Genomic DNA, 72,089 nt, shown 5'->3' with positions numbered 1-72,089 from the left:
TCCCACCCCACCCCCTACCTACAAGAATTACCTGCTGATTTGCGGCCTCTAGGCATTTTAGGGTTAGTTACATCTTCTTTGAGGGAGTACAGTCCCACAGTTTTCTGCTGAGTATGTGTTGGGGGCCTCATATCAGCTGGTGTATGCTTAATTTGTGGTTGCCTAGTTTCTGAGAGATCTTGGGGGTCCAGGATAGTTGAGACTGCTGCTTTCTCTCTTCTATCTCTTGTATTCTGCTGGTAATGCTTAATTATTCCAGATCTCATTCCTTGGTTTTCAATGTCCAATTTCCAGGGTTGCCTAAATTTGTTTTTATTATATCTACTTCCAATTTTAGGTCTTGGACTGCTTTAATAAATACGTTCACTTGTTTGATTGTATTTTCCTGTATTGCTTACAGGATTTATGTGTTTCCTCTCTAAGTTCTTCTACCTGTTCACCTGTGTTTTCTTATATTTCTTTATGTAAGTAATTCATATCCTTTTTAAAGGATTCTATTATCTTAATGAGATAAGATATTAGGTCATCTTCCTGACTTTCAAGTGCATTTGTATATTGGACATTGCCTCAGTTTCTCCTTCATCTTTGTCTAGGCAGTGTTTCCCATTAATGAATATATCCATTTTATGTTCTGAACACTACCTCCCTCTCAACCCCACCTGACAGTCTCTATTCTCTTTCTCTCAGAGGGTTCCCCCATGTGTCTACCTTGAACTTAATGCATCAAGTCTCTGCAGGATCAGGTGCATCCTCTCCTGTTGAGGCCACTCAAGGCAGCCTAGGTATAGGAATGGCTCCAGAGACAGCCTATAGCTTCCTCTGTAGTTATTGGTGGACCCACATGAAGACTGAGGTGCACATCTGCTAAATATATTATGGGAGCCTATGTTCAACCCATGTGTGTGTGTGTGTGTGTGTGTGTGTGTGTGTGTGTGTGTGTGTGGTCTTTGGTTGGCTACTGATTCTCTGAGAGCTCCCAAGAGGTCTGGTCCCCAGGTTTTGCCATTCTTCTCCAACATCCACTCTGCTGATTTTATAGGTGTGTGCCAAGTGAGTCTGTTAGTCTCAGTTTCCTTTGCTAACTAATGTGCAGTTAATTTTTCTTTCAATAAAAGTGCTTTCTTGAGTACACTTTGATCTGTCTATTTTATTTGAGACAGTTTTTTTCTGTAACAGCCATTATAGTCCTCTGACTTACTCTGTAGCCAAGGCTGGTCTGGAACTCACAGAGATCTACCTGCTTTGGTGTTCCAAGTGTTGGGCTTAAGAAGTGCACCATCATATCTAACTTGAATTTAATTCAATGTGATCTCTCCTACATCATACCATTGCAAAAATATCAAAACTCTTAGCATTCTGGGACTAGAGCTGGCTTTAACTGAGGGTTACTTAATGTGGGGATGGAGCGATGGCTCAGTGAGTCAGAGCAATAGTTGCTTTATCAGGAAAGCCTGGTTTAGTTCCCAACCTCCACTAGGTGGCTCAGAACCACCAAAAAAAGGAAAAGAAATTGCGGCCACTGATGACAGATTTTTATAATTTGAAGTGCATTTGCGTATTTTCTTTTTTTTAATATTTTTATATTCTATATTCTTTGTTTACATTCCAAATTATTTCCCCTTTCCTGGATCCCTCCTCCCCATATGTCCCATAAAACGTCTTCTCTCCATCCATTCTTCAATCACCTCCCTCCTTTTTTTCCTCTGTACTTATATTCCCCTCCACTGCTAGATCAATCCTTTTCAGGAACAGGACCTTCTCCATACTTCTTCATGGGAGTCATTTGTAATGTGATTTGTGCCTTGGGTATTCAGGGCTTCTGGGCTAATTAATATTCACTTATCAGAGATTGCATTCCATGTGTATTCTTTTGTGTCTGGATTACCTCACTTAGGATGATATTGATATTAGGAGAATCTTTGATCAGATTCTCCAATAAGGGAACGTATCCCAATAGGTTCGGAACACACATATGGCCGAAGATCCCTCCTAGTGTCCAAAATTCCAAATGCCTTCAAGTGCACCGATAGAAACCAGACCACAAAGACTTCAAGAGCCTGCAAGGAACTTACCCTTTCAAACGCATCACACTCCCATATTGACCCCAACAAGTCCAATGCAATCCAGTCTTTCAGTCCCTGAAAGGGACCTACATCAGCAAGAGTTCCAAGGACCGTCAAGAAAATCAGGTATCCAAATGCAACTAGATCCTGTACTGGGCCCAGGTTTACCTACTTTAAAAAAAACCCTCAGGGCATCCAAGTTATCAGATATATAAGTGAAATCTTGTTTCCATGTTCTCATAGGCTCTGTGGTACTGTAAGAGAAATATGGTGACCATCAATCTGGCCCTGTGACTTCAAGAAAGGGGCTGAAGGAACACATTGTGTACTCCAAAAAACAAAAGCACGTGCTGCAAGAACATTTTGAGAAGTGTCAGTCCCCAAACCAGGACCAATGTGTGGAGCTGGCAGAGTTAGTTGGTGTGACAGCGCTGGACATCACGGTCTGCCTCTCTCTTTTCCCTCAATCCAACAGCAAAAATCTACACTTTCCCATCAGGAACTTTAATTTTGTTCTTAAATGCTTAGGGCAGTGATGACAGTTTTAGGTGGTGGATATTTTTGGATCAAATGCTGGAACCCAAATTTTTATCAATCTGGTAGCAATATAGAATATCATTGTTTCCATGCAGGGTCTCAGAAACCTAATCATCAGAGCTCCTGCTAAAACACAGGAGACACTGGCTCAATCTCCCCAGTCTTATGTTGATTGGTCATACACAATCTACCTTATTATAATATCTTAGTCATGCTGAGTTTCCTGCTTCTTTGTTTCTGACATGTGAATCATTGCTATACAAACACCTTTTATCCAAAATCTTCACCTTGTGGTCCTGTTATGGGACAACAGGCATTCTTCTGATGTCTTCTTTCTTTTCCAGATCTGGTTTAAGAACAGCCGTGCTAAGTACAAGCGGATGACTCTCCAGAATATTACAGAAGCTCTGCCAGAGACCAATGGATGTTCTAAAGCTGTTTTTGAATCAACTCACTTTCCTGGTTCCATACCTCTTGTTGCTGCTGAGGATGGAGAGCCCATGTGTTCAGGCATATTTGGTGAGGATTCCATTCCCAAACTCAACTGCATCCAGGAATCTTCTCTGCATCATTATCAGGCCAGTGATGCAGACAGGTGTAGTCAGCAAGATCTGCTTGTTGGCCATGCTCCCATTACAGCTTGGGATTTTGGTCAATCAGCAGCAGTTGAAGCCCAGACTGATCTAGCAGTGACTGAATCTACAGATGTCCTAGAAGCTGCCATCCATTGCCCAGAGTAGGTTCAAGGTTCAGGTCCAACTGCAGAGGAACTCTGGCAAAGAATCCTTGATGACTTTGACAAATCCAAGGACTGACTTACTCTGGATTACACCCCAAATCCAAGTTACATCTCTCAGCTCCTTGACCATTCCAGACATTTATAGTCATGAAGAATTGTGTTATGTACACCCTTCATGTCAGTATTTGTGGGAATTAACCAGGCCTATCTGTAGACGTTGTGTACCACTGTTGTTTATATAGAGGGGTTGTTTCAAAGCAACTGTTAAGTATTCATTCTTCATTGTTAGATTACGTTCTCATTAAATAAAAGGAGAAATCGTTCCTGAAAATAATTTTATTAATTATATTATCCATTTACATTCCAGTCACTATGGCATATGTCCCACTGACCTATAGTTCTTCACCCAACACATTAGATAAAATTTTCCCCTAATATTTTTTAACTTTTTTTCCATTTATTACGATAGATAGTATCACATACTATAATAGAATAGGAGATTAACTCATTAAGAAAGAAAAAAATCAGGATAAAGTGTCCTTTCCGTTTTTGTTTACAGGAAGGAGTCAGAAAATGGAACAAATTAAGATGACTAGGGAAACTTTCTAAAACCTTGCCAACTTAGCTAAAGTTACATAATGTTAGGATTGAAACGATAATTTAGATATTACCTAATTATTCTCTATGTAAAGAAGAGATTCAAAAAGCTATTGAGTATAACATTTCCTTTTTAAATCCGAATGTATTTCAAGAATAGATGAGCCAGAGAAATTCAGAAGAAGGGTCAACAACTGCTTGGGAAGACTGGAAGTGGACCTCACTATAGGCCTCCCTACCCCAAAGGTGGTAAAGTTCCTGTTTCTGCTACCAGTAGTGATTCTGTGCACCAGAGACATTAGGATATCAGCTCTCCTCCTCAGTTTAGGCCATCGAGGAAATACCCACATCAGGAACCCAACTCCTCCCTCATTGGTCAGTCCTTGGAACAAGTGTGTTTCAGCAAAAGCCACATATCAAGGAGCATGAGAGGCAGACATGTAGAGAACTTCCCAGGAAAACAGAGCACCTATCTAGTGATAGGTCTGGCCATTCCAATGTTCCTTGCTGACTTGATGTGTCAGCCAATCCAGATTCTCTCTATGAGAGACCCTCGAGTTTAAACTTTCCTCCTTGACTCAGACCTTCAAATATTTCCCAAAACTCAGAATCTACCTTTCCCTCTGTCAGATCCCATCAGTTATGAACCTTCTTCCTGAACCTAGCCCCTTTAGTAATTCCCTAGAACAGATGGCCATCTTCTTCAAAACTGATGAAGCCTGTGACATCTACCTAATGAATACAAGGTCTAGGAAGCAAAGGAAGCAGAGGAAAAAGAGTATGGCATAAATGAAGATACAAGGCCAGGATTCCTGTGGTTGACTCCCACTCCAAGTTGCCATGTCTTTCTGCTAACCTCTGCCTTTGAGGATATCTTGTCCCAGGGACAGTTTTTTCTCAGTTCTCACTTTCCACGAATCCAAAGCACATGTCTCCAGACTCAGAACCCATATTTTCCACATGGGAAGAACATCACATCTTTTCTCCTCCCAGCTCAAGTACGGTCTCAGACACACAATCAATCTCCATTGCTCAGACCAATGAAAGTCCCTCTCTGTCTCTCTGACTGTCTCTCTGTGTCTCTGTGTCTCTGTCTCTGTCTCTCTCTGTGTGTCTCTCTCTCTGTCTCTCTCTCTGTCTCTCTCTCTGTCTCTCTCTGTCTCTCTCTCTCTGTATCTCTCTCTCTCTCTCTCTCTCTCTCTCTCTCTCTCTCTCTCTCTCTCTCTCCCTCTCTCTCTCTCTTGGTTTTATAAGAGAGGGTTTCTCTGTGCAGCCCTGGCTGTCCTGGAAATCACTCATTAGACAGGGTGGCCTCGAACTCAGAAATCCACCTGCCTCTGCTTCCCAAGTGCTGGGATTAAAGACGTGCAGCACCACTGCCCTTAATGAAAGTCTCTTATGTGAAGCCCTGTTATATATCCAAGCTGCCCAAGGCCCAAAAGGAGGTAGTATTTTAGGTTAACCACCAGTTTCCTTTTTTATTTTTAATGGAATTTATTCTTATTGGTGGCTGAATGAGAGGCATTGGATTACAATTGGGCTAGCCAGTTCCCCAGGAGTATAACAATGATTATAGCATAGTTTGCAAGGTTCCTATTTACAAACATAACAGAGTATCATTAATAGTTTTAGGGATTGGTTCTTGCCCATAGAACGGTTTAAAATTTGTGCTGACAATTGATTGGCCATTGCCTCAGTTTCTCCTTCATCTTTGTCTAGGCAGTGTTTCCCATTAATGAATATATCCATCTTATGTTCTGAACACTACTTCGCCCTCAACTCCTCCTCACAGTCCCTCTTCTATACCCTTTCTCTCATAGGGTTCCCCCATGTGTCTACCTCAAAGCTAATGCATCAAGTCTCTGCAGGATCAGATGCATCCTATCCTGCTGAGGCCAGTCAACGCAGCCTAGGTAGAGGAATGGCTCCAGAGACAGCCAATAACTTCCTCTCTAGTTATTGGAAGACCCACATGAAGTCTGAGGTGTACATATGCTACATATATTATGAGGGCCTAAGTTCAAACCCTGTGTGTGTGTGTGTGTGTGTGTGTGTGTGTGTGTGTGTGTGTGTGTGGTCTTTGGTTGGCCACGGAGTCTCTGAGAGCTCCCAAGAGGGCTGGTCCCCCTCTTTGACATCCTTCTCCAGCATCCACTGTGCTGATTTTATTGGTGTGTGCCAAATGAGTCTGTTACTCTGTTTCTTTTCATAATGAATGTGCAGTTTATTTTTTCTTTAAATAAAAGTGCTTTCTTGAGTACAGTTTGATTTTTCTCCTTTATTTGAGACAGTTTCTTTTTGTAACAGCCATGGTAGTCCTCTGACTTAATCTGTAGTCAAGGCTGGTCTGGAACTCACAGAGATCTACCTGCTTTGGTGTTCCAAGTGTTGTGCTTAAGGAGTGCATCACCATATCTTACTTGAATTTAATTTAATGTGACCTCTTCTATTACATACTATTGCAAAATATCAAAACTCTAAGCATTCTGGGACTAGAGCTGGATTTAACTGAGGGCTACTTATTGTGGGGATGCAGTGATGGCTCAGTGAGTCAGAGCAATAGTTGCTTTATCAGGAAGCCTGGTTTATTTCACCGCCTCCACTAGGTGGCTCAGAACCATCAATTGGGAATGGTATTTCTTTGGAGTCTTAGTCTTCCTTCTGTCTGTAGATTTCCAGGCATGCTTACTCATTACTGACACATATGCATGTAAACACCTACATTTACAACAAAAGAAAAGATTGCTTGTTGATCTTGACTCTTGGAATTTGGTTCCTAATGGGTCTGGAATCCAATATATGCCATAACTCCAGATGCAGGGGCTCTGAATCCCTTTTTGAGGCACAGGGACCCCCACACATGAGACATGCACACTCACAGAAAACTGAATAAAATGCAAATGAACTTGTAGAAAATGAATTAAGTTGGGTGTGGTAGGGCTCACTTTTGTTGTTGTTGTTTTTTGAGACAGTTTTTCCTCTGTGTAGCTCTGGCTGTCCTGGAACTCAGTCTTTAGACCAGACTGGCCTGGAACTGAGAAATCTGCCTGCCTCTGCCTTCCAAGTTTTAGGAATAAAGGAATGCACCACCACCATCAGGCTGGAAAGGCTAACTTTTAATGCCAGGAATTATGATGGAAGGATTCTAATCTACAGGGCAGCCTGTACTTTGTTCCCAAAGCCTGTTTAGCAAAATTAATCCAGGAGTGGTATTACATGCTTTTACCTCAGTATTTGGAGGTAGAGTCAAACTCAAGTGAGTTTGAGACTCTTCCAGAATAGCCAGTGATATGAAGAGTGATGATGTCACACAAAGTGAATATTCATTAGGTAGTATTAAATCAGATTGTAGGTAAAATAGTGTCAATTATTTTCTGAAAGGAATTTTTATAATTACTCTTGGCAGAACAGCTAGTACAATGACAGTTGTTTTGTTTTTCAATTACAAAGATTTATTCATCTTATTTTGTTTTGGAATTTTTGTTTTTCTTGTTTTTTGAGACAGGGTTTCTCTGTGTAACACTGGCTGTCCTGGCAATCAATCTCTAGACCAGGCTTGAATTAAGAAATCTCTCTGCCTCTGGCTCCCAAGTGCTGGGATTGAAGGCACGTGCCACCACCTCCTGGCATTATTTTTGATTTCTTAACATAGGGCTTTTGTATGTAGTTCTAACTCTCCTGGAAGTGCTTATGTAAACAAGACTGCCTTCCACAAATGGAGATCCTCATCCATTTGCCTTGCAGGTAGTGGGATTAAAAGGCTATGTTATGATGCCCAGCCTTACTTTATTTTTACATGTTGTACTGGATGGGTTAGTGTGTGAACTTGACACATTCTTTCACAGAGAAAGGAGCTTCAGTTGGGGAAATGCCTCCATGAGATTCAGCTGTGGGGTATTTTCTCAATTAGTGATCAAGGGAAGAGGGCTGGTTGTGGGTGGTACCATCTTTGGGCTGGTATTCTTGGGATCTACAAGAGAGCAGGCTGAGCAAGCTTGGGGAAGCAAGCCAATAAGTAACATGGCCCCATGGCCTCTGCATCAGCTCCTGTTTCCTGACCTACTTGAATTCCATTCCTGACTTCCTTTGGTGAGCAACAGCAATGTGGAAGGATAAACTGAATAAATCCTTTCCTCCCTAACTTGCTTCTTGGTCATGATATCTGTGCAGGAATAGAAACACTGACTAAGACACATGTAATGCCTCAATCCATGCATGAACATACTTGGTACTTGGCAGGAGTGTGGAGTGTAGGATCCAACAGGACAGTATTATAGGCAGTTGTGAGCCAATTTCTGTGTGCCTGGGACTAAAGTCAGTTCCCCTACAAGAGTGGCAACTGATGCTTAATTACTCTCATGAGTATTAAGCAAAATAGTATTAAATCATATGTGTGTGAATCCTTGACATTTCTTCTAGATGTGTAGTTTCCATATAAATAAAATGTTACCTTGTCTTAATTTTTGCTGTGACAGTGCATTCAAGCCACGTGGAACTCCATGTCCAGGTGCTTCTTTACCTTCTTTTTGCCACCAAAGTTTACATTGGGGAACCTTCTGTTTTATGGGGCTTACTTATGGTAACTGATCATCAGGCTTTGCCGCAAGACCTACACCATCTTACCAGCCCTCTTTTCTTTTTCATTTTTTTTGAGAGAGGGTTTGTCTGTGTAGCCCTGGCTGTCCTGGAACTCAGTCTGAAGACCAAGCTGGCCTAGAACTCAGAAATCCACCTGTCTCTGCCTCCCAAGTGCTGGGATTAAAGGCTTGAGCCATCACTACCTGGCCCTATGGCTTACTTAGAAATTATCAAACACTGAGTATAACAAATGTATCCTACTCTATGTACCATGGTATGTTCTAGTGCAGTTGGATTTAAGGGAATCTACTGTGTTTGTGTGAGTGACTGTGTGTGTGTGTGTGTGTGTGTGTGTGTGAGAGAGAGAGAGAGAGAGAGAGAGAGAGAGAGAGAGAGAGAGAGGGGGGGGGAGAAGAAGAGAGTGAGAGAGAGAGAGGGAGAGAGAGAGAGAGAGAAGAGACAGAGAGAGAGAGAGAGAGAAGAGATAGTTGTTTATTTAAACGTCTATGCTGAGGAGTTGTTGGGGATGCCTTTAAGCCCTGCACTTGGTACATTGAAGAGGGCAGATTTCTCCATTTGAGGCCAGCCTGGTCTACAGAGTGAGTTCCAGGACAGCCAGGGCTACACAGAGACACCCTGTTTCAAAAACCCAAAACAACTACAACAAAAACAAAAAACAAAAAACAAAACCAAAAAGAAAACAAACAAAAAAGAAACAAAAAAACAAATAAGGAGGAGCTATATCATAGGAAAGCCAACAAGAGCGAGTGGTAATAGGATAAATATCAATAAGCAAATGACACTTACTCTCCACTAATTCTGTAAGGGGAATAGCAGATATAGAAAAAGTAGTGGTGTTAACAGTAGGACTCTGAAGAATACCAGATACCAGAGAAGAAAATAAGAAAGCAGTATTACTCCTATTCCTATTAGCACTATTTTTTCTTTTGATCTCTATAGTTTCTTCTTTTGGGCTTATTTATGAACTTAGTAGGTCCTACAGAAAATGTCATAGTCACAATTTTGGTAAAATGTCATTCATCTTGGCACACTCATTTATTCCCAGTCAGAGGCAGGCAATTGCTGAGTTCAAGGCCAGCCTGGTGTGCAGAGTGAGTTCCAGGACAGCCAGGGCTACACAGAGAAACTCTGTCACAAACAAACAAACAAACAAACAAACAAACAAAGAAACAAACAAAAAAGTAATCCATAATCATAATCTTCCTTATAAATCCAAAGTTCGCAATCCTTCCTTTAATCGAGCCTTCTCTAATATTTTTTCCAGACACTGGAATAGGATTACAGAGAAAACTATCACAGGATGCTACTCCTGTCCAGGATACAGACAGCACAGCTTTGGCACAACTAAAACCCTGAAGAAACAATATCCATTGCCATTATAACTAGAACTAGATAGGCCAGGACCTGTTGAAATCCTAGCTACTGTAATTAAATCTCTTTGGGCCTTCCAATAAATATTCCTTGTGGTCTCACATTTCCAAACAGCACAGAAAAAAATCTTCTGCACCTCCCCAACTATGACCAGGGGATCTAGTCCTGCCATCTCAAGGACACATGTGAAAAGAACAAATGCTTAAATGGTCTGTAAGCACTGGATGTCTACATCCCACCTTTCAGATAAAACCTTCACATGACCAAGGATTTGGGGAGCAGGACTCTTTTCCATCATACTCAAGTGAACCTCCAAGGGGTAATTGCTTAGTTAAGTGCCTAAACTGGGAGCTGACAAAGATCCAAACAAGATCAAGCCTCCTGGTGTAAGGAGGGTGGCTTTGAGAATTGATAGAAAACACCTGCTATCCGGTAAGGGCGAAGACTACACTTCAGGTTAATTTAGATGGCTCATAGGGATTCTGAGATGCCTTCATCATTAGTATCATAATCATTAGAGGCTCAGGATCTGTGTCCACTTGGCGAAACAATCTTTTCAGTAGTCATTGATCTCCAATTCCTTTATGTGAAAAAAACACAAACAGGATCTCATTCCCGTATTAAAACAGGGTTGGGTCCATTCCAAAGTATTAGTTAAAGGATCTCAACATGTAACCATGGCATATGAGCTGGAAGTGTCTGGTTTCCAGCGATGATCTACTGCAGACTTACCTTTAGCATCAGTTTACAAAAAATTAAAACAAATAATGCAAAAGCGAGATGTGCTTTTGGTGACCTTGGAAGTTAAAACTCACCCTGTTTTGTTTTCTAAAGCTAATTTTTCAGATACATTCAACAATTCCTTGTCCCATTGGATCATGAGGAATTTCAGTTTTATGTTCAATTCCAAATTCCTTGCAAAATTGTTCAAAGCTGTTTCCAGTGTATGCAGGCCCATTATCTGTCTTGCCAACTTTAGGCAGTCCCTTAGCAGTAAAAGCCTGTAAACAATGAACAATAACCTTTCTAGAAGGTTCTCCTCTTAAAGCAGTTGCAACTAGAAATCCTGAAAAGTTGTCAATAGTCATATGTGCTAAGAGAAAAACTCATATATTTAAGTGCCTCCAACAAGAAAATGGAGAGAGCTTACATTAGCAGCTTGACAGAACATCTGAAAGCTCTACAACCAAATGAAACAAATACATCCAAGAGGAATACATGGCAGGGAATAAACAAATTCAAGGCCAAAATCAACAAAGTAGAAACAAAAAGAATTATACAAAGAATCAACAAAACCAAGAGTTGGTTCTTTGAGAAAATCAACAAGATAGATAAACACTTAGCAGACTAACAAGAAGGAATAGAGGAACCACGCAAATTAATAAAATTGGAATGAAAAGGGAATTATAACAACAGAAACTGCAGAAATTCCCAATATCATCAGATCCTACTACAAAAGCTTATACTCAACAAAAATGGGAAATCTGGATGAAATGGACAATTTTGTAGACACATGCCAGGTGCCAATGTTAAAACCTGATCAGATAAAACATCATAATAGTCCCATAACACATGAGGAAATAGATTCAGTTATTAACAATCTTCCCAAAACACCACCATCACCACCACCACCACAACCACCACCACCACCACCAAAAACAACAACAACAACAACAACAACAACAACAAAAAACACAGGACCAGATGTGTTTGTTGGGAATTCTATCAGTTCTTCAAAGAAGACCTACTACGGATACTTTTCAAACTGTTCCACAAATCAGTAACCCGAGGTATCCTTCACAATTCATTATATGAAGCCACAGTATTGCTTATACATAAACCAAACAAAGATTAAACAAGGAAAGAGAATTGCAGACCAATTTCCCTTGAGAACAGTGATCCAAAACTACTCAATAAAATTCTTTCTGACCGAATCCAAAAACACATCAAAACAGTAATTCACCAGGATCAAATAGGCTTCATCCCAGCAATGCAAGTGTGGTTCAATATATAGAAATCTTTCAATGTAATCCACTACATAAAGAAACTCGAAAAAAAATACCCCACAAGATCATTTAGTTAGATGCTGAGAAAGCATTTGACAAAATTCACTATCCCTTCATGTTAAAAAGTCTTGGAATGATCAGGAATTCAAGGCCTATAGCAAAACATAGTAAAAGCAATATACAGCAAACCAGAAGCCAACATCAAACTAAATAGAGGAAATTTGAAGTAATCCTACTAAAATTATGGTCCAGAAAATGTTGCCCACTCTTTCCCTATTTATTCAATATAGGGACTTGAAGATCTATCTAGAGCATTTAGAGAACAAAAGGAGGTACAGTTTGTAACACTTGTCAAAATGTTACAAACTGGAAAGGAGGTAGTCAAAACATCACTATTTGCAGATGATATGATAGTATACTTAATGCAACCCAATAAAACAACACTAGAGAACTCCTACAACTGAGAAACAATTTCTGCCATGTGGCTGGATGTAAAATTAACTCAATCAAATCAGTAGCCTTCCTCTACTCAAAGGATAAATAAGCTGAGAAAGAAAATAGGGTAGTGACACCCTTTACCATAGTCACAAATAACATTACATATCTTGGTGTCACTCTAAGTATGCAAGTGAAAAATTTGTATGACAAGAATTTCAAGTCTCTGAAGAAAGAAATCAAAGCAGATCTCAGAATATGGAAAGATCTCTTTCATGATCATGCATTGGCAGAATTAATGTAGTAAAAATGGCCACCTTGCCAAAATCAAACTACAGATTCAATGCACTCCCAGTCAAAACTATATAACCAAGACATGCAGAACATATTTATACCTTAAAAACCAGACAGAAACAAAAGTAAGATGGCTACACACATCAAATTATTTAAACCAGACGAAAGGCCTGGTGTGGAAGGCATTCTCTTGGAGACATGGGATTAGGAATGTGATGAAAAATTGTGGGAGGGAAGTCTGGGAGGAAAGTAACAGCTGAACTAGGAAGTAATAAAAGTAAAATATAAAATGTAAAGAAATAAAGGATTACAAACCAAAAAAATTAAATTCATGGGTTCTATAAAATGAGGCTACACCTGGAGTAGCATCAAAGGGTGGGAGAGAATAATGGATTTGAATATTGCAAGTGGGAGGAGCCAAAAGGTGGGAGGGGCTTTGAATTCCAGGTCAGGAGAGATATATAAGGGCAGGTCTTCTAAGGAGAATTCAAAGACAGAGAACTGAGCAGGTTACAGGAACCCTCTTCATGCTGGAAAGGCTCACTTTTAATGCCATGAATTGTGATGGAAGGATTCTATTCTCCAGGGCATCCTGTTCTTTGTTCCCAAAGCCTGTTTAGAAAAATTAATCCAGGAGTGGTGTTACATGCCTTTATCTTCAATATTTGGAGGCAGAGTCAAACTCAAGTGAGTTTGAGACTATTACAGAATATCCAGTGATATGAAGAGTGATGATGTCACCCAAAGTAAATATCCATTAGGTAGTATTAAATCAGATTGTAGGTAAAATAGTGTTAATTATTTTCTGAAAGGAATTTTTATAATTACTCTTGGCAGAACAGCTAGTACAATGACAGTTGTTTTGTTTTTCAATTACAAAGATTTATTCATCTTATTTTATTTTGGATTTTTTTGTTTTGTTTTTGGAGTCAAGATTTCTCTGTGTAACACTGGCTGTCCTGGCAATCAATCTGTAGACCAGGCTGGCCTTGAATTAAGAAATCTCTCTGCCTCTGGCTCCCAAGTGCTGGGATTGAAGGCATGTGCCACCACCTCTTGGCATTATTTTTGATTTCTTAACATAGGGCCTTTGTACGTAGTTCTAACTCTCTTGGAAGTGCTTATGTAAACAAGACTGCCTTCCAAAAATGGAGATCCTCATCCATTTGCTTTGCAGGTAATGGGATTGAAAGGCTTTGTTATGATGCCCAGACTTACTTTATTTTTACATGTTGTACTGGATGGGTTAGTGTGAACTTGACACATTCTTTCACAGAGAAAGGAGCTTGAGTTGGGGAAATGCCTCCATGAGATTCAGCTGTGGGGTATTCTCTCAATTAGTGATCAAGAGGAGAGGGCCCCTCCTGGGTGGTACACTAATTTAATCCCAGTCATTGGGAGTCAGAGGCAGGCAGATTGCTGAGTTTTCTGAGGCCACCCAGGTTTGCAGGGTAGGTTCCAGAACTGCCAGGGCTACACAGAGAAACCCTGTCACAAACAAACAAACAAACAAACAAACAAGTAGTCCATAATCATAATCTTCCTTATAAATCCAAAGTGTCCAAGTCCTTCCCTTAATCCAGCCTTCTCTAACATTTTTTCCAGACACTGGAATTGGGTTACAAAGAAAACTAACCAAGGATGCTACTCCTTTCCAGGATCCAGACAGCGCAGCTTTGGCACAACTAAAACCCTGAAGAAACAAGGTGCATTGCCGGTATAACTAGAACTAGATAGGCCAGAATCTGTTGAAATCCTAGCTACTGCAATTAAATCTCTTTGGGGCTTCCAATAAATATTCCTTGTGGTCTCACATTTCCAAACAGCATAGAAAAAAATCTTCTGCACCTCCCCAACTATGACCATGGGATCTAGTCCTGCCATCTCAAGGACACATGTGAAAAGAACAAATGCTTAAATGGTCTCTAAGCACTGGATGTCTACATCCCACCTTTCAGATAAAATCTTCACATGACCAAGGATTTGGGGAGCAGGACTCTTTTCCATCATACTCAAGTGAACCTCCAAGGGGTAATTGCTTAGTTAAGTGCCTAAACTGGGAGCTGACAAAGATCCAAACAAGATCAAGCCTCCTGGTGTAAGGAGGGTGGCTTTGAGAATTGATAGAAAACACCTGCTATCCAGTAAGGGCGAAGACTACACTTCAGGTTAATTTAGATGGCTCATAGGGATTTTGAGATGCCTTCATCATTAGTATCACAATCATTAGAAGGCTCAGGATCTGTGTCCACTTTGGGAAACAATCTTTTCAGTAGTCATTGATCTCCAATTCCTTTATGTGAAAAAAACACAAACAGGATCTCATTCCCGTATTAAAACAGGGTTGGGACCATTCCAAAGTATTAGTTAAAGGATCTCAACATTTAACCATGGCATATGAGCTGGAAGTGTCTGGATGCCAGCGGTGATCTACTGCAGACTGACCTTTACCATCAGTTTACAAAAAATTAAAACAAATAATGCAAAAGTGAGATGTCATTTTAGTGACCTTGGAGGTTAAAACTCCCCCTTTTTGTTTTCTATCGCTAATTTTTCTGATACATTCACCAATTCCTTATCTCATCGGATCATGAGGAATTTCAGTTTTATGTTCAATTCTAAATTACTTGCAAATTTGTTCAAAGATGTTTCCAGTATAAGCAGGCCCATTATCTGTCTTGCCAACTTTAGGCCGTCCCTTAGCAGTAAAAGCCTGTAAACAATGAATAATAACATTTTTAGAAGGTTCTCCTCTTAAAGCAGTTGCAACTAGAAATCCTGAAAAGCTGTCAATAGTCATATGTGCTAAGAGAAAAACTCATATAGTTAAGTGCCTCCAACAAGGAAATGGAGAGAGCTTACATTAGCAGCTTGACAGAACATCTGAAAGCTCTACAACCAAATGAAACAAATACATCCAAGAGGAATACACGGCAGGGTATAAAACAATTCAAGGCCAAAATCAACCAAGTAGAAACGAAAAGAATTATACAAAGAATCAACAAAATCAGGAGTTGGTTCTTTGATAAAATCAACAAGATAGATAAACACTTAGCAGACTAACTAGAAGGAATAGAGGAACCATGCAAATTAATAAAATCGTTAATGAAAAGGGAGATATAACAACAGAAAATGCAGAAATTCCAAATATCATCAGATCCTACTACAAAAGCTTGTACTCATCAAAATTGGGAAATCTGGACGAAATGGACAATTTTGTAGACACATGCCAGGTGCCAATGTTAAAAGCTGATCAGATAAACCATCAAAATAGTCCCATAACACGTGAGGAAATAGAGTCAGTTATTAACAGTCTTCCCAAAACACCACCATCACCACCACCACCACCACCAAAAACAACAACAACAACAACAACAAAAGCACAGGACCAGATGTGTTTGTAGGGAATTCTATCAGAGCTTCAAAGAAGACCTACTACGGATACTTTTCAAACTATTCCACAAATCAGAAACCCGAGGTATACTTCACAATTCATTATATGAAGCCACAGTAATGCTTATACATAAACCAAAGACCAAACAAGGAAAGAGAATTCCAGACCAATTTTCCTTGAGAATATTGATGCAAAACTACTCAATAAAATTCTTGCTGACCGAATCCAAGAACGCATCAAAACAGCAATTCACCAGGATCAAATAGGCTTCATCCCAGCGTTGCAGGGGTGGTTCAATATATGGAAATCTTTCAATGTAATCCACTACATAAACAAACTCAGAAAAAAAAAAAAACTCCACAATATCATTTAGTTAGAGGGTGAGAAAGCATTTGACAAAATTTACTATCCCTTCATGTTAAAAGTCTTGGAATGATCAGGAATTCAAGTCCTATACCAAAACATAATAAAAGCAATATACAGCAAACCAGAAGCCAACATCAAACTAAATGGAGAAAATCTGAAGTAATCCCACTAAAATTATGGTCCAGAAAATGTTGCCCACTCTCTCCCTATTTATTCAATATAGTACTTGAAGATCTTGCTAGAGCATTTAGAGAACAAAAGGAGGTACAGTGTTACAAACTGGAAAGGAGGTAGTCAAAACATCACTATTTGCAGATGATATGATAGTATACTTATGCAACTCAATAAAACAACACGAGAGAACTCCTACAACTGATAAACAATTTCTGCAAAGTCGCTGGATATAAAATTAACTCAGTCAAATCAGTAGCCTTCCTCTACTCAAAGGATAAACAAGCTGAGAAAGAAAATAGGGAAATGACACCCTTTACCATAGTCACAAATAACATTACATATCTTTGTGTGACTCTAAGATTGCAAGTGAAAAATTTATATGACAAGAATTTCAAGTCTCTGAAGAAAGAAATTGAAGCAGATCTCAGAAGATGGAAAGACCTCTCTCATGATCATGGATTGGCAGAATTAATGTAGTAAAAATGGCCACCTTGCCAAAAGCAAACTACAGATTCAATGCAATCTCAGTTAAAACTATATAACCGAGACATGCAGAACATATTTATACCTTAAAAACCAGACAGAAACAAAAGTAAGATGGCTGCACACATTTAGTTATTTAAACCAGACGAAAGGCCTGGTGTGGAAGGCATTCTCTTGGAGACATGGGATTAGGAATGTGATGAAAAATTGTGGGAGGGAGGTCTGGGAGGAAAGTAACAGCTGAACGGTAAAGTAATAAAAGTAAAATATAAAATGTAAAGAAATAAAGGATTACAAACCAAAAAATTTAAATTCATGGGTTCTATAAGATGAGGCTACACCTGGTGTAGCATCAAAGGGTGGGAGAGAATAATGGATTTGAATATTGCAAGTGGGAGGAGCCAAAGGGTGGGAGGGGCTTTGAAATCCAGGTTTGGAGAGATATATGAGGGCAGGTATTCTAAGTAGAATTCAAAGACAGAGGACTGCGCAGGTTACAGGAAACCTCTTCATTCCTGGTGAGTTGGTGAGTTGCATGAAATGTCTAAGGTTGCTATGTAAAGGGGATATCAAGTTGGGGAAAATTTGGGAGACAGTGGAGGAGGATTTTTGGTAATTTTTTTTAGCCTGTATGGGTGTTTGATTGGTGAAGTATAAAATATGCTCTGTATACATGCAGAAGATGTTATTTAAATTTAGTAGATGTTTCAAGTCTATCCCATACATGTGAACAGTGCAGAGCAGTGATTTGCCCTGATCGGGGCACTCTATGGATGAGCTTTCAAGAGACATCAAGGGGCTCTATTCTTCATTCTAAGCACATGATTGAATCCTGGGCTGTTCAGAAAGTCTGGATCAATAGATAGTGAGGCCTGTCTATAGGACAAAGGAAAGAACTGACAATGGGATCTCAAGTGACCTTGGGACCAATTGAGGCTCCAGATTGCCTAGATAAGGCATAGTAGTGGCATTCTGACTCAAAAGTGTGACATCTTGGATGGTGTTTGGCTGAGCAGGCCTTCCTTCATCTAGAATCTGTAACCATTTTGGATGCATGGACCACACCTTTAACCCAGGACTCAGAAACAAATGGCAAGTGGGTTTTTGTGATTGTGAGGCCTGGCTTGTCTGTATAATGAGAATCAGGAAGTCAGGGACATGCACATGGAACCTGCCTCAGTCTCAGAAGAGGAATTTTGGAGAAATAAAGAGGTGTTAGCGGTGGCTGGGAATGTGCATGTCCTCTGGGCAGCAGGATGAGAAGAGACGCATTTTTTGAGATTGCCCCTAGAGAGTAAGGAAAATTTTTATTTTCTGGATGGAGCACAAGTTAGGAGGAAATCCTACAGGATGGGTCAGTTCTTTGTTACACACCTTTAGTCCTAGCTCAGCTTGGGAAGTAACAGTTAGGCTGATCTTTATGAATTCTGTTTCAGCCTTGTGTTCTGTTTGACTCACATACAGCATAGTTCATTTAGAGAAGCTCAGTCACAAAAGAAAAAGAGTACAAAAAACGTCTGCGATCTGGCCAGGTTTCTGTTAGGTATTAAGTTGTGGCTACAGAGCGGGTGTTACAACAGGGTGTGTATAGCTGCTGGATTCTAGAGGATGAAAGGAGGAGCCTGTAGGAGGGTCCTGGATAGGGAGATTCAATTAAGGCTAAGTCGTTGGTATAGAACTTCAATATCAGGGGATCTGGCTTAGGTGTACTTGCCTTCTGACATCCAGAGTAATTAGATCATCAATGCTCTTGTTTAGAATATGGGCTGTGGAAAGGGGTCCATTGCAATGGGACATGTTCCATGGCCCTTGATTCTTTATTTTGACACAGGGTGCCATACTGCAAGGAGGAGAATCTCGGAACATGTTTTTCCAATTATGATAATATTACTTTTTTAAAAAAAATATTTACTCTTTTTTACAGTCCATATTTTATCCTCCCACTTCTGGTTCCACATCCCAAAAGTCTAGATTCCTTCTCCAGGAGGATGTTCCCACCCCACCCCCTACCTACAAGAACTCCCTGCTGATTTGGGGCCTCCAGTCTTTTTAGGGTTAGGTACATCTTCTCTGAGGGTCTACAGTCCCACAGGTTTCTGCTGAGTATGTGTTGGGGGCCTCATATCAGCTGGTGTATGCTTAATTGGTGGTTGCCTAATTTCTGAGAGATCTTGGGGGTCCAGGATAGTTGAGACTGCTGCTTTGTCTCTTCTATCTCTTGTATTCTGCTGGTAATGCTTAATTATTCCAGATCTCATTCCTTGGTTTTCAATGTCGAATTTCCAGGGTTGCCTAAATTTGTCTTTATTATATCTACTTCCAATTTTAGGTCTTGGACTGCTTTAATAAATACGTTCACTTGTTTGATTGTATTTTCCTGTATTGCTTACGGGATTTATGTGTTTCCTCTCTAAGTGCTTCTACCTGTTCACCTGTGTTTTCTTATATTTCTTTATGTGAGTAATTCATATCCTTTTTAAAGGATTCTATTATCTTAATGAGATAAGATTTTAGGTCATCTCCCTGACTTTCAAGTGCATTTGTATATTGGACATTGCCTCAGTTTCTCCTTCATCTTTGTCTAGGCAGTGTTTCCCATTAACGAATATATCCATTTTATGTTCTGAACACTACCTCCCTCTCAACCCCACCTGAGAGTCTCTATTCCCTTTCTCTCATAGGGTTCCCCCATGTGTCTACCTTGAACTTAATGCATCAAGTCTCTGCAGGATCAGTTGCATCCTCTCCTGTTGAGGCCACTCAAGGCAGCCTATGTATAGGAATGGCTCCAGAGACAGCCTATAGCTTCCTCTCTAGTTATTGGTGGACCCACATGAAGACTGAGGTGCACATCTGCTAAATATATTATGGGGGCCTATGTTCAACCCATGTGTGTGTGTGTGTGTGTGTGTGTGTGTATGTGTGTGTGTGGTCTTTTGCTGGCTACTGAGTCTGGGAGAGCTCCCAAGAGGGCTGGTCTCCAGGTTTTGCCATTCTTCTCCAACATCCACTCTGCTGATTTTATAGGTGTGTGCCAAGTGAGTCTTTTAGTCTCAGTTTCATTTCCTAACTAATGTGCAGCTAATTTTTCTTTCAATAAAAGTGCTTTCTTGAGTACACTTTGATCTGTCTATTTTATTTGAGACAGTTTTTTTTCTGTAACAGCCATTATGGTCCTCTGACTTACTCTGTAGCCAAGGCTGGTCTGGAACTCACAGAGATCTACCTGCTTTGGTGTTCCAAGTGGTGGGCTTAAGAAGTGCACCACCATATCTAACTTGAATTTAATTTAATGTGATCTCTCCTACTACATACCATTGCAAAAATATCAAAACTCTTAGCATTCTGGGACTAGAGCTGGATTTAACTGAGGGTTACTTAATGTGGAGATGGAGCGATGGCTCAGTGAGTCAGAGAAATAGTTGCTTTATCAGGAGGTTTAGTTCCCAACCTCCACTAGGTGGCTCAGAACCACCAAAAAAAGGAAAAGAAATTGAGGCCACTGATGACAAATTTTTATAATTTGAAGTGTATTTGCGTATTTTCTTTTTTTTTAAAAATATTTTTATTTTCTATATTCTTTGTTTACATTCCAAATTATTTCCCCTTTCCTGGATCCCTCCTCCCCATATGTCCCATAAAACGTCTTCTCTCCATCCATTCTTCAATCACCTCCCTCTTTTTTTTCCTCTGTACTTATATTCCCCTCCACTGCTAGATCAATCCTTTTCAGGAACAGGACCTTCTCCATACTTCTTCATGGGAGTCATTTGTAATGCAATTTGTGCCTTGGGTATTCAGGGCTTCTGGGCTAATTAATATCCACTTATCAGAGATTGCATTCCATGTGTATTCTTTTGTGTCTGGATTACCTCACTTAGGATGATATTTTCCAGATCAAACTATTTGCCTAAAAATTTTGTGAATTCATTGTTTCTAATTGCTGAGTAGTATTCCATTGTGTAAATATACCACATTTTCTGTATCCATTCCTCCTTTGAGGGGCATCTGGGTTCTTTCCAGCTTCTGGCTATTATAAATAAGGCTGCTATGAACATAATGGAGCATGTGTCTTTATTGCATGCCGGGGAATCCTTTGGGTATATGCAGTCTAGATTATATCCCCCTTCTGGTCCACCCACTGAATGTTCCACATCCCATAAGTCTAGTTTCCTTCTCTGGGAGATTGTCCTCACTCCACCCCCTACCTGCAAGAACTCCCTGCCCACTTGGGGCCTCAAGTCTCTTTAGGGTTAGGTACATCTTCTCTGAGGGAGTACAGTCCCACAGTATTCTGCTGAGTATGTGTTGGGGGCCTCATATCAGCTGGTGTATGCTTAAATGGTAGTTTCCTAGATTCTGAGAGATCTTGGGGGGGTCCAGGTTATTTGAGACTACTGCTTTCTTTCTTCTATCTCTTGCATTCTCCTGGTAATGATTAATTATTCCAGATCTCATTCCTTGGTTTTCAATTTCCAGGGTTGCCTATATTTGTCCTTGTTATATCTACTTCCAATTCTAGGTCTCGGACTGCTTTAATAAAAACTTTCACTTCTTTGATTGTATTTTCTGTATTGCTTATGGGATTTATGTGTTTCCTCTCTAAGTGCTTCTACCTGCTCACCTTTGTTTTCTTATATTTCTTTATGTTAGTTATTTATATCCCTTTAAAAGGATTCTATTATCTTAAGGAGATAAGATTTTAGGTTATCTTCCTGACTTTCAAGTTCATTTGTCTATTCAGGGCTTGCTGTGATGGGAGAAGTAGTTTCTGATAATGCCAAAGTTTACTGGCTTCTGTTTCTCATGGTATTACTCTTGCCTCTTGCCATATGGTTATAGGGAGTCTTTCCTGGTTGGGGTGTTTCTGTTTGGGCGTTGCCTTTTTTTGTCCCTAGGTTGACTCAGGGCTCATGGTAGGCCAATTGCCTTGTATGTGGCAAACTTCCTGTGGGATCTTCAGAGGGGCATGTACACTGATGAATTTTTGCCGTGGTGGCAGTGTGTCTTCAGGTAGGCCTTCTTGAAGACCTTTGAATTGTGGGTTCTGTAGAGGGGCAGAGAAGCTGGAGATATGTTGCCCTGGCTGTGACACGTCTACTGGGATGCCTTCATATTGTTGAGTTTTGAGAGGATTAGTCAAGCTGTTGCCCTATGTTTAGCTGTTCACCAGGGAAGCATAAGTACTGTGGGTTTTGTTTCCCTGCATGCAGAAGAACTCCAGGGAGGCTTTCAGACTGTTGATTCAATTTCTTTGCATGCTGCAGTGCCCCTGGGAGGTCTTCAGTCTTTGGTGTCAGTGGTCCAGTTGCCCTGTTTGCAGAATTCCTGGGTTGTGATTTTACTGTGGTGTCAGTTGCCCTACATGCCACAGAAATCCTGTGAAGCCTTCAGTTTTTTATTTTCATGGGCAGAGGCAGACTAGCTAGTAGTCTGTCCCAACAAAATTTGACAGCCAGAAGGGTAGGATATGGAAAATTTAAACATTGGAAATGAACATTGAATTGCCAGCCTACCTGGACTGGTACCCTCTTGTTAATACTGGAGCTAAGTACATGTTTATTTCAATACTGAGAATACTTGTAAGATTTGGAAACAGAGGCAGTTGTTCAGAAAGAATGAAGCTCCTGTCTGATTCCTGCTCTGTAACAGTCCAAACCAAATGCTGGGTAGGCAGGATGGGTAAATCGGTGCTCTCTGTACATTTTCTCATGTGTTTCCTTTGACCAGATTCTCCAGTAAGGGAACGTATCCCAATAGGTTCGGGACACACATATGGCCGAAGTTCCCTCCTTGTGTCCAAAATTCCAAATGCCTTCAAGTGCACCCATAGAAACCAGACCCCAAAGGCTTCAAGAGACGGCAAGGAACTTACCCTTTCAAATGCATCACAGTCCCATATTGACCCCAACAAGTCCAATGCAATCAAGTCTTTCAGTCCCTGAAAGGGACCTACATCAGCAAGAGTTCCAAGGACCATTAAGAAAATCAGGTATCCAAATGCAACTAGATCCTGTACTGGGCCCATGTTTACCTACTTTGAAAAAACCCTCAGGGCATCCAAGTTATCAGATATATAAGTGAAATCTTGTTTCCATGTTCTCATAGGATCTGTGGTACTGTCAGAGAAATATGGTGACCATCAATCTGGCCCTGTGACTTCAAGAAAGGGGTGGAAGGAATGCATTGTGTACTCCAAAAAACAAAAGCACCTGCTGCAAGAACATTTTGAGAAGTGTCAGTCCCCAAACCAGGATCAATGTGTGGAGCTGGCAGAGTTAGTTGGTGTGACATTGATGGACATCAAGGTCTGCCTCTCTCTTTTCCCTCAATCCAACAGCAAAAATCTACACTTTCCCATCAGGAACTTTAATTTTGTTCTTAAATGCTTAGGGCAGTGATGACAGTTTTAGGTGGTGGATATTTTTGAATCAAATGCTGGGACCCAAATTTTTATCAATCTGGTAGCAATATAGAATAGCATTGTTTCCATGCAGGGTCTCAGAAACCTAATCATCAGAGCTCCTGCTAAAACACAGGACACACTGGCTCAATCTCGCCAGTCTTATGTTGTCTGGTCATACACAATCTACCTTATTATAATATCTTAGTCATCCTGAGTTTCCTGCTTCTTTGTTTTTGACATGTGAATCATTACTATACAAACACCTTTTATCCAAAATCTTCACCTTGTGGTCCTGTTAGGGGACAACAGGCATTCTTCTGATGTCTTCTTTCTTTTCCAGATCTGGTTTAAGAACAGCCGAGCTAAGTACAAGCGGATGACTCTCCAGAATATTACAGAAGCTCTGCCAGAGACCAATGGAAGTTCTAAAGCTGTTTTTGAATCAACTCACTTTCCTGGTTCCATACCTCTTGTTGCTGCTGAGGATGGAGAGCCCATGTGTTCAGGCACATTTGGTGAAGATTCCATTCCCAAACTCCACTGCATCCAGGAATCTTCTCTGCATCATTATCAGGCCAGTGATGCAGACAGGTTTAGTCAGCAAGAAGATCTGCTTGTTGGCCATGCTCCCATTACAGCTTGGGATTCTGGTCAATCAGCAGCAGTTGAAGCCCAGACTGATCTAGCAGTGACTGAATCTACAGATGTCCTAGAAGCTGCCACCCATTGCCCAGAGGAGGCTCAAGGTTCAGGTCCATCTGCAGAGGAACTCTGGCAAAGAATCCTTGACGACTTTGACAAATCCGAGGACTGACTTACTCTGGATTACACCCCAAATCAAGTTATATCTCTCAGCTCCTTGACCATTCCAGACATTTATAGTCATGAAAAAGTGTTTTATGTACACCCTTCATGTCAGTATTTGTGGGAATTAACCAGGCCTATCTGTAGACGTTGTGTACCACTGTGGTTTATATAAAGGGGTTGTTTCAAAGCAACTGTAAGTATTCATTCTTGATTGTTAGATTATGTTCTCATTAAATAAAAGGAGAAATCGTTCCTGAAAATTATTTTATTACAATATATTATCCATTTACATTCCAGTCACTATAGCATATCTCCCACTGACCTATAGTTCTTCACCCAACACATTAGATAAAATTTTCCCGTAATATTTTTTAACTTTTTTTTTTACATTTATTACGATAGATAGTATCACATACTATAATAGAATAGGAGATTAACTAATTAAGAAAGAAAAAATCAGGATAAAGTGTCCCTGCCATTTTTGTTTACAGGAAGGAGTCAGAAAATGGAACAAATTAAGATGACTAGGGAAACATTCTAAAACCATGCCAACTTAGCTAAAGTTACATAATGTTAGGATTCAAACGATAATTTAGATATTACCTAATTATTCTTTATGTAAAGAAGAGACTCAAAAAGAGACTCAAAGTCGTCAAAAAGAGACTCAATAGAGTATAACAACATTTCCTTTTTAAGTCCAGATGTATTTCAAGAATAGACGAGCCAGCGAAATTCAGAAAAAGGGTCAACCACTGCTTGGGAAGACTGGAAGTGGACTTCACTATAGGCCTCCCTACCCCAAAGGTGGTAAAGTTCCTGTTTCTGCTACCAGTAGTGGTTCTGTGCACCAGAGACATTTGGATATCAGCTCTCCTCCTCAGTTTAGGCCATCGAGGAAATACCCCCATCAGGAATCCAGCATCTCCCTCATTGGTCAGTCCTTGGAACAAGTGTGTTTCAGCAAAAGCCACATTATTGAGGAGCATCAGAGGCAGACATGTAGAGAACTTCCCAGGAAAACAGGGCACCTATCTAGTGATAGGTCTGGCCATTCCAATGTTCCTTGCTGACTTGATGTGTCAGCCAATCCAGATTCTCTCTATGAGAGAACCTCGAGTTTAAACTTTCCTCCTTGACTCAGACCTTCAAATATTACCCAAATGCCAGAATCCACCTTCTCCCTCTGTCATGTACCATCAGGTATGAACCCTATTCCTGAACCTAGCCCCTTTAGTAATTCCCTAGACCAGATGGCCATCTTCTTCAAAACTGATGAAGCCTGTGAGATCTACCTAAAGAATACAAGGTCTAGGAAGCAAAGGAAGCAGAGGAAAAGGAGTATGGTATAAATGAAGATACAAGGCCAGGATACCTGTGCTTGACTCCTACTCAAAATTGCCATGTCTTTCTGCTATTCTCTGCCTTTGAGGATATCTTGTCCCAGGGACAGTTTGTTCTTAGTTCTCACTTTCCACGAATCCAAAGCCCATGTGTCCAGACTCAGAACCCATATTTTCCACATGGGAAGGAACATCGCAACTTTTCTCCTCCTAGCTCAAGTATGGTCTCAGACACAGAATCAATCTCCTTTGCTCAGACCTATGAAAGTCCCTCTCTCTCTCTCTGACTCTCTGTCTCTCTGTCTCTGTCTCTGTCTCTCTCTCTCTCTCTCTCTCTCTCTCTCTCTCTCTCTCTCTCTCTCTCTCTCTCTCTCTCTCTCTCTTGGTTTTATAAGAGAGGGTTTCTCTGTGCAGCCCTGGCTGTCCTGGAAATCACTCATTAGACAGGGTGGCCTCGAACTCAGAAATCCACCTGCCTCTGCTTCCCAAGTGCTGGGATTAAAGACGTGCAGCACTTCTGCCCTTAATGAAAGTCTCTGATGTGAAGCCCTGTTATATATCCAAGCTGCCAAAGGCCCAAAAGGAGGTAGCATTTTAGGTTAACCACCAGTTTCCTTTTTTATTTTTAATTGAATTTATTCTTATTGGTTGCTGAATGAGAGGCACTGGATTACAATTGGGCTAGCCAGTTCCCCAGGAGTATAACAATGATTATAGCATAGTTTGCAAGGTTCCTATGTACAAACATAACAGAGTATCATTAATAGTTTCAGGGATTGGTTCTTGGCCATACAATGGTTTACAATTTGTGATGACAATTGATTGGCCATTGCCTCAATTTCTCCTTCATCTTTGGCTAGGCAGTGTTTCCCATTAATGAATATATCCATCTTATGTTCTGAACACTACCTCCCCCTCAACTCCTCCTCACAGTCCCTCTTCTATACCCTTTCTCTCATAGGGTTCCCCCATGTGTCTACCTCGAAGCTAATGCATCAAGTCTCTGCAGGATTAGGTGCATCCTATCCTGCTGAGGCCAGCCAATAACTTCCAATCTAGTTATTGGGGGACCCACATGAAGTCTGAGGTGTACATCTGCTACATATATTATGAGGGCCTAAGTTCAAACCCTGTGTGTGTGTGTGTGTGTGTGTGTGTGTGTGTGTGTGTGGTCTTTGGTTGGCCATGGAGTCTCTGAGAGCTCCCAAGAGGGCTCGTCCCCCTCTTTGACACTCTTCTCCAGCATCCACTGTGCTGATTTTATTGGTGTGTGCCAAATGAGTTTGTTACTCTGTTTCTTTTCATAATGAATGTGCAGTTTATTTTTCTTTAAATAAAAGTGCTTTCTTGAGTACAGTTTGATTTTTCTCCTTTATTTGAGACAGTTTTTTTTTTGTAAAAGCCATGGTAGTCCTCTGACTTACTCTATAGTCAAGGCTGGTCTGGAACTCACAGAGATCTACCTGCTTTGGTGTCCCAAGTATTGGGCTTAAGGAGTGCATCACCATATCTTACTTGAATTTTATTTAATGTGACCTCTTCCATTACATACTATTGCAAAATATCAAAACTCTAAGCATTCTGGGACTAGAGCTGGATTTAACTGAGGGTTACTTATTGTGGGGATGCAGTGATGGCTCAGTGATTCAGAGCAATAGTTGCTTTATCAGGAAGCCTGTTTTATTTCACCGCCTACTCTAGGTGGCTCAGAACCATCGATTGGGAGTGGTATTTCTTTGGAGTCTTAGTCTTCCTTCTGTGTGTAGATTTCCAGGCATGTTTACTTATTACTGACACATATGCATGTAAACACCTACATTTACAACAAAAGAAAAGATTGCTTGTTGATCTTGACTCTTGGAATTTGGTTCCTAATTGGTCTGGAATCCCATATATGCCATAACTCCAGATGCAGGAGCTCTGAATCCCTTTTTGAGGCACACGGCCCCCCACACATGAGACATGCACACTCACAGAAAACTGAATAAAATGCAAATGAACTTGTAGAAAATGAATTAAGTTGGGTGTGGTAGGGCTCACTTTTGTTGTTGTTGTTTTCTGAGACAGTTTTTCTCTGTGTAGCTCTGGCTGTCCTGGAACTCAGTCTTTAGACCAGACTGGCCTGGAACTGACAAATCTGCCTGCCTCTGCCTTCCAAGTTTTAGGAATAAGGGAGTGCACCACCCCCATCAGGCTGGAAGGGCTCACTTTTAATGCCATGAATTATGATGGAAGGATTCTAATCTCCAGGGCAGCCTGTTCGTTGTTCCCAAAGCCTGTTTAGAAAAATTAATCCAGGAGTCGTGTTACATGCCTTTATCCTCAGTATTTGGAGGCAGAGTCAAATTCAAGTGAGTTTGAGACTATTCCAGAATAGCCAGTGATATGAAGGGTGATGATGTCACACAAAGTGAATATTCATTAGGTATTATTAAATCAGATTGTAGGTAAAATAGTGTTAATTATTTTCTGAAAGGAATTTTTATAATTACTCTTGGCAGAACAGCTAGTACAATGACAGTTGTTTTGTTTTTCAATTACAAAGATTTATTCATCTTATTTTAATTTGGATTTTTTTTTGTTTTTTTGAGACAGGGTTTCTCTGTGTAACACTGGCTATCCTGGCAATCAATCTCTAGACCAGGCTGGCCCTGAATTAAGAAATCTCTCTGCCTCTGGCTCCCAAGTGCTGGGATTGAAGTCACGTGCCACCACCTCCTGGCATTATTTTTGATTTCTTAACATAGGGCCTTTGTATGTAGTTCTAACTCTCCTGGAAGTGCTTATGTAAACAAGACTGCCTTCCACAAATGGAGATCCTCATCCATTTGCCTTGCAGGTAGTAGGATTAAAAGGCTCTGTTATAATGCCCAGCCTTAATTTATTTTTACATGTTGTACTGGATGGTTTAGTGTGTGAACTTGACACATCCTTTCACAGAGAAAGGAGCTTCAGTTGGGGAAATGCCTACATGAGATTCAGCTGTGGGGTATTTTCTCAATTAGTGATCAAGGGAAGAGGGCTCCTTGTGGGTGGTACCATCGCTGGGCTGGTATTCTTGGGATCTACAAGAGAGCAGGCTGAGCAAGCTTGGGGAAGCAAGCCAATAAGTAACATGGCCCCACGGCCTCTGCATCAGCTCCTGTTTCTTGACCTACTTGAGTTCCATTCCTGACTTCCTTTGGTGAGCAACAGCAATGTGGAAGTTTAAGCAGAATAAATCCTTTCCTCCCTAACTTGCTTCTTGGTCATGATATCTGTGCAGGAATAGAAACGCTGACTAAGACACATGTAATGCCTCAATCCATGCATGGACATACCTGGTACTTGGCAGGACAGAGGAGTGTAGGATCGCCCACGACAGTATTATAGGCAGTTGTGAGCCAATTTCTGTATGCCTGGGACTAAAGTCAGTTCCTCTACAAGAGTGGCAACTGATGCTTAATTACTCTCATGAGTATTAAGCATAATAGTATTAAATCATATGTGTGTGAATCCTTGACATTTCTTCTAGATGTGTAATTTCCATATAAATAAAATGTTACCTTGTCTTACTTTTTGCTGTGACAGTGCATTCAAGCCACGTGGAACACACTATCACCTGGAACTCCATGTCCAGGTGCTTCTTTTCCTTCTTTTTGACACCAAAGTTTACGTTGGGGAACCTTCTGTTTTATGGGGCTTACTTATGGTAACTGATCATCAGGCTTTGAAGCAAGACCTATACCATCTTAGCAGCCCTCTTTTCTTTTTCATTTTTTTTGAGAGAGGGTTTTTCTGTGTAACCCTGGCTGTCCTGGAACTCACTCTGAAGACCAAGCTGGCCTCGAACTCAGAAATCCACCTGTCTCTGTCTCCCAAGTGCTGGGATTAAAGGCTTGAGCCATCACTACCTGGCCCCATGGCTTACTTAGAAATTATCAAACACTGAGTATAACAAATGTATCCTACTCTTTGTACCATGGTCAGTTCTAGTGCAGTTGGCTTTAAGGGAATCTACTGTGTTTGTGTGAGTGAGTGAGTGTGTGTGTGTGTGTGAGAGAGAGAGAGAGAGAGAGAGAGAGAGAGAGAGAGAGAGAGAGAGAGAGAGAGAGAGGAGAGAGAGTTATTTATTCAAACGTCTATGCTGGGCAGTGGTTTGGGATGCCTTTAAGCCCTGCACTTGGGACACTGAGGTGGGCAGATTTCTCCGTTTGAGGCCAGCCTGGTTTACAGAGTGAGTTCCAGGACAGCCAGGGCTACACAGAGATACCCTGTTTCAAAAATCCAAAACAACTACAACATAAACAAAAAACAAAATCAAAAAGAAAACAAACAAAAAACAAATAAGGAGGAGCTATATCATAGGAAAGCCAACAAGAGCGAGTGGTAATAGGATAAATATCATTAAGCAAATGACACATGCTCTCCACTAATTCTGTAAGGGGAATAGCAGATATAGAAAAAGTAGTGGTGTTAACAGTAGGACTCTGAAGAATACCAGATACCGGAGAAGAAAATAAGAAAGCAGTATTACTCCTATTCCTTTTAGCACTATTTTTTTCTTTTTATCTTTATAGTTTCTTCTTTTGGGCTTATTTATGATCTTAGTAGGTCCTACAGAAAATGTCAAAGTCACAATTTTGGTAAAATGTCATCCATCCTGGCACACTCATTTAATCCCAGTCATTGGGAGGCAGAGGAAGGCAGATTTCTGAGTTGGAGGACAACCTGCTCTGCAGAGTGAGTTCCAGGACAGCCATGGCTACACAGAAAATCCCTGTCACAAACAAACAAACAAACAAACAAACAAACAAAAAAGTAATCCATAATCATAATCTTCCTTATAAAGCCAAAGTTTTCAAGTCCTTCCTTTAATCCAGCCTTCTCTAACATTTTTTCCAGACACTGGAATAGGATTACAGAGAAAACTAATCAAGGATGCTACTCCTGTCCAGGATCCAGACAGCGCAGCTTTGGCACAACTAAAACCCTGAAGAAACAATGTCCATTGCCATTATAACTAGAACTAGATAGGCCTGGACCTGTTGAAATCCTAGCTACTGTAATTAAATCTCTTTGGGGCTTCCAATAAACATTCCTTGTGGTCTCACATTTCCAAACAGCACAGAAAAAATCTTCTGCACCTCCCCAACTATGACCATGGGATCTAGTCCTGCCATCTCAAGGACACATGTGAAAAGAACAAATGCTTAAATGGTCTCTAAGCACTGGATGTCTACATCCCACCTTTCAGATAAAACCTTCACATGACCAAGGATTTGGGGAGCAGGACTCTTTTCCATCATACTCAAGTGAACCTCCAAGGGGTAATAGCTTAGTTAAGTGCCTAAACTTGGAGCTGACAAAGATCCAAACAAGATCAAGCCTCCTGGTGTAAGGAGGGTGGATTTGAGAATTGATAGAAAACACCTGCTATCCAGTAAGGGTGAAGACTACACTTCAGGTTAATTTAGATGGCTCATAGGGATTCTGAGATGCCTTCATCATTAGTATCATAATCATTAGAAGGCTCAGGATCTGTGGCCACTTGGCGAAACAATCTTTTCAGTAGTCATTGATCTCCAGTTCCTTTATTTGAAAAACCACAAACAGGATCTCATTCCCGTATTAAAATAGGGTTGGGACCATTCCAAAGTATTAGTTAAAGGATCTCAACATTTAACCATGGTATATGATCTGGAAGTGTCTGGATGCCAGCGGTGATCTACTGCAGACTGACCTTTAGCATCAGTTTACAAAAAAATTAAAACAAATAATGCAAAAGCGAGATGTGCTTTTGGTGACCTTGGAGGTTAAAACTCCCCCTTTTTTGTTTTCTAACGCTAATTTTTCAGATACATTCAACAATTCCTAGTCTCATTGGATCATGAGGAATTTCAGTTTTATTTTCAATTCCAAATTCCTTGCAAAATTGTTCAAAGCTGTTTCCAGTATAAGCAGGCCCATTATCTGCCAACTTTAGGCAGTCCCTTAGCAGTAAAAGCCTGTAAACAATGAACAATAACATTTCTAGAAGATTCTCCTCTTAAAGCAGTTGCAATTAGAAATCCTGAAAAGCTGTCAATAGTCATATGTGCTCAGAGAAAAACTCATATAGTTAAATGCCTCCAACAAGGAAATGGAAAGAGCTTACATTAGCAGCTTGACAGAACATTTGAAAGCTGTACAACCAAATGAAACAAATACATCCAAGAGGAATACACAGCAGGGAATAAACAAATTAAAGGCCAAAATATACCAAATAGAAACAAAAAGAATTATACAAAGAATCAACAAAACCAGGAGTTGGTTCTTTGAGAAAATGAACAAGATAGATAAACACTTAGCAGACTAACCAGAAGGAATAGAGGAACCACACAAATTAATAAAATCGTTAATGAAAAGGGAGATATAACAGCAGAAACAGCAGAAATTCCAAAAATCATCAGATCCTACAAAAAAAGCTTATACTCAACAAAATTGGAAAATCTGGATGAAATGGACAATTTTGTAGACACATGCCAGGTGCCAATGTTAAAACATGATCAGATAAACCATCAAAATAATCCCATAACACCGGAGGAAATAGAGTCAGTTATTAACAGTCTTCCAAAAACACCACCATCACCAACACCACCACCACCAAAAACAACAACAACAACAAAAGCACAGGACCAGATGTGTTTGTGGGGAATTCTATCAGATCTTCAAAGAAGACCTACTACAGATACTTTTCAAACTATTCCACAAATCAGAAACCTGAGGTATACTTCACAATTCATTATATGAAGCCATAGTAATGCTTATACACAAACGAAACAAAGACCAAACCATGAAAGAGAACTCCAGACGAATTTCCCTTAAGAACATTGATGCAAAACTACTCAATAAAATTCTTGCTGACCGAATCCAAGAACACATCAAAACAGTAATTCACCAGGATCAAATAGGCTTCATCCCAGCGATGCAGGGGTGGTTCAATATATGGAAATCTTTCAATGTAATCCACTACATAAACCAACTCTCGTGTGTGTGTGTGTGTGTGTGTGTGTGTGTGTGTGTGTGTGTGAGAGAGAGAGAGAGAGAGAGAGAGAGAGAGAGAGAGAAAGAGAGAAAGAGAGAGAGAGAGAGAGAGAGAAAGAGAGAGAGAGTGAGAGAGAGAGACACAGAGAGAGAGAGAGAAGAGAGAGTTATTTATTTAAACATATCTGCTGGGCAGTGGTTGGGGATGCCTTTAATCCCTGCACTTGGGACATTGAGGTGGGCAGATTTCTCCATTTGAGGCCGGCCTGGTGTACAGAGTGAGTTCTAGGACAGCCAGGGCTACACAGAGAAACCCTGTTTCAAAAACCCAAAACAACAACAACAAAAACAAAAAACAAAAAACAAAACCAAAAAGAAAACAAAAACAAAAAAACAAATCAGGAAAGCTATATCATAGGAAAGCCAACAAGAGCAAGTGGTAATAGGATAAATATCATTAAGCAAATGACACATGCTCTCCACTAATTCTTTTTTTTAATTTATTGATATATTTATTTACATTTCAAATGATTTCCCTTTTCTGGACCCCCACTCCCCGGAAGTCCCATCAGTCCCCTTCCCTCCCCCTGTTTTCCCACCCAACTCTTCCCACTTCCCTGTTCTGATTTTGCTCTATACTGCTTCACTCAGTCTTTTTAGAACAAGGGACCACTCCTCCGTTCTTCTTGTACCTCATTTGATGTGTGGATTATGTTTTGGGTATTCCAGTTTTCTAGGTTAATATCCACTTATTAGTGAGGGCATACCATGATTTACCTTTTGAGTCTGGGTTACCTCACTTAGTATGATGTTCTCTAGCTCCATCCATTTGCCTAAGAATTTCATGAATTCATTGTTTCTAATGGCTGAATAGTACTCCATTGTGTAGATATACCACATTTTTTGCATCCACTCTTCTGTTGAGGGATATCTGGGTTCTTTCCAGCATCTGGCAATTATAAATAGGGCTGCTATGAACATAGTAGAGCATGTATCATTATTACATGGTGGGGAATCCTCTGGGTATATAGAGGGGTTGTTTCAAAGTAACTGTAAATATTCATTCTTCATTGTTAGATCATATTCTCATGAAATAAAAGGAGAAACAGTTCCTGAAAATTATTTTTTTAAGTTATATTATCCATTTACATTCCAGTCACTATGGCATATGTCACACTGACCTATAGTTCTTCACCCAACACATTAGATAAAGTTTTCTCCTAATATGTTTTAACGTTTTTTTTACATTTATTACGATAGTATCACATATTATAACTGAATAAGAGATTAACTAATTAAGAAAGAAAACAATCAGGATAAAGTGTCCTTGCTGTTTGTGTTTACAGGGAGGAGTCAGAAAATGGGGCAAATTAAGATGACTAGGGAAACTTTCTAAAACCATGCCAACTTAGCTAAAGTTATGTAATATTAAGATTCAAACACTAATTTAGATATTACCTAATTATTCTATAAGTAAATAAGAAACTCAAAAAGTTATTGAGTATAACAACTTATACGTGAAATATACAGCACTTTGTTTTCTCAGAAAGCAATAGGGCAGCTCTTAGGCATTTTCTTTGTGCAGTGACTAGAAAATCTTGATATGACTAGGAAGCTTAGCTTTACCATTAAGATGCTGAGAGCTAGCATATAACAGTTTAATAGAGAGGTAATATTTCATGTTTCAGAAGGGAGCAATAATTCTATTTTGGCTTTTATACTAAATGCTATGTATATTTAGGGTGACAATTGAAGCATATTACGTGAAGGTCATTAAGATTTAATGACCATCATTACAGTCTCTTGCAATGCACACACAACTGTATAATGCATTGTGGAATGAAAACAGAGTTGATTAGTTGGATTTTACATACTCACGCAGGGAAAACTTAAAAAATAACTTTCAAATGCAATCATTCTAAATGTACTATGCTGATGTACTAAAATCAAAGTATTCCACAGAACTGAAGCACATGACTAACACCGTGCTTTGTTCTAGGAGAAAGCTGACCAGTTCTCAGGGACAGCTAAGCCTACACCATTTATCCTATTGACCATGGCTTATATAAAAACATCAGGTTCCCAGTAAAGAACAAAGTCTAGGAATGTCAGTAAATCTTTTGAGCGTTTTACATCTTTAAAACCATGCTAAGTCTACACTCCTATCTTAAAATCTCAAGCTGATATCTGATAGAGTGAAGTTCCTGGCTATGATAGAAAATAGAAAGGTCTCCAAGCATCATATTCTCTCCAGCTCCAGGAAAGCATCATGTGAGAAATAGAGAAGTAGCCAAAGAGGAAAGCTGGAAACATTCAGCTGTGATGTGATGCACTGTACAAGGTATTTAAAGTTCAGGAGTGTAGTGAACCATCAGGCTTTTCATAATGCTGGGAGCCATCTGTTTAATAATATGTTCAAAGATAAAAGCAGCAATGATTGTGATGGTAACCATAGTCCCATCTTTTGACAATATATCTGTAACTGAGCATCCTTCAACTCAGGGACCTTCGGTCTCTTGATCTTACAGATGTGGTGGTCAGTGAGAAGGCCAAACAAGGAAAGAGAACTTCAGACCAATCTCCCTCATGAACATTGATGCAAAAATACTGAACAAAATCCTGGCCAACTGAATCCAAGCATGCGTCAGAACTGTAATTCACCACAATCAGGTAGGCTTCATCCAGGGGATGCATGGATGGTTCAATATACAGAAATCTGTCAATATAATTCACTACATAAACAAATTAAAGGAAAAAATACCCACATGGTCAATTCATTAGATGCTGAAAAGCTTTTGACAAAATTCAGCATCCCTTCATGATAAAAGTCTTCGAGAGATTGGGAATCCAAGGCCCATACCTAAACACAGTGAAAGAAATATTCTGCAAACTGGTAGGCAACATCAAACTAAATGGAGAGAAACTTGAGTCAATCCCCCTAAAATCAGGGACCAAACAAGGCTGCCCACTCTCTCTCTCTCTATTCAATATAGTACTTGAAGTCCTAGACAGAGCAATCAGGCAGCAAAAAGAGGTCAAAGGAATACATATTGGAAAGGAAGAAGTCAAACTATCACTATGTGCAGATGAAAGCTTAAATGACCCCAAGCTTTCCAACAAAGAATTCCTAAAGCTGATAAAAAAAAACTTCAGCAAAGTTGTTGGATATAAAATTAACTCAAGCAAATCATTAGGCTTCTTCTACTGAAAGGATAAACAAGAAGAGAAAGAATTTATGGAAATGACATCTTTCAAAATAGTTCAAAGTAATATTTCATACCTAGGTGTGACCCTGCGAAGAAAGTGAAGGGTCTATATGACAAGAACTTTAAGCCTCTAAAAAAAGAAATCGAAGAAATACTAAGAAGATGGAAAGATCTGCAATGCTCACAGATTCGCAGGATCAATATAGTAAAAATGGCCATCTTGCTGAAAGCATTTGACAGATTCAGTGCAATCCCCATCAATGCAATCAGAATTCCAAATCAATTTTTCATAGATCTAGAAAGAGGAATTCTTAAATTCATCTGGAATAACAACAACAACAACAACAAAAACAGGATAGCAATAACTATTCCCCACAACAAAAGATATTGCAGGGGAATCACCATCCCTGACCTCCAACTCTACTACAGAGGATAGTTATAAAAACTGTTTAGTATTAGTATGCAGACAGGCAGGAAGAGCAATGGAATAGGATTGAGGACCGAGCAAATAACCCACACATGTACATTCACTTGATATTTGACAAAGGAGCTAAAATCATCCAGTGGAAAAAAGCCAGCATTTTAAACAAATGGGCTAGATCCACTGGAGGTTTGCATGCAGAAAAATGCAAATTGACCCATTCTTATCTCCTTGTACAACGTTCAAGTCCAAGTGGGTCAAAGATCAATACATAAAATCAGACACACTGAAGCTTATAGAGCAGAAAGTGGGGACAAAACTTGAACACACGGGCACAGGGGAACAGTTTCTGAACAGAAAACCAATAGCTTATACTCTAAGAACAAGAATCGACAAATGGGAGCTCATAAAACGGCAAAGCTTCTGTAAGGCAAAGAATAAAGTCAATAGGACAAAACTTCAACCAACACATTGGGAAAAGATCTTTATTAACCCTAACATATACAAAAATGCAAGAAGTTAGTCTCCAGATAATCAAACAACCCTATTTAGGTTACAGAACTTAACGGGGAATACTCAACTGAGGAAACTCCAATGGCTCTAAAGCACCTAAAGAAATATTCAGTATCCTTAGTTATCAGGGAAATGCATATCAAAACACACTGAGATTCCACCTTACACCAGTCAGAATGGCTAAGATGACAAACTCAGGGGACAGCAGTAGCTGGAGAGGATGCAGGGAAAGAGGAACACTTCTCCATTGTTGGTGGAATTGCAAGCTGGTAAAACCACTCTGGAAATCAGTTTGGCGATTCCTTAGAAAATTAGACATAGTACTACTTGTGGACCCAGCTATACCACTCAGAATGTGCTCTTTATGTAATAAGGACACATGCTCCACTATGTTCATAGCTGTCTTATTTATAATAGCCAGAAGCTGGAAAGAACCCAGATGTTCCTCAACAGAGAAATGGATACAGGAATTGTGGTATATATACACAATGGATTAGTATTCAGCTATCAAAAACAATGAATTCATGAAATTCTTAGGCAAATGGATGGAACTAGAAAGTGTCATCTTGAACGAGGTAACCCAGTCACAAAAGAACGTACATGGTATTCATTCACAAATAAGCAGATGCTAGTCCAAAAGCTCAAAATAAACAATTTATAATTCACCCAGCACAGGAAGCTCAAGAAGAAGGAGGACTTAAGTGAGGGTGCTATGGTTCCTCTGAGAAAGGGAACAAAATCGTCACAGGAGCAACACGGCAGGCAATATGTGGAGCAGAGTCTGAAGTAAAGGCCACCCAGCAAGTGCCCAGGAGGGGATTCATCCTATAGACAGTCACCAAACACTGACACTATGAAGAGAAGTTTGTACCAAAAGAAGCATGCCATGGCTCTTCCATAGGGCCCCACCCAAGCCTTACAAATACAGAGGCAGAAACTAGCACCCAACTATTGGAATAATCTTGGTGTCCCCATCAGAGGATCTGGAGGGTTGCCCGGAGGAGCTGAAAGAGTATATAGCCCCATGGGAAGAACAATGACTTCGGACACCCAGGCACCCCAAGACTCCCAGGGACTGACCATCCACGAAGGCGTGTACATAGTTCCAGCCAAAAATGTGGCAGAGCAATGCCTTGTTGGGCATCAGTGGGAGGAGTGGTCTTTGCTCAGGTAAAGACCCAATAGAGGCTCAACAAAGGAAAATGTACACGGGAGGGAGTTGGGGGGGGTAGGTGGGAGTGTGTTGGGTAAAGGGGCATATACAAGGAGGCAGGAGCTGGGAGGAGGGGTGGGGAATTATTGGGGAGGGGGACTTTTGGGAGGGGGGAAATTGGGAAAGGTTTTACCATTGGCAATGTAAGTGAAGAAGATACTCAATAAAAAAAGATTAAAAAAAAAAAAGAAAAAGCAAGATAGTAATCTTCTTTTAATAAATCCAAAAGAAGATAACCACTCAAACATAAAAATTACATAAAAAATAACAGGGAGCAACAATCACTATACCTTAATATCTCTTAACCTCAATGGACTCAATTTACCAATAAAAAGACATAGACTAAAAGTCTGGCTATGCAAACAGGACACAGCACTTTGCTGCATACATGAAACGCATATCGTTATCAAAAACAAACACTACCTCAGAGAAAAAGGCTGGAAAACAAATTTCCAAGCAAATGTTTCCAGGACAAAAGGCGTGGCAGCAATTCTAATATCAGATAAAATTGACTTTCATCCAAAAGTTATTTAAAAAGACACAGGACACTTCATATACATCAAAGGAATAATCTACCAAGAAGAACTCTCATTCTCAGCATCTATGCTCTAATTGCAAGGGCACCCACATTCATAAAAGAAACTTTAGTAAAGCTCAAAACACACAGTTATAAAGATCAGAAATTTCAGGCCCATACCTAAACAGTAAAAGCAAACCAGTAGCCAACATCAAACTAAATGGTGAGAAAATTGAAGCAATCGCACTAATATCAAGTACTAGACAAGCCTGCCCTCTCTCTCCATATTTATTCAGTATATTACTTGAAGTTCTAAGTAAAGCAATTAGAAAACACAATTCGGTAAGAGGGATACAAATTGGACAGGAAGAAATCAAACTACCACTATTTGCAGATGATATGATAGTATAATTAAGTGACCCCCAAAACTCCACCAGAGATCTCCTACAGCTGATAAACAACTTCAGCAAAGTGGCTGGATATAAAATTAACTCAAACAAATCTTATGCTCCAAGGATAAACAGGCTGAGAAAGAAATTAGTGAAATGACACCTTTCACAGTAGTCACAAATAATATTTCATACCTTGTTGTGACTCTAATCAAACATGTGAAAGATCTGTATGACAAGAACTTCATGTTTCGGAAGAAAGAAATCAAAGAAGACCTCAGAAGATGGAAAGATCTCCCATGCTCCTGGATAGGCAAGATTGATATAGTAAAAATGGACACAATGCAAGAGCAATCTACAGATTCAATGCAATGCCCATCAAAATTCCAACTGAATTATTCATAAAGTTTGAAAGAGCAATTCTCAAATTCATCTGGAATAGCATAAAACCCAGAATAGCAAAACTATTATCGACAATAAAAGAACTGGGGGAAGCACTATCCCTGACCTCAATCAGTACTACAGTGCAACAATGCTAAAAATCATCTTGTATTGGTACAGTGACAAGCAGGTAGAATGTGTGGAGAGAAGGTTTATGGGACATATGGGGAGGAGGAATCTGGGAAAGGGGAAATCTTTTGGAATGTAAACAAAGAATATAGAAAATAAAAATTATATATATAAAAAAGAAAAAGGCACTCATAGAAAACAGGAGATACAATGCTTAAAGCCAGGCATGATGGCATGTCCTTGCAATCCTAGCACTCAGGAGACTGCAATAGAATATCTGAGGGTTCAAGGCCAGCCTGGGCTTTCAATGTAAGACACCGTTTCAAAAAAAAAAAAAAGCGATTTATTTGTTTCCTCTTTAAGTGCTTCTACCTGTTGACCTGTGTTTTCCTGTATTTCTTTCAGTGAGTCATTTATATCCTCCTTAAAGCACTTTATTATCAATATGAAATAGGATTTTAGGTCAGCTTCCTGATTTTGAAGGTATTTCAGGGTTTGTTGTGGTGGAAGAACTGGGTTCTGATAATGCCCACATATACTGGCTTCTATTGCTTATGGTCTTGTACCTGACCACATTTCCAAAGGTATGGCTGCAGACTGAATGTGGCCGCAGGGTGGGAATGTCTGCTGGACCTGAGGGGATGAGAGAGGAGCCTATCGGAAGGCCAAGGTGAAGATTCACTTGAGGCCAAGTCCTTGGATTAGAGTTTCAATACCAGGGTCAGCCTTTGGTAGATGTAAGAGCCTCATGATTTGTCTAATTTGACCACGAGTGCTCTAGTGTAGATTAGAGTGGGAAGAGGTCACTTGATGTTTTCTCTTCTATGGCTCTTCAATTTTTGGTTGGAGTCAGAGAGTCAAGAAGAATGGAAGAGGATCTGTGATTTTTTTTTTTTTGTTGTTTTTCTGAGAGAAGGTTTCTCGGTGTGGCCCTGGCTGTCATGGACCTCACAGTGTAGTACAGGCTGGTCTTGAACTCAGAAAACCTCCTCCCTCTGTCTCCCAAGTGCTGGGATTAAAGGTGTGTACCACCACTGTCCGACTGTGACTCTTTAAAATGTTAAATTATTTATTTGCACCCCCTTACCCACATGCACAATCCCCACAGCCATCTCCCATCCCCCAGCCCCTTCTTTTCAGAGTGGGCGAGAAGTCTCACCCAATCAGGCACTTCAAGTCTCTGTAAGGCTAAGCATTTGTTCTTCCACTGACACAATACAAGGCAGTGCAGCTAGAAGTAGATATCCCATATACATGCAACAGTTTTTGAGATAGCTCCTGCTCCAGTTGCTCCAGAACCTGTGAAGATCAGCCTGAACATCTGCTACATAAGTTCAAGGAAGGCTAGGTCCTATTTATGCATGCTCTTTGGATGATGGTTCAGTTCCTGAGAATCCCAAGGGTCCTGTGAAGCTTTCTTCACATCTACTGAGGATTAAATTTACCGCAAAATTGAAAGCAAATTTAACTAAATAGGTTCTTGTAAGGCTTTATCTAGGTGAGAATTTATGTATGATTGTGTGAGATCAACCTCAATATTTTCTGAAAAGAAAAAAAAGAAAAAATTACAAAGTAGACTGAAAGAAATACTGTGTCTCTGAGAGTCTTTTAGTTAAGTTGGCTAAGGGTTTGCCAACCTGGTTGAGCTCTTGGTTTTGTTGATTTTTTTTTTAATTTTTCCTCTTTCTTCCTTTTCTTTTTTTAGAAAAGATTTATTTATTTTATGTATGTGAGTACATTGTAGCTGTCTTCGGACACCAGAAGAGGGAATCAGATTCCTTTACAGATGGTCATGAGCCACCATGTGGTTCCTTGGATTGAACTCAGGACCTTTGGAAGAGGTCTTAAACACTCAGTCATCTCTCCAGCCCTTCCTCTTTCTAATTGCTTGATTTCAGCCCACATCCAGGTCCTCCATCATGGAGTTCTTCACCCCTCCTCACCTTTGACTCTGAAAAAGTGCTCCCCACCTTATGCTCCCCTCACCCACTCACCCACCTATTCCCACTTCAATCCCTCCAGGGTTCTAGGACTTTTAAACTTTGGGGGAGGACATTCAATTGCTAGCCTCCCTAGGCTGACAGACTCATATTACCACATGAGCTATTTGCAAGCTTATTGCAATGTTGAGAATACTTAAGAAGCATGGGAGGCACTGGCAGGTGGTCAGAAAGAGTGTGGCCCCTGAATAATCCCTGCTCTATAATAAGTCCACAGCTTGTGATGGGTAGGCATGATGGGTGGTCTCTGGAACTTTTCTGATATTTTTACCTTTTTCCATGTTCTCCTCTAAGAACATACTCCAATAAGATCAGAACCCATCTAAGTCCCAAGGTCTGTCCTTGCATTTAAGATTCCAAATGTCTTCAAATGCACCCACACAAACCAGTTCCCAAATGCCTCAAGAGCTTGCAAGGAATCTGCCTTTCCAAGTGAGTCCCCTAGAGACTCCAACTTGTCCAATGCAATCAAGTCATTCAGTCCCCGAAAGCGACCTCTGTCGACAAGATTCCCAAGGTCCATCAAGAAGATCAATTATCCAAATGCAACCAGGTCCTGTAATGGGCCCAGGTTTTCCAATTCTCTATGAGTTGACAGTCACCCTGATACCTACACCACAGAACAATTTAATGAAGAAAGTTTCAGATCAATTTCCCTTATGAACATTGATGCAAAAATACACCACAATATACTAAGTCCCCCAATCAAAGAACACATCAAAGAAATCATACACTATGATCAAGTAGTCTTCATCCACCAGATACAGGGAGCTGCTTCTAAATATCAAAATCCACCAAGGCAAACCACCACATCAACAAACTGAAAGAAAAACAAATCACATGATTGTTCTAGTAGATACTGAAATAGATTTTGACAGGAAAAATCCAATATTAGTTCCTTTAAAAGTCTTCTAGAGATCAATGACAAAAGATGCATAGCTGAAGTATGGGGTTTTTAATTTTTTTGTTTGTTGTTTTGAGACAGTATTTTTCTCAGTGCCACTGGCTGTCCTGGAATTCACTCTGTAGGCCAGATTGGCCTCGAACTCAGAAATCCACCTGTCTCTGCCTCTAAGTGCCCTTGAAAGAGACCTCCATCAGCAAGAGTCCCAAGGTCCATCAAGAAGATCAAGTATCCAAATGCAACGAGGTCCTGTAATGGGTCCAGGTTTACCAATTCTGAGAAGCCTCTTAGTGCATCCACATCATCAGATACCTTCAAGATCCTCAGTGAGATCTAATTTCCAGGTTCCTTTGGGACCTATGGTACTGTCACCTAATTATGGTTACCGACAAAAGAGACTCTGGGCTCCAAGGAACCATCAGAAAATACTCACTGTATACACCAGGGAGCAAAAGAACCTGCTGTAAACATATTTGGCTAAGTGCACATACCCAAAACGGGAGGAGCAGGGGGGGGGGGCGGACTGGCATTGTTGATTGGTTTGACAGCACATGAGATCCAGGTATGCCTCTCTTCGCTGTCTCTGACAGCCAAAATATCCAATCCCCCCTCCCCCTATCAGACTCCTGAGCTCTGTGCTCTTTAATGTTAGGGACAGTTGTGGAAGTTGAATATACATGCATCAAGAGCTGGACCTCACATTCTGCTTCAACCCAGGTAGGAATATGGATGAATATTATTATCCTGTAGGGTCTCAGAGACCTAGACCTCAGAGCTCATAGTACAATACAGGACACACTAACTGAATCTTCTCTAGGCTTTTGGTGTCAGGTCATATTCATTCTATCTTACTACAATCCCTTAGGGATCTAGACCTTCAGACTTCTCTGTTGTGGACTCATGCAGTATTGCTGCAGAAATTCCTTTCAATCCAGAAGCTTCACCTAGTGACAAGTTGGGGGCACACAGGTATTCCTTTGATGTCTCCTTTGTTTTTCAGATCTGGTTCAAGAACACCCGGGCTAAGTCCAAGTGGAAGAATCTCAAGAATATCCCAGCAGCACCTCCAGAAAGAAATGGAAGCTCTGAAGCTGTTTCTGAGCCAACCCATCTTCCTGGTTCCTTACCTGTAATTGCTTCTGCCAATGGAGACTCCATGGGTTCAGGCACATTTGGTGAGGATTCCATTTCCAACCTCAACTGCAGCCAGGGATGGTCAAGCTCAACTTCAGCCATCGTGATCAAGCCTGTGATGGTGCCAGGTGTAGTCAGCAAGAATACCTGCTTGATGACCATGCCCCTGTTAGGGCTGGTGACTCTAGTCAATCAGTAGCAGTTGAAGTCCAGACTGGCATAGCAGGATCTGGAGCTTCAGTAGCCATGGTAGCATCCACTCAAGGTACAGAGGATGCTCAAGATTCAGGTCCATCTGCTGAGGGGCTCTGGCAGTGGATTCTTGAAGACTTTGAGGAGTTGGAGGATCGGTACAATTGTAGATACCACCACACCATTCCATAAAACACCTCTCTCCCCTTGATTCATTCAGGCCTTTATAGAAAGGAAGAGGTGTGTTAGTATATTTGAGAGGTGTGTTAGTATATTTGGGGAAATTAAGCAGTCCTATCTGTAGTAGTTTCATGTCACTAGTTTATATAATGGGATTGTTTAAAAAAAAAAAAACAAAGGAAACTATTCTCTCCATATTGTTGAATTATATGTTCTTTAAATGAAAGAAAAAAAACATGTTGAAAAATAAAAATAATGTTTTTTCCAGTCTTTCTCCCTAAATATTTTTACATGTGAATGCCTGCAGTGCATGTATGCAACTGTCTTGTAGTTGGAGACTCAAAGTGTATAGTATCTCTTGGAGTGAAACTATAGAGTGGAGGTCTTACATGTGTGTTTGGAAATGGGCTCACATCTTCATCAAGATCCACTGCTGCTCCTAAGCAATGAGGTCTCATGGTCATTGTTAACTGTACAGCAATTTCAAGGACAGTTTAAGGTACACCAGGCCCTACCTGAAACAAAAGTATTGATAAGAAACTTTTCACTAGAAAATGCATTGGTCAAGTCTAGCTTAGTATGACGCTTTCTTGTCTTTGGCTTATACCAAGAGCAGTTGCTGGACCAGTGTCTTTGCAGAGGCCAAAGAAGGTTGATAAAGCCTGGGCAGTGGTGGCATAGGCCTTTATTTGCAGCACTAGGGAGGCAGAAGGAGTTCTGCTTCTGAGTTTGAGTCAAGCTTGGTCTATAGAGGATATTGGAGCACAGCCAGAGCTACTCAGAGAAACTCTTCCTAAAAATATTAAGTATAGAGAGACACAGAGACTCACACAACACACACACACACACACAATGAGAGATAGAGAGAGACAGAGACACAGAGAGAAAGACACAGAGAAAGACAGAGACACAAAAAGAGAAACAGATCTAGAGACAGAGAAGGAGATAGAGACCAGCAGAGACAGAAAGACAGATTTAGACACAGACAGACAGACAGAGCAAGAGACAGAGGTATGGTTTCAATACATGGAAGCAGGATAATACGTTCTCTGAGGAAACAAGGTTTATAAAAAGAAACCAATTAAATATGCATTTAGAGCAAAATGCCACCATGAAATACTAAAGGGTACAGTAAAAGCTCACTCAAGGGATGTTGGCCTCTAATCACAACATTTGTTGGGCAGTAGAATGAGAAATTTAGTCAACCTCAGTCATCCAGTGAGTTTGGGATCAGCCAGGAAAAAAAAGTCAGAAACTGGGGTTATGGTACAGACCAAGAACTTGTCATCATCTTTGAATGACTGAGGTTTTTTTTTTCTTTTTTGTTTTTTTGAGACAGGGTTTCTTTGTGTAGCCTTGGCTGTCTTGGAACTCACTCTGTAGACCAGACTGGCCTCCAACTCAGAAATCTGCCTTCCTCTGCCTCCCAAGTGCTGGGATTAAAGGTGTGTGCCACCACCGCCTGTCCAGCGTTTTTTTTCCCCTTAAAACTATTTAGCTTAGGGATAAACTAGGAGCAGAAACCCAGGCACCGAACTGCTGAAGCCTTGAGCTCTCCATGCCTTTTGGGAATCTAGGTAGATACCACAACACATACAGAGTATTTGAGGGGTCATTTAGAAATTGTGAAAGGCCCAGGAAGAAGAATGGTTGAATAAGGGAGCTAACAAGGTAGTTGAAGACTGAACAGGCTGCCGTCCTGTAAGAATGGGTGCATAGTAAGAGGAAAGTAATTGTCAAGAACCCTGGAAGCCGAGTGAGTATATATCCATTTCCTGAGAAAATGACTGACTAGTGAGGCCACAATTTCTTCTGGGCTGGAGTCTCATGAAGGAAATGCCAATTTTCCCTTACTTTCCAATTCATTTACATCACAAATGATTTCCCACTTCCCAGTTACCCCTCCAACAACCCCCCATCCCACATCTGCCATGCCAACTCTTTTGTCTGTATGAGGGGCTCACAACCATCTTTAATGGGATCTGTTGCCCTCTTCTGGACTGTCTGAAGACAGCTACAGTGTACTTATGTATCATAATAAATCTTAAAAAAATCAATTTAGAGAGTTCTTTTTTTCCTTCCTCCTCTTTTCCTTTCCTCGAGAGTTCTAATACTAACAAATAATGTGTACATTTAAAGATCCTGGGGGTGGGGTGAGAAGCAAACATGCCCAAAGGCGTAAACAGCAGAAAATAATCAAACTCAGGGCATAATTGTCAATTGGAAACAAAGAGATCAATACAAGGAATCATCAAATCCAAGAGCTGGCTTGGGAGAAAATCAGCAATATAGACAACCCCTGAGCCAACTACTAAAAGGCAGAGACAGGATCCACATGAACACAATCAGAAATTAAATGGGAGAGATAGCAATGGATACTGGGGAAATTCAAAGAATCATTAGGTCTCACTACAAGTCTGCACTCCAAATAAGTGAAAAATCTAAATGAAATGGATGATTTACTAGATACATTCCATTTGCCAAGTTAAGACAATGTAAACTATCCAAGGAAACAAAAGTAGTCATTTACAGTCTTTTAACTGAATAAAATCTAAGGGCCAAGGTAGTTTTAGCACAGAATTCTGTCAGATTTTCAAAGAAGAGATAATATCAAACCTCTTCAAAGTATTGCACAAAACACAAAAGGAACATTACCAAAGTAACTCTATGAGGTAACAGTCACCCTGATACCTAAACCACAGAACAATTTAAGAAAGAAATTTCAGATCAATTTCCCTTGATGCAAAAATACTCAGCAAAATACAAAGTCAACCAATAAAAGAACACATCAAAGAACTTACACACCATGTACAAGTAATCTTCATCCACCAGATGCAGGGAGCTGCTTCTAAATATCAAAATCCATCAATGCAATCCACCAGATCAACAAACTGAAAGAAAAAAATCACATGACTGTCCAATTAGATGCTGAAAAACCCAGGTTCTTCTGTTTAACCAGGTCTCCCAAAGGGATCACATTTCCAGGAAATATAAAGATCTCTAGTTCTCTAAAACTTCCATTCATCATCCAGTCCTACAAATGATGTGAGGATGCTCTGTCCTTTCCAGTAACAAATTCTCCAATTTTCCAGTCAATTTCCTGCAGACCTCCAGAATTCTCCAGGTGCCTCGGGTCTACCAAGTCAACAATGTCTCATGACTTTTCAAATCGCTTTAGGGTCACAAGATCCAATGATCCAGGAACACAGAAGAAGAAACGAAATGTGCTTTCCAAAGAACAAATGCTAGTCCTGGGAAAACATTTTGAAAACAGCAAGTACGTGAGCCAGGAACAGTGCAAGACACTGGCTCAAAGGCTTGGCATGAAAGAGAAACAGATCAAGGTATGCTCCATTTTGTGTTTCCCACCCTTATATTCAGCCCCTCCCCCATGAGACACTTGTACACTTTTGACAATGGCATTTTGGTGCCCATATACTGCTTTGGGTTTCTTGCCCCAGTTCTAGGTTGGAGAATATTGTGGTAAAGGTATATCCAAGGCTGGATTTGCATCTCCCTTAGGCTCAATGCAGAATTCTGGTGCATGAAGGAGGCATGCTGGTATCACACAGTGTCAGTGAATCTTAGCGACTCCAAAGAGGTGCTTCCTTCATCTGTGGGCTTCATGTCCAGGTTTTCCAGCCTTTATGCCTTTGTGTCCAGGTTCCTTAGAGTTCTGTGACAGATGGTATGTAGAAACCAAGGCCCAGGGTTTTGTTTTTTTTTTTTTTTTTTTGGTATAGAATAGAGCTTTTTCAGGGCAGAGGATGGGAGTTAATGGGGTAGTAGAGGCAGAGAAAGGCAGAGAGAGGGAGAGAGTAAAGAAGTGGAGGCTGGCCATGACCAAGTGGAGAGAGGGGGAGGGGAGGAGAGCCCAGAGAGGAGAGAGGTGAGAGTGAGAGAGGTAAGAGAGAAAAACAAGGCCCAGGTTTTTCACCCAGCATCTTCAGATTAAGGACCCAGAGGGTTCAATTGACCTCCTGTTTTTGGACAATTGTTTATTTGTATGTTTATTTATATTCCTTCTTTTTATTTAACAATTTTAAAGATTTATGTATCAATTATATGTAAGTACACTGTAGCTATCTTCGGACACACCAGAAGAGGGCGTCAGATCATGTTATGGATGATTGTGAGCCACCATGTGGTTGTTGGGATTTGAACTCAGGACCTTCAGAAGAGCACTCAGTGCTCTTAACTACTGAGCTGTCCTCCATCTCTCCAGCCCTAATCATTTTTTTTCCTGAGACAGAGTTTCTCTGTGTAGCCCTGGCTGTCCTGGAACTCACTCTGGAGACCAGGCTGGCCTCGAACTCAGAAATCTGCCTGCCTGTGCCTCCCAAGTGCTGGGATTAAAGGTGTGTAGTACCACTGCTTGGCTCTATTTTTTAACCTCTCTCTCTCTCTCTCTCTCTCTCTCTCTCTCTCTCTCTCTCTCTCTCTCTCTCTCTCTCTCTCTCTCTCTTTCTCTCTCTCTCTCGTTATTCAATATAATTTTATAAATTTCAAATGATTTCCCCTTTTCTAGCCCCCCACTCCCCGAATGTCCCGTGAGCCCACTTCTCTCCCCCTGTCCTCCCAGCCACCCCTTCCCACTTCCCCGTTCAGGTTTTGCCGAATACTGCTTCACTGAGTCTTTCCAGAACAAGGGGCCACTCCTCTTTTCTTCTTGTACCTCATTTGATGTGTGGATTATGTTTTGGGTATTCCAGTTTTCTAGGTTAATATCCACTTATTAGTGAGTGCATACCATGATTCACCTTTTGAGTCTGGGTTACCTCACTTAGTATGATGTTCTCCAGCTCCATGCATGTGCCTAAGAATTTCATGAATTCATTGTTTCTTATGGCTGAATAGTACTCCATTGTGTAGATATACCACATTTTTTGCATCCACTCTTCTGTTGAGGGATACCTGGGTTCTTTCCAGCATCTGGCAATTATAAATAGGGCTGCTGTGAACAAAGTAGAGCATGTATCTTTCTTACATGGTGGGGAATCCTCTGGGTATATGCCCAGGAGTTTTTTTTTTAATTTAATTTTATTTTTTTTATAACCTCTCTTTTTTAAAAAATATTATTTACTTATATTATATGAGCACACTGTTGCTGTTTTCAGCCACACCAGAAGAGGGCACCAGATCCCACTATAGATGGTTGTGAGATACCCTGTGATTGCTAGGAATTGAACTCAGGACCCCTGGAAGTTAGTGCTCTTGACCTCTGAGCCATCTCTCCAGTCCAGGATGATAAATATTCTAGTTCCATCTATTTGTCTGCAAAACTCAGGATGTCCTTATTTTTAATACCTGAGTAGTAGTCCATTGTGTGAATAAACTATATTTTCTGTGTCCATCTTTCTGTTGTGGGATATCTGGGTTGTTTCCAGCTATCACAAACAGGGCCACTATGAACATAGTAGGACATGTACCCCTGTGTCAAGGTGGGGCATCTTTTGGGTATATTCCCCAGAGTGGTATTACTGGGTCTTCAGGTAGATCTATTTCCAATTTTCTGATGATCTTCTAGTTTGATTTCCAGAGTGGTTTTACAATTTGCAATCTCACCAGCAATACAGGAGTGTTTCTTTTTCTCCACATCTTCAACAACAAACATCATCACCTGTTGTTTTGATCCTAGCCATTCTAATTGGTGTAAGGTGGAATCTCAGAGTCCTTTTGATTTGCCTTTCTCTGATCATTAAGGACTTGGAACATTTCTTTTGGTGCTTCTCAGCCATTTGAGATTCCTCTGTTGTGAATACTCCATTTTTTGATCGAGTTGTTTGGTTTTCTGATGGTTAACTTCTTAAGTTCTTTATATATTTTGGATATTGGCCTTTATGGGATGTGGGGTTAGTGAAGATTTTTTTCCCAGGATCTGTAGGTTGCCAATTTGTCTTATTGACTATGTCCTGTGCCTTACAGAACCTTTCCAGTTTCATGGGGGTCCATTTATCAATTCCTTCTTGATCTTAGAGCATGAGCCATTGGAGTTCTGTTTAGAAAGTTTTCCCTTGTGCCAATGAGTTCAAGGCTCTTTTTCACTTTCCCTTCTATTAGATTCAGCATATCTGGTTTTATTTAGAGGTTCTTGATTCACTTGAACTTTGAGCTTTGTGCAAGGTGACATATATGGGTCTATTTTCATTTTCCTACATACAGACAGCCAGTTAGACGAGCACCATTTATTGAAGATGTTTTCTTTTTTCCATTGCATATTTTTGTCTTCTTTGTCAAAGTTCAAGTGTGCATAAGTGTGTGTGTGTGTGTGTGTTTTTTTTCTGGGTCTTCAATTCTATTCCACTGATCAATGTGTCTGTCTCTGTACCAGTACCATGCAGTTTTTATCAATATTCCTCAGATGTAGAGCTTGAGGTCAGGGATTGGTGATTCCCCCAGCCACTCTTTTATTGTTAAGAATACTTTTTGCTATTCTTATTTTTTGCCTTCCTTTACAGATGAATTTTGGAATTACTTTTTCAATGTCCTTTTGAAATGAGTTTGGATTTTGTTGAGGATTGCATCAATTTGAGTAGGACTTTGGTAGGATGGCTATTTTTTACTGTGTTAAATCAGCCAATCCAGAAGGATGGGAGATCGCTCCATTTTCTGAGATCTTCACTTTCTTTATTCAGAGATTTGAAGTTATTGTCATACATATCTTTCATTAGTTTGGATAGAGTTATTCTAAGATACTTTATATTATTTGTGGTTATTGTATAGGGAGTTGTTTCCCTAAATTTTTCTCAGCCTGTCTATCACTTGTATAAAGTAAGGCTATTAATTTATTTGAGTTAATTTTATATCTGGCCACTTTGCTGAAGTTGTTAATCAGCTGGAGAAGTTCTCTGGTAGAATTTTTGTGGTCGCGTATGTATACTATCATATCATTTGCAAATAACAATACCTTTAATTTTTTCTTTGCCAATTTGTATCCCTTCAATCTCTCTTTTTTTGTCTTATTATTCCAGCTAGCACTTTGAGTACTATATTAAATAGATATGGGGAGAGTGGGCCTCATTGCCTTGTCCCAAATTTTAGTGGGATTGCTTCAAGCATTTCTCCATTTTACTTGATAGTGGCTGTTATTTTACAGTAAATTATCTTTATTATGCTTTATTATGGTTAGGTGTGGACCTTTTTTTGTTGTTGTTTGTATGTTTGTTTGTTTTTTGATTTGGTTTTTTCGAGACAGGGTTTCTCTGTTTAGCCCTGGAGGTCTTAGACCTCACTCTGTAGACCAGGTTGCCCTTGAACTCAGAAATCCACCTGCCTTTGCCTTCCAGAGTGCTGGGATTACAGGAACGCACCACCACAGCCTGGCCCATGATCTCTTAAATACTTTTAATATGAAGGAGTGTTGTATTGTGTCAAATGCTTTTTCTACATCTAAGGAGATGATCATGTGATTTTTTTCTTTGAGTCTGTTTATACAGGTGAATATGTTAATGGATTTTGTATATTGAACCAACCTTGCATCCCTAGGATGAAGCCTACTTGAGCATGGTGAATGATAGCCTTGATGTGTTGTTGGATTCTTGATGTGTTTACAAGAATTCTATTGAGTCTTTACATTGATATTTATAAGCAAGATTCATTTGAAGTTCACTTTTTGGTTGGATCCTTTCGAAGTTTAGGTATCAGAGTAATTGCGGCTTCATAGAATAAATTAATTAGCGTTCCTTCTGTTTATATTTTATGGAATAGTGTGAGGAATACTGGTATCAGGTCTTCTTTGAAGTTCTGGTAGTATTCTGCACTAAATACGTCTGGTCCTAGGCTTTTTTTTTTTTTTTTTTTTTTTTTTTTTTTTTTTTTTTTGGTTGGGAGGTTTTTTAGTGACTTCTCCTATTTCCTTATGGGATATGGGCCTGTTTAGATAGTTAAACTTCTCTCTCTCTTTTATTTTTCTTTTGGATTTGGTTTTGTTGAGACAGGGTTTCTCTGTGTAGTCCTGGCTGTCCTGGAACACACTCTGTAGACCAGGCTGGCCTTGAACTCAGAAATCTGCCTGCCTCTGCCTCCTAGAGTGCTGGGATTACAGGCGTGAGCCACCACCTCCCGGCTTAGTTAAACTGCTCTTAATTTAACTTTGATATGTGGTAACTGTCTAGAAAACCATACAGTTCACCTAGATTTTCCAGTTTTGTTGAGTGTAGGCTTTTGGAGTAAGGTTCAATGATTCTTTTGAATTTCCTATATTTCTGTTGTTAATGTCTCTTTTCATTTCTGTTTTTGTTAATTTGCATACTGCCTGTGGGCCCTGTAGTTAGTTTGGCTAAGGGTTTATCTATTTTGTTGATTCTCTCTTTTTTTTTAAATTTTTAAATTTTATTTATTTATTTTCTACATTCTTTGTTTACATTCTAAAAGCCTTCCCCTTTCCCAATCCCCCTCATATGTTCCATAAGTCCTCTTCTCTCCCTCCATTCTCCTGTCTTTCCCCCTCCCTTTTTTCTGTCCTGGTACTCCCCTACAATGCTGGATCAAGCCTTTCCAGGATTAGGGCCCTCATCTTCCTTCTTCATGGGAATCATTTGATGTGATAATTGTATCTCCAGTATTCAGAGCTTCAGGGCTAATTAATATCCACTTATCAATGATTGCATTCCATGTGTCTTCTTTTGTGATTGCTTTACCTCGCTTAGGATGATATTTTCCAGTTCCATCCATTTGCCTAAAAAGTTCATGAATTCATTGTTTTGAATAGTACTCCACTGTGTATATATACCACATTTTCTGTATCCATTCCTCCATTGAGAAATATCTGGGTTCTTTCCAGCTTCTGGCTATTATAAATAAGGCTGCTACGAATATAGTGGAGCATGTGTCCTTATTGCATGCTGGGGAATCCTCTGGGTATATATATGCCCAGGAGTGATATAGCAGGGTCCTCCGGAAGTGTCATACCCAGTTTTCTTAGGTACTGCCAGACTGATTTCCAGTGTGGTTATACCATTTTACAATCCCACCAGCAGTGAAGAAGTGTTCCTCTTTCTCCACATCCTTGCCAACACCTGCTGTCTCCTGAGTTTTTAACCTTAGCCATTCTGACTGGTGTGAGGTGAAATCTCAGGGTTGTTTTTATCTGCATTTCCCTAATGGCTAATGATGTTGAGCATTTCTTTTCCTTTTTTTTATTTGATATATTTTTTATTTACATTTCAAATGATGTCCCCTTTTCTGCCCCCCCTTACTCCCCAAAAGTCCCATAAGCCCCTTTTCCTCCCCCTGTTCTCCCACCCACCCCTTCCCACTTCTCTGTTCTGGTTTTGCCCTATACTGCTACACTGAGCCTTTCCAGAACAAGGGGCCACTCCTCCGTTCTTCTTGTACCTGATTTGATGTGTGGATTATGTTTTGGGTATTCCAGATTTCTGGGTTAATATCCACTTATTAGTAAGTGCATACCATGATTGATCTTTTTGAGACTGGGTTACCTCACTTAGTATGATGTTCTCCAGCTCCATCTATTTGCCTAAGAATTTCATGAATTCATTGTTTCTAATGGCTGGTATATATATACAATGTACTCCACTGTGTATCTATACCACATTTTTTTGCATCCACTCTTCTGTTGAGGGATACCTGGCTTCTTTCCAGCTTCTGGCAATTATAAATAGGGCTGCTATGAACATATTGGAAAATGTATCCTTATTACATGCTGGGGAATCTTCTGGGTATATGCCCAGGTGTGGTATAGCAGGGTCATCTGGAAGTGAGGTACCCAGTTTTCTGAGGAACTGCGAGACTGATTTCCAGAGTGGTTGTATCAATTTGCAACCCCACCAGCAGTGGAGGAGTGTTCCTCTTTGTCCACATCCTCACCAACATCTGCTGTCTCCTGAATTTTTAATCTTAGCCATTCTGACTGGTGTAAGGTGAAATCTCAGGGGTGTTTTGAATTGAATTTCCCTAATGACTAATGAAGTTGAGCATTTTTAAAGATGCTTCTCTGCCATCCGAAGTTCTTCAGGTGAAAATTCTTTGTTTAACTCTGTCCCCCAATTTTTAATAGGGTTATTTGGTTTTCTGGTGTCTAACTTCTTAAGTTCTTTGTATATATTGCATATTAGCCCTCTATCTGATGTAGCGTTGGTGAAGATCTTTTCCCAATTTGTTGGTTGCCGATTTGTCCTTTTGATGGTGTCCTTTGCCTTATAGTAACTTTGTAATTTTATGAGGTCTCATTTGTCAATTCTTGATCTTAGAGTATAAGCTATTGGTGATCTGTTCAGAAACTTTCCCCCTGTACCAATGTCCTCAAGGGTCTTCCCCAGTTTCTTTTCTATTAGATTCAGAGTGTCTGGCTTTATGTGTAGGTCCTTGATCCATTTGGAGTTGAGCTTAGTACAAGGAGACAAGGATGGATCAGTTCGCATTCTTCTGCATGCTGACCTCCAGTTGAACCAGCACCATTTGTTGAAAAGGCTATCCTTTTTCCATTGGATGTTTTCAGGCCCTTTGATGAGGATCAAGTGGCCATAGGTGTGTGGGTTCATTTCTGGATCTTCAGTTCTGTTCCATTGATCTGCCTGCCTGTCATTGTACCAATACCATGCAGTTTTTTAACACTATTGCTCTGTAGTATTGATTGAGGTCAGGGATACTGATTCCCGCAGGATTTCTTTTGTTGTTGAGAATAGTTTTAGATATCCTGGGTTTTTTGTTATTCCAGATGAATTTGAGGATTGCTCTTTATAACTCTGTGAAGAATTGAATTGAAATTTTGATGGGTATTGTGTTGAATCTGTATATTGCTTTTGGCAAAATGGCCATTTTAACTATATTAATCCTGACGATCCATGAGCATGGGAGGTTTTTCCATTTTTTCAGGTCTTCTTCCATTTCCTTCTTCATAGTCTTGAAGTTCTTGTCATTCATATCTTTCACATGTTTGGTAAGAGTCACCCCAAGGTACTTTATACATTTTGTGGTTATTGTAAAGGGGGTCATTTCCTTAATTTCTTTCGCAGCCTGCTTAAACTTTCAGTATAGGAAGACTACTGATTTGCTTGAGTTGAATTTATTACCTGCCACTTTGCTGAAGTTGTTTATCAGCTATAGGAGTTCTCTAGTGGAGTTTTTTGGGTCACTTAGGTAGACTATCATATCATCTGCAAATAATGATAGTTTGACTTCTTCCTTTCCAATTTGTATCCCTTTGACCTCCTTATGTTGTCTAATTGCCCGAGCTAGTACCTCAAGTACAATATTGAAAAGATAAGGATAAAGGGGGCAGCCCTGTCTAGTCCCTGATTTTAGTGGGATTTGCTTCAAGTTTCTCTCCATTTAGTTCGATGCTGGCTACCGGTTTGCTGTATACTGCTTTTACTATGTTTAGTTATGGGCCTTGTATTCCTGTTCTTTCCAAGACTTTAAGCATGAAAGGATGCTGAATTTTGTCAAATGCTTTTTCAGCATCCAATGAAATGCTCATGTGGTTTTTTTCTGTGACTTTGTTTATTTAGTGGATTGCATTGATGGATTTCTGTATATTGAACCTACCCTGCATCCCTGGATAAAGCCCACTTGATCATGGTGGATGATCATTTTGATGTGTTCTTGGATTCGGTTGGAAAGAATTTTATTGAGTATTTTTGCATCGATGTTCATAAGGGAAATTGGTCTGAAGTTCTCTTTCTTTGTTGGATCTTTGTGTGGTTTTGGTATCAGTGTAATTGTGGCTTCGTAGAACGAATTGGGTAATCTTTTTTCTGTTTCTATTTTGTGGAATAGGTTGAAGAATATTGGTGTTAGGTCTTCTTTGAAGGTCTGATAGAATTCTGCATTGAAACCATCTGGTCTTGTGCTTTTTTTGGTTGGAAGACTTTCTATGACCCCTTCTATTTCTTTTGGGGTTATGGGACTGTTTAGATGATCTATTTGGTCCTGATTTAATTTTGGTATTTTGTATCTGTCAAGGAAATTGTCCATTTCCTCCAGATTCTCCAGTTGTGTTGAGTATAGGCTTTTATAGTAGGATCTGATGATTTTTTGGATTTCCTCAGTTTCTGTTGTTATATCCCCCCTTTCATTTCTAATTTTGTTAATTTGCATACTTTCTCTGTGCCCTTTGGTCAGCCTGGCTAAGGGTTTATCTATCTTGTTGATTTTCTCAAAGAACCAGCTCCTGGATTCGTTGTTTCTTTGTACGGTTCTCTTTGTTTCCACTTGATTGATTTCAGCCCTGAGTTTGATGATTTCCTGTCTTCTACTCTTCCTGGGGGAATTGGCTTCTTTTTGTTCCAGGGCTTTCAGGTGTGTCGTTAAGGTGCTAGTGAATGCTCTCTCCATTTTCTTTTTGGAGGCACTCAGGGCTATGAGATTTCCTCTTAGCCCTGCTTTCATTGTGTCCCAAAGATTTGGGTATGCTGTGCCTTCATTTTCATTAAATTCTAAAAAGTCTCTGATTTCTTTATTTTTTCTTTGGCCAAGGTGTCATTGAGTAGAGTATTGTTCAGCCTCCATGTGTATGTAGGCTTTCTGTTGTTTTTGTTGCTATGGAAAACCACTCTTACACCATAGTGATCTGATAGGAGGCATGGGATTATTTCGATCTTCTTGTATTTATTGAGGTCTGTCTTCAGACCAATTATATGGTCGATTTTGGAGAAGGTACCATGAGGTGCTGAGAAAAAAGTATATTCTTTTGCTTTAGGGTGAAATGTTCTATAAATATCAATCAAATCCAATTGGTCCAAATTTAGTTTAGTTTCTGTTTTCCTGATTGGTCCATTGAGGAGAGGGGAGTGTTGAAGTCACCCACAATTATTGTGTTAGGTGCAATGTGTGCTTTGAGCTTTAGTAAAGTTTCTTTTACGAATGAGGGTGCCCTTGCATTCGGCGCATAGATGTTCAGAATTGAAAGTTCTTCTTGGTGGATTTTTCCTTTGACCAGCAAGAAGTATCCCTCAATGTCTCTTTTGATGACTTTAGGTTGAAAGTAAATTTTATCTGATATTACAATGGCTACTCTGGCTCGTTTCCTAAGACCATGGGCTTGTAGAATTGTCTTCCAGCCTTTTACTCTAAGGTGGTTTTTGTCTTTGACATTTAGGTGTGTTTCCTGTATGCAGCCAAATGTAGGGTTCTGTTTCCTTATCCAGTCTGTTAGTCTATGTCTTTTTATTGGGGAATTGAGTCCATTGATGTTAAGATATATTAAGGAAGAGTGATTATTACTTCCTGTCATTTTTGATGTTATTTTTATATTTGAGTGGTTATCTTCTTTTGGGTTTGATGAAGGAAGATTACTATCTTGCTTTTTCCAGGGTGTAGTTTCCCTCCTTGTATTGGAGTTTTCCTCCTATTATTCTTTGCATAACTGGGTTTGTGGAAAGATATTGTGTAAATTTGGTTTTGTCATGGAATGTCTTGGTTTCTCCATCTATTGTGATTGAGAGTTTTGCTGGGTATAGTAGTCTTGGCTGACATTTGTGTTCTCTCAGAGTCTGCATGAGATCTGCCCAGGATCTTCTAGCTTTCATGGTCTCTGGAGAGAAGTCTGGTGTGATTCTGATAGGTCTTCCTTTACATGTTACTTGGCCTTTTTCTCTTACTGCCTTTAATATTCTTTCTTTGTTTAGTCCATTTGGGGCTTTAATTATTATTTGGCGAGAGGTATTTCTGCTCAGGTCCAGTCTGTCTGGAGTTCTGTAGGCTTCTTGTATATTCATAGGCATCTCTCTCTTTAAGTTGTGAAAGTTTTCTTCCATAATTTTGTTGAAGATATTTGCTGGCCCTTCAGTTGTAAATCTTCACTCTCATCTATGCCTATAATCCTTAGGTTTGGTCTTCGCATTGTGTCCTGGATTTCCTGGATGTTTTTGGTTACAAGCTTTTTGCATTTTGCATTTTCTTTGACCATTGAGTCCATGGTTTCTATGGTATCTTCGGCATCTGAGATTCTTTCTTCTATCTCTTGCATTCTGTTGTTGATATTTGCATCTATGGTCCCTGATTTCTTCCCAAGGTTTTCTATCTCCAAAGTTGTCTCCCTTTGAGTTTTCTTAGTTGTTTCTACTTGTTATTTTAGATTCTGGATGGTTTTGTTCAGTTCCTTCACTTGCTTGTTTGTGTTTTCCTGTAATTCTTTGAGAGATTTTTGTGTTTCTTCTTTCATGACTTCTGCTTGTTGATCAAATTTCTCCTGTACTTTTTAAGTGATTTTTGCATTTCCTCCTTATTGGCTACTATCATTTGATCCATATTCTCCTGAATTTCTTTAAGTGATTTTTGTGTTTCCCTTGTAAGGGCTTCTAGCTTTTGATCATTTTTCTCCTGAATTTCTTTAAGAGATTTATTTATGTCCTTCATGTGTTCTTGTAACAGCATCACGGCCAGTGATTTTACATCCAATTCTTGCTTTTCTGGTGTGTTGAGGTATCCAGGACTTGCTATTAACAGAGAATTGGGTTCAGATGCTGCCATATTGCCTTGATTTCTGTTAGTAATGTTCCTACATTTGCCTTTTGCCATCTAGATCTCACTGGTGTCAGTAGGTCTTGTTGTCAATGCAGGACTCAGCCTTGCAACTTGCCTCCCTGCAGCCAGTCTCCCGATGGACCATTGGCCTTCTGTACTGCTTGGGGAAGGGCACCTGGCACAGCTGCTTCTGATCTAGAGGTGGTGACCGGAAGGCTCAGCCTCCGGATGGATCCTCTGCTCTGCTGGGTCAGATGGACTCACCAGAGCAAGCAGCCTCCCCATGGCTGGCCTCCAGATGTACCGCTGGCCCTCTGTACTGCGTGGGGATGGGCACGTGACCCAGGCTGCTCTGATCCAGAGGTGGTGACTGTAAGGCTCAGCCAGAGGCCTCTGCGTGGATCCTCTGCTTTTCTGGGTCAGATGGACTCACTGGAGCAAGGTGCCTCCCCGTGGCTGGCCTCCAGATGCACTGCTGGCCCTCTGCACTGCTTGGGGATCTTGTTGATTCTCTCAAAGAAACAGATTTTGGTTTTGTTGATTCTTTGTATTGTTCTCTTTGTTTCTATTTGTTTGATTTCCACCTTGTTTGAGTATTTTCTGCTCTCTACTCCTCTTGGGTGTGTTTGCTTGTTTTTGTTCTAGAGCTCTTAGGTGTGCTGTTAAGTTGTTAGTGTAAGATCTCTCTAGTTTCTTCACCTAGGCACTTAGTGCTATGAACTTTCCTCTTAGCACTGCTTTTATTGTGTCTCTTGAATTTGGGTATTGTGTGTCAAAATATTCATTAAATTACTGAAAATCTTTAATTTCATTCTTGTTTTCTTCCTTGATCAAGTTATCATTGAGTAGAGATATGTTCATTTTCCAAGTGTATATGTGCTTTCTTTTGTTTTGCTGTTATTGAAGACCAGCCTTAGGCTATGGTGATCTGATAGGATGCATGAGATTATTTCAATCTACTTGTATTGGTTTAGAGTTGTTTTGTGACCAATTATATGATCAACTTTGGAGAAGGTACCATGAGGTCCTGAGAAGAAAGTATATTCTTTTGTTTTGGGGAGAAAGGTTCTGTAGATATCTGTTAAATCCATTTGATTCATAAGCTCTATTAGCTTAACTGTGTCTCTCTTTAGTTTCTGTTTCAATGACTTGTCTATTAGTGAGAGTGGGGTGTTAAAGTCTCCCACTATTTTAGTGTGGGATTCAATGCATGTTTTGAGGTTTAGCATAGTCTCTTTTATGAATGTGGGTGTATTGGGGACATAGATGCTCAAAATTGAGACTTTTTATTGGTGGAATTTCTTTTTGATGAATATCAAGTGTCCTCCCTCATCACACTTGTTAACTTTTGGTAGAAAGTCTATTTTATTGGATATTAGGATGGCAACTCCAGCTTGTTCTTGGGATCATTTGCTTGGAAGACCGTTTTCCTTGCTCTTACTCTGAAATATTGTCTGTCTTTGTTATTAAAGTGTGTTTCTTGAAATGTAATATATATATATATATATATATATATATATATATATACACCACAGAGGCAGATGCTAGCAGCCAACCATTGGACTGAGTTTGAGGTCTCCAATGGAGGAGTTGGAGGGAGCACTGTAGAAGCTGAAGGGGTTTCAGCAACAATGGGGAGAACAACAATGTTGGCCAAACAACCGGCCTCCCCCACCCCTGGGCTCCCAGGGAGTAAGCCATCAATGAAAGGGCACACATGGTTCCAGTGGCAATTGTGGCAGAGGAATGCTTTGTCCATTAATGGGGGTTGGGGAGGAGGCTCGTTTGAAGTCTCAATAGGTGCCCCTCTCTGGGAAAATTGAGGTGGGTTAGGTGGGAGTGGGTTTGGCAGAGGGGCATTTTCTTGGAGGCAGGGGATATGGGATATGGGAGCGGAGGAAACCAGGAAATGGTGTAACATTTGAAATATTAATGAAGAATATATTCAATTTTTTAAAAAAGAAAAGAAACTGAGGCCACTGATGACAAGATTTTATAATTTGACATGCATATTTCCTTGAAATACCAAATTGTTGTCTTAATCTATTACTATGTTGATGATGTAAAAATGAGATTGATTGCCTAATTGTCCCTGTGTAAAGCCCATAATCTGCCTGGCATGCAAACCTGCTTGACATTGCCCTCATTAAGGGATCCAGGAAGTACAGTATGGGCTTTTTTAAATATTGAATTCTGATCTTTATTTTTATACTGTATGAGTTTCTAAAGAATGTGGTATACTTTGTTCCCTCTAAAAACAGTGAAATTTTGTATTTATCTTTTTTTAAATTGATATATTTTTATTTTAATTTCAAATGATTTCCCCTTTTCTGGGTCCCCACTCTCCGCAAGTCCCATAAGCCCTCTTCTGTCCCCCTGTTCTTCCATCCACCCCTTCCCATTTCCCTGTTCTGGAATTCTCCTATACTCTTGCATTGAATCTTTCCAGAACCAGGGGCCACCCCTCCATTCTTTTTGGACATCATTTAATTTGTGGATTATGTCCTGGGTATTCAAAGATTCTAGGCTAATATCCACTTATCAGTGAGTGTATACCATGACTGATCTTTTGAGACTGGGTTACCTCACTTAGTATGATGTTCTCCAGCTCCATCCATTTGTCTAAGAATTTTATGAATTCATTGTTTCTAATGGCTGAATAGTACACCATTGTGTAACTATACCACATTTTTTGTATCCATTCCTCTGTTGAAGGACACCTAGGTTCTTTCCAGGTTCTGGCTACTACAAATAGGGCTGCTATGAACATAGTGGAGCATGTGTACTTATTGCATGCTGAAGAATCCACTGGATATATGCCCAGGAGTGGTATAACAGGGTCCTCAGGAAGTGACATGCCCATTTTTCTGAGGAACCGCCAGACTGATTTCCAAAGTGGTTGCACCATCTTGCAATCCCACCAGCAGTGGAGGAGTGTTCCTCTTTCTCCACATCCTCGCCAACACCTGCTGTCTCCTGAGTTTTTGACCTTAGCCATTCTGACTGGTGTGAGGTGAAATCTCATGTTTGCTTTGATTTGCATTTCCCTAATGATTAACGATGTTGAACATTTCTTAAGGTGTTTCTCAGCTCTCCAAAGCTCTTCATGTGAAAATTCTTTGTTTAGCTCCGTACCCCAATTTTTAATGGGGTTATTTGGTTCTCTGGGTTCTACTTTCTTGAGTTCTTTGTGTATATTAGATATTAGCCCTCTGTCTGATTTAGGGTTGGTGAAGATCCTTTCCCAGTCTGTTGGTTGACGTTTTGTCCTTTTGACGGTGTCCTTTACCTTACAGAAACTTTGTAGTTTTATGAGGTCCCATTTGTCAATTCTTGATCTTAGATCATAAGCTATTGGTGTTCTACTTAGGAACTTTTCCCCTGTGCCCATGTCCTCCAGGGTCTTCCCCAGTCTCTTTTCGATTAGTTTCAGTGTGTCAGGTTTTATGTGGAGGTCCTTGATCCATTTGGAGTTGAGCTTGGTACAAGGAGATAAGAATGGATCGATACGCATTCTTCTACATGCTGACCTCCAATTGAACCAGCACCATTTGTTGAAAAGACTATCTTTTTTTCCCACTGGATGCTTTCAGCTCCTTTGTCGAAGACCAAGTGACCATAGGTGTGTTGGTTCATTTCTGTGTCTTCAATCCTATTCCATTGATCCGCTTGCCTGATATTGTACCAATACCATGCAATTTTTATCACTATTGCTCTGTAGTAGAGTTTAAAGTCTGGGATACTGAATCCCCCTGAAGTTCTTTTACTGTTGAGAATAGTTTTAGTTATCCTGGGTTTTTTGTTATTCCAGATGAATTTGAGAATTGCTCTTTCTAGCTCTATGAAGAACTGGGTTGGGATTTTTATGGGGAAAGCATTAAATCTGTAGATTGCCTTTGGCAAGATGGCCATTTTATCTATATTAATCCTGCCAATCCATGAGCATGGAAGATTTTTCCATTTTCTGAGATTTTCTTCGATTTCCTTCTTCAGAGATCTGAAGTTCTTGTCATATAGGTCTTTCACTTGTTTGGTTAGAGTCACCCCAAGATACTTTATGCTGTTTGGGACTATTGTGAAAGAAGTCATTTTCCTAATTTCTTTCTCAGTCTGCTTATCCTTTGAATATATAAAGGCTACTGATTTGCTTGCATTGATTTTGTAGCCAGCCACTTTGCTGAAGTTGTTTACCAGCTGAAGGAGTTCTCTAGTAGAGTTTTTAGGGTCACTTAAGTATACGATCATATCATCTGCAAATAGTGATAATTTGACGTCTTCCTTTCCAATTTGTATCCCTTTGACTTCCTTCTGTTGTCTAATTGCTCTAGCTAGGACTTCAAGAACTATATTGCAAAGATATGGAGAGAGGGGGCAGCCTTGTCTAGTCCCTGATTTTAGTGGGATTGCTTCAAGTTTCTCTCCATTTAGTTTGATGTTGGCTACCGGTTTGCTGTATATTGCTTTTACTATGTTGAGGTATGGGCCTTGAGTTCCTGTCCTTTCTAAGACTTTTAGCATGAAAGGATGCTGAATTTTGTCAAATGCTTTTTCAGCATCTAATGAAATGATCATGTGGCTTTTTATTTTGAGTTTGTTTATGTAGTGGATAGCATTTATGGATTTCCTTATATAGAACCATCCCTGCATCCCTGGGATGAAGCCTACTTGATCATGTTGGATGATCGTTTTGATGTGTTCTTGGATTCGGTGGGCAAGAATTTTATTTAGTATTTTTGCATCGATATTCATAAGGGAAATTGGCCTGAAATTCTCTTTCTTAGTTGGATCTTTGTGTGGTTTTGGTATCAGCATAATAGTGGCTTCGAAGAAGGAGTTGGGTAGTGTTCCTTCTGTTTCTATTTGGTGGAAAAGTTTGAAGAGTATTGGTGTTAAGTCTTCTTTGAAGGTCTGATAGAATTCTGCACTGAAAAATCTGGTCCTGTGCTTTTTTTTGTTGGAAGTGAATCTATGACCCCTACTTTTTCTTTAGGGCGTATGGGTCTGTTTAGATGGTATATTTGATCCTGGTTTAATTTTGGTAATTGGTATCTGTCTAAGAAAATGTCCATTTCCTCCAGATTCTCCAGTTGTGTTGAGTACAGGTTTTTGTAGTAGGATCTGATGATTTTTTGAATTTCCTCAGTTTCTGTTGTAATATCTCCGTTTTCATTCGTAATTTTGTTAATTTGGATACTTTCTCTGTGCCCTTTGGTTAGTCTGGCTAAGGGTTTATGTATCTTGTTGATTTTTTCATTTAAATAAAAAGTTTTTATTTAAAAAATAACATCAAAAATGACAGGAAGTAATAATCACTATTTCTTAATATGTCTTAACATCAATGGGCTCAATGCCCCAATAAAAAGACATAGACTAACCGACTGGATATGTAAGCAGTACCCTACATTTGGCTGCATACAAGAAACACACCTTATTGTCAAAGACAAACACTACCTTAGGGTAAAAGGCTGGAAGACAATTTTACAAGCAAATGCTCTCAGGAAACAAGCTGTAGTAGCCATTCTAATATCAGATAAAATTGACTTTCAACCCAAAGTCATCAAAAGAGACTCTGGGGACACTTCTTGCTGGTCAAAGGAAAAATACACCAAGAAAAACTCTCAATCCTGAACATCTTTGCTCCAAATGCAAGGGCCCTCTCATTCATAAAAGAAACTTTACTAAAGCTCAAAGCACACATTGCACCTAGCACAATAATTGTGGGTGACTTCAACACTGCACTTTTCTCAATGAACTGATCAGGAAAACAGAAACTGAACAGGGACACGGTATAACTAATTGAAGCTTTGGGCTAATTAGATTTTAAATATATATATATATACACTTATCATATATAACATATATAACAGTATATATATATATATATATATATATATATATATATATATATATATATATATAACATTTTATCCCAGAGCAAATGAATATACCTTTTTCTCAGCACCTCATAGTTCCTTCTCCAAAATCGATCATATAATTGGCCACAAGACAGACCTCAACAAATATAAGATCTAAATAATCCCATGCCTCCTATCAGATAACTATGGAGTAAAAGTGGTCTTCAATAGCAACAAAAACAACAGAACACCCACATACACATGGAAACTGAACAATATTCTACTCAATGATATGTTGGTCAAGGAACAAATAAAGAAAGAAATTAAAGACTTTTTTAAATTTAATGAAAATAAAGACACATCATACCCAAATCTATGGGACACAATGAAAGCAGTGCTAAGAGGAAACCTCATAAGGCAGAGTGCCTCCAAAATGAAAATGGAGAGAAAATTTACTAACAGCTTAATGACACACCTGAAAGCCTTGGAACAAAAAGAAGCTATTTCACCCAGGAGGAGTAGAAGGCAAGAAATCATCAAACTCAGGGCTGAAATCAACCAAGTAGAAACAAAGAGAACCATACAAAAATCAACAAAACCAGGAGCTGGTTCTTTGAGAAAGTCAACAAGATAGATAAACCCTTAGCCAGACTAACCAAAGGGCACAGAGACAGTATCCAGATTAACAAAATTAGAAATGAAAAGGGAGATATAACAACAGAAAATGAGAAAATTCAAAAAATCAATAGATCCTACTACAAAAGCCTATACTCAACACAACTGGAGAATCTGGCAGAAATGGACAGTTTCCTAGACAGATATTCGACACCAAAACTAAATCAGGATCAAATAGATCATCTAAACAGTCCCATAACACCTGAAGAAATGAAAAGGGTCATAGAAAGTCTCCCAACCACAAAAAGCACAGGTCCAGATGGCTTCAGTGCAGAATTCTATCATACCTTCATAGAAGACCTTACACCAATACTCTTCAAACTATTCCACAAAATAGAAACAGAAGGAACTCTACCCAACTGGTTCTTTGAGGTCACAATTACGCTGATACCAAAAACCACACAAAGATCCAACAAAGAAAGATAACTTCAGACCAATTTCCCTTATGAATATCGATGAAAAATACTTAATAAAATTCTTGCCAACCGAATCAAGAACACATCAAAATGATCATCCGCCTCAATCAAGTAGGCTTCATCCCAGGGATGCACGGATGGTTCAATATAAGGAAATCCATCAATGCAATCCACTACATAATCAAACTCAAGGAAAAATAAACATATGAACATCTCATTAGATGCAGAAAAAGCATTTGACAACATTCATCATCCTTTCATGCTAAAAGTCTTGTAAAGAACAGGAATTCAAGGCCCATAGCTAAACATCATTAAAGTAATATACAGCAAACCAATAGCCAACATCAACCTAAACAGAGAGAAACTTGAAGCAATCCCACTAAAATCAGGTAGTGGACAACGCTGTCCTCTCTCTCCATATCTTTTCTTTCTTTTTTTTTATATTTGAAATGAAAAATAATGATAATTTTTATTATATATACTTTAAGCACAATTAAACTTGTTAAAGTAATATATATTACTTAGAATTATTGATCTACAAGTCCAGTTCCTGATTAAAGGCACAACCTGTCATTTGTTGGAAATGTTGAACAACTCCCATTAGTAAGCTCTTTTTTTTTCTTTTTTTTATTCGATATATTTTTTATTTACATTTCAAATGATTTCCCCTTTTCTAGCCCCCCATTCCCCGAAAGTCCCATTAGATCCTTTCCCTCCCCATGTTCTCTCACCCACCCGTTCCCACTTCTCTGTTCTGGTTTTGCCCTATATTGCTTCTTTGAGTCTTTACAGAACAAGGGGCTACTCCTACGTTCTTCTTGTACCTCATTTAATGTGTCGATTATGTTTTTGGTATTCCAGTTTTCTAGGTTAATATCCACTTATTAGTGAGTTCATACAACGATTCATCTTTTGAGTCTGGGTTACCTCACTTAGTATGAGATTTTCCAGCTCCATCCTTTTGCTTAAGAATTTCATGAATTCATTGTGTACATGCCTTCTAACATCCAGAGTAATTAGATCATCAATGCTCTTGTTTAGAATATGGGAGTGGAAAGGGGTCCAATCCAATGGGACATGATCCATGGCCCTTGATTCTTTATTTTGACAAAGGGTGTCATACTGCAAGGAGAAGAATCTGGGAACATGTTTTTCCAATTATAATAACATTACTTTTTTAAAAAAAAAATTATTTACTCTTTTTTACAGTCCAGATTTTATCCGCCGTCTGGTCCACCCACTTCTGGTTCCATATCCCATAAGTCTAGATTCCTTCTCCAGGAGGATGTTCCCACCCCACCCCCTACCTTCAAGAACTCCCTGCTGATTTGGGGCCTCCAGTCTTTTTAGGTTTAGGTACATCTTCTCTGAGGGAGTACAGTCCCACAGTCTTCTGCTGAGTATGTGATGGGGGGCTCATATCAGCTGGTGTATGCTTAATTGGTAGTTGCCTAGTTTCTGAGAAATCTTGGGGGTCCAGGATAGTTGAGACTGCTGCTTTCTCTCTTCTATCTCTTGTATTCTGCTGGTAATGCTTAATTATTCCAGATCTCATTCCTTGGTTTTCAATGTCCAATTTCCAGGGTTGCCTAAGTTTGTCTTTATTATATCTACTTCCAATTTTAGGTCTTGGACTGCTTTAATAAACACTTTTACTTGTTTGATTGTATTTTCCTGTATTGCTTATGGGATTTATGTGTTTCCTCTCTAAGTGCTTCTACCTGTTCACCTGTGTTTTCTTATATTTCTTTTTGTGAGTTATTCATATCCTTTTTAAAGGATTCTATTATCTTAATGAGATAAGATTTTAGGTCATCTTCCTGACTTTCAAGTGCATTTGTCTATTCAGGGCTTGCTGTGGTGGGAGAAGTAGTTTCTGATAATGCCAAATTTTACTGGCTTCTGTTTCTCATGGTCTTGCTCTTGCCTCTTGTCATATGGTTATAGGAAGTCTTTGCTGGTTGGGGTGTTTCTGTTTGGGAGTTGCCTTTTTTCCCCTAGGTTGACTCGAGTCTCATGGTAGGCCAGTTGCCTTGGATGTGGCAAACTTCCTGTGGGATCTTCTGACTGTGGAACCTTCAGAGGGGCATGTACACTGGTGACTTGTTGCCCTGGTGGCAGTGTGTCTTCAGGGAGGCCTTCTTGAAGACCTTTGAATTGTGAGTTCTGTAGAGGGGCAGAGAAGCTGGAGATATGTTGCCCTGGCTGTGACACATCTACTGGGATGTCTTCATACTGTTTACTCTTGAGAGGATTTGTCAAGCTGTTGACCTATGTTTAGCTGTTAACCAGGGAAGCATAAGTACTGTAGGTTTTGTTTCCCTGCATGCAGAAGAACTCCAGAGAGGCTTTCAGACTGTTGATTAAGTTTCTCTGCATGCTGCAGTGCCCCTGGGAGGTCTTCAGACGTTGGTGTCAGTTGTCCAGTTACTCTGTTTGCAGAATTCCTGGGTTTGTGATTTGACTGTTGTGTCAGTTGCCCTGCATGCCACAGAAATCCTGTGAAGCTTTCAGGCTTTTATTTTCATGGGCAGAGGCAGATTAGCTAGTAGTGTGTCCCAACAAAATTTGACAGCCAGAAGGGTAGGATATGGAAAATTTAAACATTGGAAATAAACATTCAATTGTCAGCCTACCTGGACTGGCAAACTCTTTTTAATACTGGAGCTAAGAACATGTTTATTTCAATACTGAGAATACTTGTAAGATTTGGAAGCAGAGGCAGTTGTTCAGAAAGAATGAAGCTCCTGTCTGATTCCTGCTCTGTAACAGTCCAAACCAAATGCTGGGTAGGCAGGATGGGTAAATCAGTGCTCTCTGTGCATTTTCTCATCTGTTTTCTTTGACCAGATTCTCCAGTAAGGGAATGTATCCCAATAGGTTCGGAACACACATATGGCCGAAGTTCCCTCCTTGTGTCCAAAATTCCAAATGCCTTCAAGTGCACCCATAGAAACGAGACCCCAAAGGCTTCAAGAGCCTGCAAGGAACTTACTCTTTCAAATACATCACAGTCCCATATTGACCCCAACAAGTCCAAGGCAATCAAGTCTTTCAGTCCCTGAAAGGGACCTACATCAGCAAGAGTTCCAAGGACCATCAAGAAAATCAGGTATCCAAATGCAACTAAATCCTGTACTGGGCCCAGGTTTACCTACTTTGAAAAAACCCTCAGGGCATCCAAGTTATCAGATATATAAGTGAAATCTTGTTTCCATGTTCTCCTAGGATCTGTGGTACTGTCAGAGAAATATGGTGACCATCAATCTGGCCCTGTGACTTCAAGAAAGGGGCGGAAGGAACACATTGTGTACTCCAAAAAACAAAAGCACCTGCTGCAAGAACATTTTGAGAAGTGTCAGTCCCCAAACCAGGATCAAAGTGTGGAGCTGGCAGAGTTAGTTGGTGTGACACCGAGGGACATCAAGGTCTGCCTCTCTCTTTTCCCTCAATCCAACAGCAAAAATCTACACTTTCCCATCAGGAACTTTAATTTTGTTCTTAAATGCTTAGGGCAGTGATGACAGTTTTAGGTGGTGGATATTTTTGGATCAAATGCTGGGACCCAAATGTTTATCAATCTCGTAGCAACATAGAATAGCATTGTTTCCATGCAGGGTCTCAGAAACCTAATCATCAGAGCTCCTGCTGAAACACAGGACACACTGGCTCAATCTCCCCAGTCTTATGTTGTCTGGTCATACACAATCTACCTTATTATAATATCTTAGTCATCCTGAGTTTCCTGCTTCTTTGTTTCTGACATGTGAATCATTGCTATACAAACACCTTTTATCCAAAATCTTCACCTTATGGTCCTGTTAGGGGACAACAGGCATTCTTCTGATGTCTTCTTTATTTTCCAGATCTGGTTTAACAACAGTGGAGCTAAGTACAAGCAGATGACTCTCCAGAATATTACAGAAGCTCTGCCAGAGACCAATGGAAGTTCCAAAGCTGTTTTTGAATCAACTCACTTTCCTGGTTCCATACCTCTTGTTGCTGCTGAGGATGGAGAGCCCATGTGTTCAGGCACATTTGGTGAGGATTCCATTCCCAAACTCAACTGCATCCAGGAATCTTCTCTGCATTATTATCAGGCCAGTGATCAGACAGGTGTAGTCAGCAAGAAGATCTGCTTGTTGGCCATGCTCCCGTTACAGCTTGGGATTCTGGTCAATCAGCAGAAGTTGAAGCCCAGACTGATCTAGCAGTGACTGAATCTACAGATGTCCTAGAAGCTGCCACCCATTGCCCAGAGGAGGCTCAAGGTTCAGATCCATCTGCAGAGGAACTCTGGCAAAGAATCCTTGACGACTTTGACAAATCCAAGGACTGACTTACTCTGGATTACACCCCAAATCCAAGTTACATCTCTCAGCTCCTTGACCATTCCAGACATTTATAGTCATGAAGAAGTGTGTTATGTACACCCTTCATGTCAGTATTTGTGGGAATTAACCAGGCCTATCTGTAGACGTTGTGTACCACTGTGGTTTATATAGAGGGGTTGTTTCAAAGCAACTGTAAGTATTCATTCTTCATTGTTAGATTATGTTCTCATTAAATAAAAGGAGAAATCATTCCTGAAAATTATTTTATTACATTATATTATCCATTTACATTCCAGTCACTATGGCATATGTCCCACTGACCTATAGTTCTTCACTCAACACATTAGATAAAGTTTTCCCCTAATATTTTTTAACTTTTTTTTACATGTATTATGATAGATAGTATCACATACTATAATAGAATAGGAGGTTAACTAATTAAGAAAGAAAAAATCAGGATAAAGTGTCCCTGCCATTTTTGTTTACAGGAAGGATTCAGAAAATGGAACAAATTAAGATGACTAGGGAAACAATCTAAAACCATGCCATTTTAGCTAAAGTTAAATAATGTTAGGATTCAAACAATAATTTAGATATTACCTAATTATTCTATATGAAAAGAAGAGACTCAAAAAGCTATTGAGTATAACAACATTTCCTTTTTAAGTCCAGATGTATTTCAAGAATAGACGAGCCAGAGAAATTCAGAAGAAGGGTCAACAACTGCTTGGGAAGACTGGAAGTGGACCTCACTATAGGCCTCCCTACCCCAAAGGTGGTATAGTTCCTGTTTCTGCTACCAGTAATGATTCTGTGCACCAGAGACATTAGGATATCAGCTCTCCTCCTCAGTTTAGGCCATCGAGGAAATACCCCCATCAGGAATCCAGCTTCTCTCTCATTGGTCAGACCTTGGAACAAGTTTGTTTCAGCAAAAGCCACATTATCGAGGAGCATCAGAGGCAGACATGTAGAGAACTTCCCAGGAAAACAGGGCACCTATCTAGTGATAGGTCTGGCCATTCCAATGTTCCTTGCTGACTTGATGTGTCAGCCAATCCAGATTCTCTCTATGAGAGACCCTCGAGTTTAAACTTTCCTCCTTGACTCAGACCTTCAAATATTACCCAAAACCCAGAATCCACCTTCTCCCTCTGTCATGTACCATCAGTTATGAACCCTATTCCTGAACCTAGCACCTTTAGTAATTCCCTAGACCAGATGGCCATCTTCTTCAAAACTGATGAAGCTTGTGAGATCTACCTAAAGAATACAAGGTCTAGGAAGCAAAGGTAGCAGAGAAAAAAGAGTATGGCATAAATGAAGATACAAGGCCAGGATTCCTGTGCTTGACTCCCACTCCAAATTGCCATGTCTTTCTGCTAACCTCTGCCTTTGAGGATATCTTGTCCCAGGGACAGTTTGTTCTCAGTTCTTACTTTCCACAAATCCAAAGCACATGTCTCCAGACTCAGAACCCATATTTTCCACATGGGAAGAACATCGCATCTTTTCTCCTCCTAGCTCAAATATGGTCTCAGACAGAGAATCAATCTCCATTGCTCAGACCAATGAAAGTCCCTCTCTGTCTCTCTGACTCTCTCTCTCTCTCTCTCTCTCTCTCTCTCTCTCTCTCTCTCTCTCTCTCTCTCTCTCTCTCTGTCTTTCTCTCTTGGTTTTATAAGAGAGGGTTTCTTTGTGCAGCCCTGGCTGTCCTGGAAGTCACTCATTATACAGGGTGGCCTCGAACTCAGAAGTCCACCTGCCTCTGCTTCCCAAGTGCTGGGATTAAAGGCAGGCAGCACTACTGCCCTTAATGAAAGTCTCTGATGTGAAGCCCTGTTATATATCCAAGCTGCCCAAGGCCCAAAACGAGGTAGCATTTTAGGTTAACCACCAGTTTCCTTTTTTATTTTTAATTGAATTTATTCTTATTGGTTGCTGAATAAGAGGCATTGGATTACAATTGGGCTAGCCAGTTCCCCAGGAGTATAACAATGATTATAGCATAGATTGCAAGGGTCCTATTTACAAACATAACAGAGTATCATTAATAGTTTCAGGGATTGGTTCTTGCCCATAGAATGGTTTACAATTTGTGCTGACAATTGATTGGCCATTGCCTCAGTTTCTCCTTCATCTTTGGCTAGGCAGTGTTTCCCATTAATGAATATATCCATCTTATGTTCTGAACACTACCTCCCCCTCAACTCCTCCTCACAGTCCCTCTTCTATACCCTTTCTCTCATAGGGTTCCCCCATGTGTCTACCTCGAAGCTAATGCATCAAGTCTCTGCAGGATCAGGTGCAGCCTATCCTGCTGAGGCCAGCCAATAACTTCCTTTCTAGTTATTGGGGGACCCACATGAAGTCTGAGGTGTACATCTGCTACATATATTATGAGGGCCTAAGTTCAAACCCTGTGTGTGTGTGTGTGTGTGGTCTTTGGTTGGCCACGGAGTCTCTGAGAGCTCCCAAGAGGGCTCATCCCCCTCTTTGACATTCTTCTCCAGCATCCACTGTGCTGATTTTATTGGTGTGTGCCACATGAGTTTGCTACTCTGTTTCTTTTCATAACGAATGTGCA

At 40.0% G+C, this 72,089-nt stretch overlaps 1 protein-coding gene and 1 pseudogene across 1 annotated transcript; both read left to right on the top strand.

Moving 5' to 3' along the window:
• The first annotated feature begins 22,833 nt into the window (after positions 1–22,833).
• On the top strand, positions 22,834–24,278 carry LOC127685092 (uncharacterized). Its single transcript, XM_052181906.1, is given in 3 exon segments — positions 22,834–23,134; positions 23,137–23,366; positions 23,805–24,278. Coding segments are annotated over 3 exon segments (1,005 nt in total).
• Positions 24,279–24,972: 694 nt separating this feature from the next.
• Positions 24,973–43,807, top strand: LOC127668380 (uncharacterized; annotated as a pseudogene).
• The last annotated feature ends 28,282 nt before the right edge of the window (positions 43,808–72,089 follow it).

This window comes from Apodemus sylvaticus, chromosome 1 (genome assembly GCF_947179515.1).
Source record: "Apodemus sylvaticus chromosome 1, mApoSyl1.1, whole genome shotgun sequence".
Classification (NCBI taxonomy): domain Eukaryota; kingdom Metazoa; phylum Chordata; class Mammalia; order Rodentia; family Muridae; genus Apodemus; species Apodemus sylvaticus.
This window is presented reverse-complemented; position numbering and strand designations above follow the sequence as displayed.